General features: G+C 35.9%; 11 protein-coding genes across 11 annotated transcripts in view; 10 read left to right on the forward strand and 1 right to left on the reverse strand.

Annotated features, from left to right (window-relative positions):
- Positions 1 to 4,991, reverse strand: part of LOC150052659 (olfactory receptor 9G19-like) — a 32,387-nt gene extending 27,396 nt beyond the window's left edge. Inside the window, exon 1 of the mRNA XM_090348755.1 lies at positions 4,407 to 4,991. The gene's annotated coding sequence lies outside the window, so the exon portion shown is untranslated. The remainder of the gene's footprint in view (positions 1 to 4,406) is intronic.
- LOC150052662 (olfactory receptor 5AP2) lies at positions 4,446 to 5,399 on the forward strand. The gene has a single exon (XM_090348754.1). It carries the CDS (start codon positions 4,446 to 4,448, stop codon positions 5,397 to 5,399), a length of 954 nt encoding a protein of 317 aa, XP_090204880.1.
- A 4,714-nt stretch (positions 5,400 to 10,113) lies between these two features.
- On the forward strand, positions 10,114 to 11,061 carry LOC150052663 (olfactory receptor 5M10-like). The gene has a single exon (XM_090348756.1). The coding sequence runs from the start codon at positions 10,114 to 10,116 to the stop codon at positions 11,059 to 11,061; it is 948 nt and encodes a 315-aa protein (XP_090204882.1).
- Positions 11,062 to 16,946: 5,885 nt separating this feature from the next.
- On the forward strand, positions 16,947 to 17,906 carry LOC150052664 (olfactory receptor 5M10). Its single transcript, XM_090348758.1, has one exon. It carries the CDS (start codon positions 16,959 to 16,961, stop codon positions 17,904 to 17,906), a length of 948 nt encoding a protein of 315 aa, XP_090204884.1. The 5' UTR covers positions 16,947 to 16,958.
- Positions 17,907 to 24,021: 6,115 nt separating this feature from the next.
- Positions 24,022 to 24,960, forward strand: LOC150052665 (olfactory receptor 5M5-like). Its single transcript, XM_090348759.1, has one exon. The coding sequence runs from the start codon at positions 24,022 to 24,024 to the stop codon at positions 24,958 to 24,960; it is 939 nt and encodes a 312-aa protein (XP_090204885.1).
- A 4,998-nt stretch (positions 24,961 to 29,958) lies between these two features.
- Positions 29,959 to 30,897, forward strand: LOC150052666 (olfactory receptor 5M5-like). Its single transcript, XM_090348760.1, has one exon. The coding sequence runs from the start codon at positions 29,959 to 29,961 to the stop codon at positions 30,895 to 30,897; it is 939 nt and encodes a 312-aa protein (XP_090204886.1).
- Positions 30,898 to 37,673: 6,776 nt separating this feature from the next.
- Positions 37,674 to 38,645, forward strand: LOC150052667 (olfactory receptor 5M5-like). Its single transcript, XM_090349187.1, has one exon. It carries the CDS (start codon positions 37,674 to 37,676, stop codon positions 38,643 to 38,645), a length of 972 nt encoding a protein of 323 aa, XP_090205313.1.
- A 4,414-nt stretch (positions 38,646 to 43,059) lies between these two features.
- Positions 43,060 to 44,028, forward strand: LOC150052668 (olfactory receptor 5M11-like). Its single transcript, XM_090349188.1, has one exon. The coding sequence runs from the start codon at positions 43,060 to 43,062 to the stop codon at positions 44,026 to 44,028; it is 969 nt and encodes a 322-aa protein (XP_090205314.1).
- A 9,233-nt stretch (positions 44,029 to 53,261) lies between these two features.
- LOC150052669 (olfactory receptor 5M5) lies at positions 53,262 to 54,382 on the forward strand. The gene has a single exon (XM_090348761.1). It carries the CDS (start codon positions 53,262 to 53,264, stop codon positions 54,216 to 54,218), a length of 957 nt encoding a protein of 318 aa, XP_090204887.1. The 3' UTR covers positions 54,219 to 54,382.
- Positions 54,383 to 59,926: 5,544 nt separating this feature from the next.
- LOC150052670 (olfactory receptor 5M8-like) lies at positions 59,927 to 60,868 on the forward strand. The gene has a single exon (XM_090349189.1). The coding sequence runs from the start codon at positions 59,927 to 59,929 to the stop codon at positions 60,866 to 60,868; it is 942 nt and encodes a 313-aa protein (XP_090205315.1).
- Positions 60,869 to 66,827: 5,959 nt separating this feature from the next.
- Positions 66,828 to 67,763, forward strand: LOC150052671 (olfactory receptor 5M3-like). The gene has a single exon (XM_090348762.1). It carries the CDS (start codon positions 66,828 to 66,830, stop codon positions 67,761 to 67,763), a length of 936 nt encoding a protein of 311 aa, XP_090204888.1.
- The last annotated feature ends 4,326 nt before the right edge of the window (positions 67,764 to 72,089 follow it).

Below are 72,089 nucleotides of genomic sequence, written 5' to 3' on the forward strand. Positions count from 1 at the left end.
AGCAAAATACTAAACATAGAGCTCCCCTATGACCCAGCAATTCCACTACTAGGCATTTATCCAATTGTCCAGAAACAAGGACTTCTATATCCACTAGCACAACAATGTTCATTGCAGCACTATTTACCATAGCAAAGATATGGAACCAACCCAGATGTCCCTCAGTTGATGAGTGGATTAACAAGATGTGGTATTTGTACACAATTGAATTCTATGCTGCTGTCAGAAAGAATGACATTGCCCCATTTGTTAGGAAATGGAAAGACTTAGAAAAGATCATATTAAGTGAAGTAAGCCAGACTCAAAGAACATAGGCTCAATGTTTTCCCTCATTTGTCATAATCAGTAGAAACCTTGGGCTCTCATAGCAGAGATTTGCAATGGAGCAAAACCTAGATACATAAGGCCATACAGTATGACACTAAATGAAAGGACCTCTAGAATATAGATACAAAAGCCATACAATGAGTGATGTCCTTAATGTACTATGTTATCTCTCATCTCTTTTGCTGTCCCTTTGTTATCTTATATTGTTACAGTTATTGTTACTTCATTATCTGATATATTGGATATATTTGTATTTGGTTATTTGAAATTAGATAGGGAAGGGGGGAAAAGAAGATGAGGGGTGGGCGTGCGGGGGAGGGAAATGGGGACCAAGACTTGAGAAAGGGTACCAATGTATGTGAATTAATGCACCTTCTATCTGGCGAACATAATGTAACCCTTCTATTAATTACAATAAAAAATATGAAAAAAAGAAAGTTTGAGGGCCAGGAATTTGGCCTAGTGGTTAAAGTGCTTGCCTAGCATGCATGAAGACCCGGGTTCGATTCCTCGGTACCACATACATAGATAAGAGTCAGAAGTGGTTCTGAGGCTCAAGAGGTAGAGCTCTAGCCTTGAGAAAGTCCAAGGACAGTGCTCAGGCCCTGAGCTCAAGCCCAGGACTGGCAAAAAAAAAAAAAAGAAAGTTTGGCCAGAGGGAGAGCTAGCTTGATATTCTGTAGAATCTCTTAACATATTTCCCAAATGGATGTAATCCCAGTTCTCAGAGGAGACAGGAGAAAGGTGATTAGGGATGCTTTTTAATTTGGAATTCAAACTTCATTCTGCACTGGCTCAGATATCCCAAGTGTAAAGCAAAAAATCTTAACAACAACAACAACAAAACCACAAATGAGACTTGTGATTTTCTTAGTGTGAGCAGAGAAGGCAAGTGGATTACATTAAGGTGACAAGAGGGATAGTCCCCAGAGAACAAAGGACAAGAAGTATGCCTTACTTAAAGTAGGTCAGGATGCTTATTGTAGTTTGTTCTGAATACTGCAATAGGGAATAACTGAACCACAGAGACTGAGATAGACCCTTTACTCTAAAAGGTATTTTATCTTGATATCATACATGGGGGTATTTAATCCTCATGGAAAGTGAAATGAAGTCACACTCATTTCTATTGAGTGGAGAGTGAAGCTTCAGTTTTCCTGACTCCATAACGATGCCTGCTCCCCCTAAAGAAAATTAGAGAATGTGTGTCTTTTAACAGGAAGAACCTGTATGGTTTTTGTTATTATTTCTTGCTGTTTCTGTAAATTTAGAGATAGAACAGGAGCAGTCAAAAGCATTGCATAGATGTCTTGAAGTTATAGAAGCTAAGGGAAAGGTTTAAAGAATTTCTTGCTAAAATGAAGAAAACCTACAATTCTGTTACTTTCTTTACTTGCCCATTGGCCTAAATTTACATAAGCACCTGAAGTCTTAATAAAACATAATAAATAAATAATACATTTATTTTATTACTGCGATTTGTAAATCATAAGAATTGTAAGCAACTCCAAATAAGATGGTTTATAGGGCCTTTTTGATCACCAGCAACATCTCAGGAAATACTATTTTCAGAAATACTTAGAAATGTATAGTATAGATCAATATTCTATTGAATATTGAAGTATGACTGCCAAATCTCAACAACATGAGAAAAATAGAGGATAAATTTCTCAAAATAGAGAAAATTGGAGAAAAGTCAAGACTACATAGAAAGGCAGAGTATAGAGATGGAGAGAGGCTATATAACAGATGTCATGTGATATAGACCATATAAATAGTTTGCTCATAATGCTTATTAATAAATGAGCATTCTAGGAAAGACAAATTTCAGCAACTCTAATAATTCTTCACCAGAAGTATTATTAATACGCTTAGAAGTGCATTCTTTGTGTTATTTATATTAATGTTCAAATCTATTATTGTTAATAGAAACAATATAAATTATGACAAATATTAAGAAAACAAGAACATCACTGACTGGTGTGGTTCTTGGTAAGTTAATTATTTGTAATGTACTCAAAGGACATGGTAACAGTATCTATCCCTATAGGATTTCTGAAAACAATACAAACAGGAGAAGACAGTGTTTATAGATTAAAGGAAATCATCAAAAAGAAAGTTTTAGAACGTTGGATAACTTGCTTTTCAAATTCATCACTGATTTCTTTCTGTGTTTAGCACACCGAAGGCATTTTATTCTTTTTACTATTTTTTTTGCGAGATTTGTACTCAATGAAATTGCGCTTGAGAAAGAGGAGAAAGATCTATTTTTTTTTCTGCAGTTCTCGTGATAGTTCTGTTTCTTTTTTGGTATTGTTCAGGTAATATGCAGAGGGTTACAGCTTTATATCAAATAATGAGAACATTTACTTTGAACGGTGTCAGTTCTTCCTTAGTTTTCTTCCAGTTTTTCTGTCCTGACCTCCCTCTCCCACAAGTTGCATAGTTCATTTTTGACACAGTGTATAGTATCAGTGCTGCATTTGTTTACTTTTTGTTATTGTTTTTACTTTATTAATATTTTTGGTTTCTGTACATTTTGCTTGTATATAAGTTGATCTCTTTTGGGGAGGGGCAGGGGAAGCACAGAAATGCTGTTCTTAAAGTTCACACATTAAGACCACTCCAGAGAAAAGGAGCTTGTCTTGTGTGTATTGTGTATGTGGTGTGTGTGTGTGTGTGTGTGTGTGTGTGTGTGTGTGTGTGTGTATTTTACCCACTCACACATCAATTTTTGGCCATTGATTTTGATTCCATATTTTGCTTAGTTTAATCAGTGCTGCTATAAAACAGGCTTTTGTAAGTATCTTCAATATATGTTGACTTGGATTCCTCTGTGTCCATGGATATACTGGATCATATGGATCTATCTTTAGTTTTTAAGGAACTCCCATACCAATTTCCATAGTGGCTATATTTAGTTAAATTCTAACCAACAGCATAAAGGGACCTTTTTACTCATATCTTTGATGTTTGTTCCCTTAATGGAACTGACTGGATTGAGATGGAATTTCAATGCCTATAAACTTTTATTTCTTTTATTGAATATTTCCCATTATCTTTACTATGTGTTTGTACTTCTTCCTTTGAAAGCTGTTCAATTAATTTGCCCATGTACTAACTGGATTTCTAGTGTTTTGGCACATATTTATAATTTACAATGTTCAAATCAGATGAAGCATACCTATCTCTGCACACATTTTATCTTTTATGATGTAGACATTCAAGATCCTTTCTTGAAGGTTTTGGAGTGAAACATATTTGGGGGGTAGTTATTATAACCAAACTACTATGTAAGAGTTTCTGTTTTGATCATGTGAATCTGAATATTAATGGGCTTTCCAGTACCATGGATATTACTCCCATTCATTAGCAGTTATAATTATTCATCTTTTAGTCTAGATTCTTTAATTCTTGAAGTTAATTTTCATTGAAGATGATGATTTAGGGAAATTTAGCATGACATTTGGACCCTTTTGGCTCCATGGTTGACAATTTTCTTTTGTCCCTGTACCACAACATTTTTAAAGTGCTTCACACTTGAGTTTTAACTATTTCTCTTGTTCATGTCTGGAATTTTTTTTGGTAGCTCTCAGTACTTTAAAGTATCCCATTAATTGAGAAAAGGTATACTCAGTGGTTAAAAATAGTCATCTTCACCCAAAAATACACAGTGAATAAATTTGTTAATTAAAATATGCATCATAAGCTGGGCACCAGTGGCTCATGCCTATAATCTTAGCTACTCAGGAAGGTGAGATCTAAGGATCATAATTTGAAGGGAGCCCAAGTAGAAAAGTCCCAATGAGACTTTTATCTCCAATTAGCCACTCAAAAACCCTTATTAGAGCTGTGATGCATATTGAGAGTGTTAGTCTTGAGCACAAAAGTCTGGAGATATTGCCCAGCCCTGATTCAATTCTACAGCCAATAAAAATCACATACCAAAGAGCCTTATCATAAATAATGAACCCCGTTCATTAGACAACAAATTCAACCCATTTTTCCACTGTACTATTTACCTGTCATGTATATGTGTTAGTAAGATACTTCAACATACCTCCCTGTATTAAATTCACCAAATGCACTGGTATATGGGTTCTTTTGCTGCAGCTCAAATGACCAGATACATGCAAGAGTTCCAGGGCAGAAATCAAACAGAAGTGGTGGAATTTATCCTATTAGGACTCTCAGACAATCCAGATCTTCAAGGAGTCCTGTTTGCCTTATTTCTGTCCATATATCTGGCCACTATGGTGGGTAATTTGGGAATGATTGCTCTGATTAAGATTGATCGCTGTCTCCACACCCCCATGTACTTCTTTCTCAGCAGCCTTTCCTTTGTGGATGCCTCTTACTCCTCTTCTGTCACTCCTAAGATGCTGGTGAATCTCCTGGCTGACAGGAAGTCCATTTCATTCAATGGGTGTGCTGCCCAGTTCTTCTTCTTTGGCTCCTTCCTAGGAACCGAGTGCTTCCTGTTGGCCATGATGGCATACGATCGCTATGCAGCCATTTGGAATCCCCTCCTGTATCCTGTTCTCATGTCCGGGAGAATCTGTTTGATGTTAGTCGCCACTTCCTTCTTAGCAGGGTTTGGAAATGCCGCCATCCACACAGGGATGACATTCAGGCTGTCATTCTGTGGCTCTAACAGGATCAATCATTTCTACTGTGACACCCCACCCTTGCTCAAACTCTCTTGCTCTGACACACACCTCAATGGCATTGTGATCATGGTTTCCTCCAGCTTGAATGTCATCAGCTGTGTTACGATTGTTCTTGTTTCCTACCTGTGCATCCTCATTGCCATCCTGAAGATGCCTTCGGTAGAAGGAAGACACAAAGCCTTCTCCACCTGTGCCTCCCACCTCTTGGCTGTCACCATCTTCTTTGGGACCATTCTCTTCATGTACTTGCGGCCTACATCTAGCTATTCAATGGAGCAGGACAAGGTTGTCTCTGTGTTTTATACCGTAGTTATCCCCATGCTGAATCCTCTCATTTATAGCTTGAAAAATAAAGATGTGAAAGAAGCCCTGAGGAAGGTCTTCCTGAAACCTGTTCTATAAGGCCACATTACTCAATGTTTTGCTCTGGGGAGAAAAATATATGTCCATTTAGTTGTATCATCTGATGACTTGATTTCTTTCTCCATGTTAAATGATTAAGTTTTACAGTGTTTTTTTTTTTTTTTTTTTTTTTTTTTACCAGTCCTGGGCCTTGAACTCAGAGCCTAAGCACTGTTCTTGTGTTTCCTCAAGGCTAGGGCTCTATCACTTGAACCACAGCACCACTTCCAGTTTTTTTTCTATGTATGTGGTACAGAGGAATCAAACCCTAATCTTCATGCATATTAGGCAAGCACTCTACCATTAGGCCAGACTCGCAGATCTACAGCGTCTTTTTTTTTATTGATTCTTATTTGAATGGAAATAAATATTATAACAATATTTCAGTTGGGGAAAAATTATTTCAAATAGCTGCACATTAATAGAAACAAAATCTTCATGCAACTCTCATTGAAAGGTCTCAGTAGCTGCAGGCAGAGGGCATAATCAGAGTACATGAATCTATCTATAACTGTAACTTCGGGGTATAAACACATGTTAGGTAAAAGTTGGAGTAGAACAAGAAAAATACAAGTTCCTAAAAATGAATAGATTTGAGTTTTGGAACTCTTTACGTTGCCCTTTGGAGTTCTTCACATTGTCTCACCAAGTGTTTGTCATGAGTAAAGAAAGTTATAAGGTGTAGGAAGAATTAGCTATATGCAAATAGAATTTAATTATGTGATGAAATAATAGGGAATATGTCCATTCCATAAAGGCACTCAGCCATTGAGCAAAAAACTCAGTGCATTTCTAGTACATGTTGAAGTGTTTGATTTATACTTTGAATATAAAAATAAGATAATAAAATTGTATATATAACTTTAACTATGTGCCTGTTTGTGGAACCCAATCACAAGTATGGGGTATTAAGTTTTTGACTCATTATGAATCTCCACATCCCCTGATAAGATTGGAGTCTTTCCACAAACTAAATCAGAGAAATTTAACTTTTCATTGTTTTCTCTTTATATGTCTATCTCAAATCCCATTCAAAACAATTATTATGTCCCTATAGACTTCATATATTAATTTGCAAAATCACATATTATGCACTCACACCTCAGCTGATATTGCTTCTGCAATATCAATATGAATCTAAGGTAACAGTCCCAACTTCATTATAATATATTTTCATTATTTCCCGACTGTGTTTATCAAGGAGATTATGAAAAGCAATGAAATTCTGGGATTGTAGTAGGTTGACTGCTCCATCAGAAAAAAAAGATAATGTGAAACAAAGAGGTATATTTGAGTTTTCAATATTATTTGTCCATTACTTGAATAACTTCTGTGTTATGACTTTTGTTTTTAAAATAACTATAAGGTGATTGGAATTTTTATGGTAAACCCACATGCTAGATGACCCATTTTTAATTCAGTTTTATAATTATCTTGGATCAGTGACCCTTAAATTAAATAATCTCATCACAATTTCTTTTTTTTTTTTGGCTTCCAGTTGTGTTGCTCTTTTCTTTTTATCTCAATAGGTATATATTAGCATATAATTGTATACACACATTTCTTTTTTCTTTTTCTTGTCCATCATGGGGCTTGAACTCTGGGACTGGGTGCTGTCTCTGAGCTCTTCAGCTCAAGCTTCAGCCACAGCACCAGTTTTAGTTTTCTGGTGGTTAATTGGAGATACGTGTCTCACACACTTTAGTGCCTGGGCTGGCTTTGAGCTGTGATCCTCAGATCTCAGCCTTCTGATTAGCTAGGATTACAGGTGTGAGCCACCAGGGCCTGGCTGCAAATTGCATGTATTGGTCATTGTTGTTACCTTACTATTATCCCAGTGTCAATCTTTGTTTGCTTGTTTCTTTTTTCACAACCTTAATATATGGAATTAATTATGCTGTTTTTCTCCATGCATATTATGTACTCATATTCAAGCCCCATTACTTCCATTTCCCCTCCTGCTACTATGTCATCTTTTTTTATAGTCATCCTTTCATCAAACACATAAACATAGAATATACATTCTGCACATAAGAAAAAATATCATACAGAAAACAAAGAAACATGTATTTTTACATAATGAACTCCAATTTTCTCCATTTACTTGAAAACTACAGACATTTCATTTTTTGTTATGACCAAGTAATACTGCATTGCATGTATATATAACATCTCCCCCCCATTTTTCAGTTGATATGCATTACTCAGTTAATTACTCAACTGATTACTCAATTGATACGCATTATCAGTTGATTCCATTACTTGACCATGATAAATTGTGCTGCCATTAACATTGGGGTATGAATACCTGTACTGTGTACTGACTGATATATACTTCGGCACAGGCATGGAAGTGATATATCATACTAATCTCCATTTATGTGCAAGAGGGGTGACAAATTCACGAACCCCCTTTTCTTGCCTATTGTGTAGTGTCTATTTGTATATCCTGTTTACAATTTAAACAACCTTATAACCTAATAATTAAAAACATATTTAGATTGCATATTATTGAAAGTGTTAGCTTCCTTTACTGTCTATGTACCTCTCTCTCTCTCTCTCTCTCTCTCTCTCTCTCTCTCTCTCTCTCTCTCTCTCTCTCTCTCACACACACACACACATACACACACACACACACTCACACGACACTCTCAAGCTCTTCAGGCAAATGTGAGGTAGAGATTTTGGCCCCAAAGGAGATTCCAGCTCCTGAAAGTAGCAAATTAAGTTAATTCTTTTGAGGATTAGTAGAAATTTTAATTGTATCTTTGTAATTATTTTGAGAAGTTGGGGAATTTTGCAAAATAAATACATCAAACATTTCCACCTTGATTTAAAGTACACAGTGGGCCATTATTTACAGGTAGGTTACTTTCTGCACTAGCTAACTAACAAACACATCCTACATTTTACATTGTGATAATTATTTCATGACTCTGAAAAATACATTCGTTCATTGACTTTGAACATTCTTTTTATATTGCTTCTTTGGTTATTATAAACATTTATTATGCAAGCTCTACTTACATTTGAGGGCCAAATTAAGGATAGTTTTAGGATTAAAAGCTTGACACTGACTCTCATATTTTAACAAAAATAGAGGACACATCAAGCTAATAACATAACCACATTTATAACTCTATGAAGCATTACACATATTAAAGTGAATTTGTATGTGATATCAAAGTGAGTGAAAACATTCTTCTCTCTCCCTCCCTCCCTCCCTTCCTTCCTTCCTTCCTTCCTTCCTTCCTTCCTTCCTTCCTTCCTCCCTCCCTCCCTCCCGTCCTCCCTCCCTCGATTCCTCCCTCTCTCTCCCCCTTTCTTTCTATTGTATTATCTTTACTTAGTTGCACAAAGGAGTTGCCATTTAACAAAGCAGTTTATGAAAATGATATACCTTGATCAACATCACTTCTTTCTACATTCTCACCTATTGCTCTGCTATCTACCTGTTCCCTCACTCTTCTTAATTTTGTAGGATATATTTAAAATCTTGTCTGAATTTTTCCCTCGTTCTCCTCATCATTTGACTATCACTTTCCCCTTGACTCTACTCCAACTCTTTCAAGTACCTACTTCCTGGTGTTTTATTTTGCTGAACTTTATTTTGTCTTTCTAAGGAATTATACTATTGGAAATATCTCTTGAATCTACTAAATTTTAGTTAATATGTTAGTATACACTTGTATACCATTAAAAATAATTAATTAAGACCATGAGCAAAATCTAGCTTCCGCACATAAGGAAAAACATTCTTATTTACACCCCACATATGTGCATTACTTATTGATTATTCCAAGAACTCATTAAGTTCTCCTCTGACATCTTAGAGTACCCTGCCTTCAGTTTCCCTAAGCAGCTCCTACTTTAATCTGAAATAATACATTTGTTGATTGTTGCAAGCACATATTGTAGAAAAGGGGAAAAAGAGTAAACCTCGGTAATACATTCTCATGTATCTATAGAGTAATTTCCAGAGAAGAGAAAACAATTCCTATTTTCAGTTTGCTGTTCTTTGGTTTAACCTCTTTTTCTTTGTATGTTTTTTGGTCCATATAGTCTAGAATTTACTATGTAGCCAGGCTGGCTGTAACTCACAATTCTCCTAATTCTGCCTGTCAAGTAATAGAATCAAAAGCACATGTCATTATACCTAAGACAAAGCATAACTTTATCTGAATCTATATTGTAACATATTAACATATAAACCTAAGAAATAAATTGTCCTGTTAAAAGAATAATCCAGTTTAAGTGAAAATGCTCATCTTTTATTCTGCCTCTGAAACAGTAGGCTATATCTGAATAGATCATGGAAATGCAGCTTCATTTGTCTATGCCCCTGACTGAGTTGTTCAATTGTTGTGTACTTTTAAAAGTTTGCCTAATGTTGGTTCTGCTTTTCAAAATTTGGGAAATTTTTCAACATAGAAATCGGTGTGAGTACACAAGTACTTTGAGAATAAATGTAAAATGCGAATGCATGTTCAAATAAAAATAAGCAAAGAAGAAAAACCTATGTAAGTGTGTGTACTCAGAAGAAAGAAAAAGATAAGCAGAGATGTAGCAAGAAGATGGGTTGTTTAGGAGGCATCCCATAGATGAGTATGAGAAAGAGATGAAGGTGTGAGCGATACTATAGATGGAATAAAAGCAGAATGTGGATAAATGAGTATGCCCCACATCCTTTTTCAGTTTTCTAGGGATAAGAAAAATGTCTTTGCAAAACAATACAGTTGTGCTGGAATTTACTCTGCTGGGACTCACAGACAACCCAGCGCTGGAGAAGATCCTGTTTGGGGTGTTCCTGATTATCTACCTGACCACACTGGCAGGAAATCTGGGCATGATTGTGCTCATCAGGACCGATTCCCACCTACAAACGCCCATGTACTTCTTTCTGGGCCACTTGTCCTTTGTGGACCTCTGCTGCTCCTCCAATGTTACCCCAAATCTGCTGTACAGCTTCCTGTCAGACCACAAGACCATCTCCTTCGCTGGATGTTTCACCCAGTGCCTCCTGTTCATTGCCCTGGTGATCACTGAGTTTTACCTCCTGGCTTCCATGGCGCTGGATCGCTATGTAGCCATCTGCAGCCCTTTGCATTACAGCACCAGAATGTCCAAGAGTGTGTGTGTGTCTCTGGTCACCTTCCCTTATGTGTTTGGTTTCCTTAATGGTCTCTCTCAGGCACTGCTGACTTTTCGCCTGTCTTTCTGTGGCTCCCTTGAAATCAATCATTTCTACTGTGCAGACCCGCCTCTTATAATGCTGGCTTGCTCTGAGACCCATGTCAAAAGCATGGCAATGTTCATCGTGGCTGGCTTCACCCTCTCAAGTTCTCTCTTCATTATCCTCCTGTCCTACGTTTGCATCTTTGTAGCAATCCTGAGGATGCGCTCTGCTGAAGGCAGGCACAAAGCCTTTTCTACGTGTGGTTCCCACCTGACTACAGTCACCCTATTTTATGGAACCCTCTTCTGCATGTACTTACGACCCCCTTCAGAAACATCAGTTGGAAAATCCAAAGTCATTGCAGTTTTCTATACATTTTTGAGCCCCATGCTGAACCCATTGATCTACAGTCTGAGGAACAAGGATGTTATCCGTGCCATGCAGCACTTGAGCAAGAGGGTTTTCTTTCAAAGAACTGCAGTTTAGTGTTTGTAATGACCTAGTAAGTCCTCTCGGGAGTGATGACATTTTTCTTATTAGGAAAGCTGATTCAGTCATTTCTTCTTGAAGCCATTAGCTTCAAAATACATTGATTTAATAACTAGAAGCAGAAATCCCCCTCTTTTGTAGATTAATCTTGACTACGAAGCCATTAGTTTATACTTCCTATAAGCACTCTGTGTCTTGATCTACATTGATGATTATGCTGCAACAAATTTATTTAAAAGGGAATAATGTCCAAGATTTTTTTAAGCTTTGATACAATGCTCAGTTTTTTTAATGAAAGATTATTTTCCCTTACTGTATAGTCCTGAATATTGGCTCTATTTGTTGATTATGATTGAATATACCTTGCAGAAAATTTAAATTTACAGATATTTTATTTTGATTACGTGGCCCCACAACCAAATGATAGTTTTGTGAAAAATAATTGACCATTTAAGATTTATGAATATAATCTGTGATTTTGACAAGGAATGTAGGTCCATGTTGATCATAAATATACTTACCTATTTTTCAGTGGCAAATTCCAGCTAAGTTAGTATTGTCAATATGTTTTCAACATTGAGGATTACAAACCGAATACTATTCTGCAAAAAATCATACAAAAAATACAAAGGATGAAAGGTGCTCATATCATTGTGAGAGAGAAATCACCAAGGTCAACTTGTTTAAAAATTTTCATTATAATGCATATGGAATATAATGCATATTTACTTTTGGCACACAGCTGTGATAATTGGAGAAAAGGGAAAGTTTTAGATAGACACCAGTTAGGAAGGAAGACCCAAAGAGTCCTTCATGGTAGAAAATTTTCTGTTTCCCTTTCAATTTGAAGACCAGTATTATTTATCCTGTGAGATTTTTATAGCTCAGATAACAGTTTTGTTTTTGGTTTGGGAAGGTTGTTTCTCTTTTTCACAGCCAAATAATATGATATCTGAAACACATCATCCTAATAAGAATGTTTTATAATATGGGCTTCCTATATTTGCGATGTATGCTTCTTTCTATTTTCTAAGCTTGGTGGCTTACAGAAACACTACCAATATTGTCTTTGAAACTTTTCTTTTCTCTAGATATGTCACATTTGGATTTTGTCTTTCTTGTATTTTCATGTTTTAAATTTTTTTCATATATTTTTTATTGTAATTAATAGAAGGGTTACATGATATTTGCCAGACAGAAGATGCATTAATTCCCATACATTGATACCCTTCCACCTGTCTTGGTCCCCATTTCCCTCCCCCCCACCCCCACCCCTCATCTTGTTTTCCCCTCTTCCCTATCCAATTTCAAATAACCAAATATAAATATATCCGATATATCAGGTAACAAAGTGAGATACTGTAACAATATGAGATAACCAAGGGACAGCAAAAGAGATGAGAGATAACATAGTACCTTAAGGACAACAATCATTCATTATATGGCTTGTGTTTCTATATACTAGAGATTCTTTCATTTAGCATCCTACTATATGGCCTTTTGTATCAAGGTTTTGCTCTATTGCAAATCTCTGCTAGGAGAGCCCAAGGTTTTTACTGATTATGACAAATGAGGGAAACCATTGAGCCTAAGTTCCCTTGAGTCTGGCTTACTTCACTTAATAGGATTTTTTCTAAGTCTTTCCATTTCCTAACAAATGGGGCGATGTCATTCTTTCTGACAGCAGCATAGAATTCCATTGTGTACAAATACCACATCTTGTTGATTCACTCATCAACTGAGGGACATCTAGGTTGGTTCCATATCTTTGCTATGGTAAATAGTGCTGCAATGAACATTGTTGTGCTGGTGGATTTAGTATGTCCTTGTTTCTGGGTGATTGGGTAAATGCCAAGTAGTGGAATTGCTGGGTCATAGGGGAGCTCTATGTTTAGTCTTTTGAGGAACTGCCATACTGCTTTCCATAATGGTTGAACGAGTTTGCACTCCCACCAACAGTGTAGTAGTGATCCCTCCTGGCCACATCCTCTCCAGCATCTGTTGTTATTCGTTTTCTTGATCCTGGTCATTCTAACTGGAGTGAGGTGGAATCTTAGAGTTGTTTTGATTTGCATTTCTTTTATGACCAGAGATGTTGAGGATTTCTTCATGTGTCTATAGGCCATTTTTGTTTCTTCTTCAAAGAAGACTCTCTTTAAATCTTTGGCCCATCTTTTAATGGGATGGTTGTTACTTTGGAGATTAGTTTTGGATTGATTCAATTTTTTGAGCTGTTGATATATTTTAGATATGAGGCCTTTGTCTGTTGTATGGTTGGTGAACATTTTCTCCCACTGTGTAGGCTTCCTAATTAATTTACTAGCTATGTCCTTTGCCATACAAAAGCTCTTTTGTATGGCATGTTTTAAAATTTTTAATGAAAATTATTGTACATATAATGTGCAGAGGTTTTACAATTACATGTGTCAGATATTGAGCACATTTATTTTTCACAGTATCACCCCTCCATCATTTTTGCCTAGTTTTCTCTTCACACACTCCACTACAATCCTCCCCTAGAAATATTCTCCTATGGTCTCACTGTGTAGGTAGGTAGAATCCTGTTTAATTTACCATGTTTAAGTGTAATTTTTGCCTTTTTCTATTAATTGAGTATACTTGTAGACTTATAGGTACATTCTAATTATTACAAATGAAGGAAACTATGCGACCTATATTACTTTGGGTTTGGCATAACTTGCTTAATATAATTTTTTCAGAGGCTTTCCAATTCCTTATGAATGGGGCAATGCTATTCTTAGAGATGGAAGAATAGAATTCCATTGTATGTATATACCACATTTTCTAGACCTGGCTTTGAACTGCAGTCTTCAGATCTCAGGCTCCTAAGTTGCTAGGATTACAGGTGTGTGCCATTGACTAGAGAGTTAGAGAATTTTGATTAAAGTTCTGCCAGTGTTTTGCAATGTCATTCAGTTTTGAAATTAATCAAATTTTCAGATTAATCAAATCAGACCAAATAGTAAAAGGTATTTTTATTATGAGTAGTAATGATTATTATTATTTTGCAAAGCATCACCTAGTACAATTTCCATACATACATAATGAGCATTATTATTGTTTGTCCATTATTAGCATTCCTGTTTGTCTGTGCCCTTCCTATTAGGCCTTACTACCACCACCCTCAGTCAAGGCACTATCTTAGCTTCTGCTTTACCTTTTCTTAGATAATAATTATATAGTTGGGTATGGCATAGTTTAGTCATTTGGAAAAAAATATATATCTGAATCTATGTACCTATATCAATATCTTTTGATCTTTATCTCTAACTTTTTGAAGCCAATCTCCTATTTCTGTTTCTTTATTAAGACCTGACCCATATATAAATAGTATAATATATATATATATATAATATTGTGCACATAAATGTTAGGCAAAGGTTTTTGGTCTCCAGGGAGACCTAGATGTTTAAAGCATCAAATTAAGAGTGTGCTTTAGAGAATTAAAAAAATGTTAATTGGGTCTGAAGCATTATTTTTAGAAAGGGAAGGGGCTGGAATAAATAAAAGAATTCTAAATCTCACCTTCATTGCCTACAATATGTGTGGCTTGACATTTACAGGTAGGTTACTTTCTACATTTATAAATGTATCTAAAAGCACTTTTCCTCATTAAAAATTGTATATTTATTTATTTTTTCATATATTTTTATTGTAATTAATAGAAGGGTTACATGATATTTGCCAGATAGATGGTGAATTAATTCCCATACATTGATACCCTTTCACATGTCTTGGTCCCCATTTCCTTCTCCCCCCAGCCCCACCCCTCATCTTGTTTTCCCCCCTTCCCTATCCAATTTCAAATAACCAAATACAAATATATCCAATATATCAGGTAACAAAGTGAGATACTGTAACAATATGAGATAACCAAGGGACAGCAAAAGAGATGAGAGATAACATAGTACCTTAAGGACAGCAATCATTCATTATATGGCTTGTGTTTCTATATCCTAGAGATCCTTTCATTTAGCATCCTACTATATGGCCTTTTGTATCAAGGTTTTGCTCTATTGCAAATCTCTGCTAGGAGAGCCCAAGGTTTTTACTGATTATGACAAATGAGGGAAACCATTGAGCCTAAGTTCCCTTGAGTCTGGCTTACTTCACTTAATATGATCTTTTCTAAGTCTTTCCATTTCCTAACAAATGGGGCAATGTCATTCTTTCTGACAGCAGCATAGAATTCCATTGTGTACAAATACCACATCTTGTTGATTCACTCATCAACTGAGGGACATCTAGGTTGGTTCCATATCTTTGCTATGGTAAATAGTGCTGCAATGAACATTGTTGTGCTGGTGGATTTAGTATGTCCTTGTTTCTGGGTGATTGGGTAAATGCCAAGTAGTGGAATTGCTGGGTCATAGGGGAGCTCTATGTTTAGTCTTTTGAAGAACTGCCATAGAAATTGTATTTATTTTACATGTTAATTGATGTTTATGTGATAAATAACTACTCTTTCCATAGTTACATATATGTTCTTAATGGGTGCATACTTGTTCATTGACTTAACAACATATTATATGATAGACAAAAAATTTCAGCTTTACCTACCATTAAATAAATGAGTAGTAGATGGATGGCAAAGTAAGGGAGAACAACTTTTGATTCAGCAGCTGAACCAAATGCATAATTAATGTACACAATTTCATTGTTCTCTGAATGAAGTGAAACCAGCAAGTATGGGTTTTAAGTGAAATATCATGTTAAATGTAAATATTTTGTTCTGCATTACAAATACATGGTATTGGCACTGGAGGGAATGTGGAAATTCAGCATATTCTGTCATTTTCATGATGGAAATAACCTGCTATATGCATTTAAAATTATGTTCATTGTAGGCTATTTTTGGAACATTTGAAAAGAAAGAGCAGACACACAGGTCACTAAAAAGATATATACAAACATGTACATAGACATAAAATACAGGTGTATATTTATATATAAATGTGGGGGTCCTTCTTCCCTGGTCCCTCTCAATCAGCAGGAGGGATAGGGAAAGCACGCCCCAACCAGGACTAGCCAGAGAGGAGAGGGCCCATTGACTGTCTGCACCCAACCCTCCTTCTCCAGAGGACAAACAGACACATCAGGCAGGTTCCTCAAGGCAGAAATCTCTAACTCTCAACCCCCTCTTGACGAAGTCCCTCTAGCTAAAATACCCCCACTCTAGGTCTCAGCAAAAAGTGATAAAGCCCTAACACGTTTGTAACCAATGGTAATCAAGTCTTGTGCCCTGCTTCTTGTGCCTTGCCTTGTCTCAGTAGAAAGTTATTAGACATGGCGTTACTCGGCTCCCAGCAGATAAACAGTGAAGTATGCAAGAAATGCAATGCGTATATGTAAGTGTGTGTGAGTACACGTGTGTCTGTATGTGTGAAATACCAAAAGAAAGAAATTGATAACAGTAATGTAGGATGAAATTTTTATATGTTGTCCTTAAGGTACTATGTTATCTCTCATCTCTTTTGTTGTCCCTTGGTCATCTCATATTGTTACAGTATCTCACTTTGTTACCTGATATATCGGATATATTTGCATTTGGTTGTTTGAAATTGAATAGGGAAGGGGGGAAAACAAGATGAGGGTGGGGGTGAGGCGGAGGGAAATGGGGACCAAGACATGTGAAAGGGTATCAATGTATGGGAATTAATGCATCTTCTGTCTGGCAAATATCATGTAACCCTTCTATTAATTACAATAAAAATACATGAAAAAATCCAACACATTTGCTGACAATAGGAAATTAATTGTCCACAGATCAGTGAATTTACACGTAGGAGTCAAAGCATCAAATGAATGCAGAGATCAGATCCGAACACTTTCCTTTGCAGTGTGCTAACACTCAGCTGATACAGGATAAGAGGATGTCCTCTCCAAACCACACAACGGTGACAGAGTTCGTTTTGCTGGGACTCACAGACAACCCAGCGCTGGAGAAGATCCTGTTTGGAGTGTTCCTGATTATCTACCTGACCACACTGGCAGGAAACCTGGGCATGATTGTGCTCATCAGGACCGATTCCCACCTACAAACACCCATGTACTTCTTTCTGGGCCACTTGTCCTTTGTGGACCTCTGCTACTCCTCCAATGTTACCCCAAATCTGCTGTACAGCTTCCTGTCAGACCACAAGACCATCTCCTACGCTGGATGTTTCACCCAGTGCCTCCTGTTCATTGCCCTGGTGATCACTGAGTTTTACCTCCTGGCTTCCATGGCGCTGGATCGCTATGTAGCCATCTGCAGCCCTTTGCATTACAGCACCAGAATGTCCAAGAGTGTGTGTGTGTCTCTGGTCACCTTCCCTTATGTGTTTGGTTTCCTTAATGGTCTCTCTCAGGCACTGCTGACTTTTCGCCTGTCTTTCTGTGGCTCCCTTGAAATCAATCATTTCTACTGTGCAGACCCGCCTCTTATAATGCTGGCTTGCTCTGAGACCCATGTCAAAAGCATGGCAATGTTCATCGTGGCTGGCTTCACCCTCTCAAGTTCTCTCTTCATTATCCTCCTGTCCTACGTTTGCATCTTTGTAGCAATCCTGAGGATGCGCTCTGCTGAAGGCAGGCACAAAGCCTTTTCTACGTGTGGTTCCCACCTGACTACAGTCACCCTATTTTATGGAACCCTCTTCTGCATGTACTTACGACCCCCTTCAGAGAAATCTGTGGAGGAATCCAAAGTCATTGCAGTTTTCTATACATTTTTGAGCCCCATGCTGAACCCACTGATCTATAGTCTGAGGAACAAGGATGTTATCAATGCCATTCAACAAATGATCAAGGGCCGAGTCTTGCAGAAAGTTGTGCTTTAATTCTATGTTCTTGGTAATCAGTAGGTGACTGTGATGACTTGGTACATTATTTTCAGGGCTGGGGAATTTCTGTCACTTTTTTTTCCAGCCTACACAGCAGTCATCTTCAAAAGCATTTTGTCTATTCAACAGTAGCAAATATATGCATATATATTTGGAATAAACTGTTCATAACTCAATCGTAAGTATAATCTTCTTTCTCTACGCCTGCCATTCATTGCTTGCTTAGAACTAAGGAATAAGTGATAAGGGAAAGCCTATTCATTGGATTTTGTGTGATCAAGGATATAACAATAAAGTATAATGAAGAAGTGGGTATATACATGTGATTCTTAAAAGTAAACTTGTCTGAAAAACATAGTTTCTATGTACTTTTTATCAAAATTTAAGTGAGACAATCAACAGCCAAGAAGGCTTTATGAAGATATAGGACTAGCATTCATCTTAACTTATGCTTTATTAATCCCTTAAATGGATCTATATTAAACAATAATTTACTCACTTTTAACTTAGATATTTTTATTTCAGTGCAGATTATAAGCAGGAAAACTGGTACATATGTATGACACACCTAAAATTGTATTATTCTGAAAAGTAAGGACAGAAAATAAAATTGCGCATTTGAGTTGCTAGCAATGAAATATTTTATTAATTATATGTACTTTAAAAACTTGTTAAACATTTGTGTTATTTATTGTCATCTTCAAATTCAGCATGTCAATTTAATATACAAGTCATCTTCATCATTCTTCTAGAATTCTTTCATCCCCTTCTATGATTCTTTCCCTCCCAACTATCCTTTTCCCCTCTAATTTTAATCAGGTTTCATCGTTCTATCTGCATCTATGTTCCATCTATGTTGGAAATGTATTCATCACCTTTCTTTTTACCATTCATCCAGCCCCACTTCTAAGCCTCTATAACTCATCAATCAAGAAATGTTTCAGTTTTCTGATCATTTTGTTAAACTATCTTCTTGTTTTTAATTTTCCTTACCTCTTAATAAATGTTTGGTACTTGGATATTTTGTGCCTCAACTGTAACTAACTGTGCTACATGAGAATTTCTGTCTTCATTGCAACAGTTTTTGTTGTAAAATACTTACATATTTACATATTTTAAAACTGTAGAGCAATAACATCCATTATGCATAACTTGAATATACATATATATATTCATATATACAAATGTATACACACATATGAATACACATATTATAAGTATATTTAATACACATACAATAAAGGAAGCTTTAGTAATAATGAAATGCGTAAGCCAGTGAGTAACTTAAATTTATATGGTTAATTAATCTCCTTGTGTATTTGCTTTGATAATTTATAAAACAGTTTATTCTTGTACCAAATATGAATTTGAATATGAACTTCACTTGACAATAAAATCTGATGTTTTTAATCAGATTAACAATTTTAGTGAATATTATTACTAAGTTTAATAGGATTAAATTTGATCTTAATATTACACACATATACATTTCAGAATTGTTAAGTCATCTTGATTTCCTTCTCCTATTTCTGCCTTCTCATATGGCCAGATATCATTCCAAGAACTTTGTAAACATCTGAAGAATAGTTTCCTGCAATTATAGAATGAATAGCAAAGTAGTCATGGTGCTCACAATACTGCAGGATTATTATATTTTTTTGCCAGTCCTGGAGCTTGAACCCATGGCTTGGGCACTGTTTGTGAGCTTCTCTTTTGCTCAAGGCTAGCACTCTACATCTTGAGCCACACTACCACTTTTGGCTTTTTCTTTTTATGTGATACTGAAGAATCAAATCTGGGGGCTTCTTGCATATTAGGCAAGCACTCTACCACTAAGCTACATTCCCAGCCCTGCTGTAGAACTTTGAAGAAGATATATCTATTGTTTTGGAAAATATTTGGCAATAAAATTTCATAAAATTGTACAGAATTTTCTAAATTATTTCCTGAATGGAATTACAGTTGGAAAGTGTTGTCAAGTCAAGGTTTATGATAACAGCCACTAATGGTCCTGGCATCTTCTCTTCTCAGGAAGTACTTATCAGCCTAGTGCTAAATTCACTCTCTTAGCCTGAGAACTAGAATTGCTCTGCATAACCTCCTCCACATATAGGACAAATCCCCCCACCCCTCTTTATTGACTTGAACTCGGGGCCTAAACACTGTTCCTGAGTGGGTCAAAGGGGATGAGATTGTTTAATGTGCTGACACAGATCAAGATGTATTACATTCATATATTGCTTTGTTAATTGACACCTCCCCTGTACAACTACTTAAAAAAAATAGGGAAAAAAACCATAAAGTTCTGGTCAGATGCTTTGTTAATTGACACTTTCCATATACAACTACTTAAAAATAATAAAAACAGAAAAGAAAATTCTGGTCAGATAACCAGGCTTAATGGAATCCAGCTGGGTTAAAAGCAAAAGATAATTCAGACAAGAATAAAGGCATCATCTAAGAAAGTGGAATAAGTGGAGGATAATGGTGGAAATCAAATGCTACCCTGATGCTAGAAAAAATAAGGGAAGCTATTTTGGTTTCCAAACCCCATAAGAACTGGAGCCAGAGAGGAAAAAAAAATTCCTTGCCAAGTTCTTTCCCAATGAATACTGTGGAAGGGTCCTCAGATGAGACTGTGGCTACTGTAATATGTCCATATAGAATACTGAAGAGAACGAGACTTAGTAAAGTTCCTTCTCCCTTGACTTCTAGCTGATTCCTCCTAATGGGCAATTGACAAGGTGTTATTTTGGTCTTTTTGAGTCTGTAACTGTTTTATTTTATTTGTGTGTGTGTGTGTGTGTGTGTGTGTGTGTGTGTGTGAGAGAGAGAGAGAGAGAGAGAGAGAGAGAGAGAGAGAGAGAGAGAGAGAGAGAGAGAGAGAGAGAGAGAGAGTCAGTCACAGGGCTTGAACTCTGCGCCTGGATGCTTTCCCTGAGCTCTTCAGCTCAAGGTTACCACCCTACCCCTCGAGTCATAGCCCCAGTTTCCATATTCTAGTGATTAATTGGAGATAAGAGTCTCATGTTCTTTAGTGCCCGTGCTGGCTTTGAACCTTGATCCTCAGGTCTTAGCCTCCTGACTAGCTAGGATTACAGGTGTAAGCCAGCATGGACCCAGTTTGAGTCATAACTTTAAGTAGAGGAAATAAGGACAAAAGGCAACGACTCCCAAGGCCTGTCGAATGGAAAAGAAACAAAACTCAATACAACTGTATTACCTCTAAAGAAACAATACCCCTGGTGATCAGAATGCTGGTTTATATCAAACAATAATGACAGAAACCTCAAAATCAGTTGCTAGCCTGAGTTTAATAAAAGTGAACTAGTTTATTAGACTACTAAATTTTGCACCTCTCTGTACATGAATCTATTTTAGAGGTTATAAATAAGATACATTACCATTTCCTCAGTTAAAAATAATACTGGTGTTCAACACAAACTAAAACAAGGAATCACTCCCATTGATTGCGTCTTTGTTCTTGGGAGATTTAATTCCCTGGTGGTGGTGGTGGTGGTAGGGAGGACAAATTACTTTTCCTCAAAGACATTTTCGTCTTCAGCATGGGAAGACATTGGATGTTCCTAATGAGCATTGCTTTCTGGAAGAAGTAATTAGACCACAGGGGTTTGTTGCCTAAGAGAAATTCTGCTATAAATGACTCCAGCATTTCCTCTCAGTGCTGTCATGATGAACTTGTTTTCCCATCTAAGGTAGGACGAACCATCATTCTAAGTTGTAAAATACAGAAACAAACATTTCAAAGAAAATGGAGCTGATCATAATAGGATGAATTATTCGGTGTCTATTAAAATGCTATTTTTTCTTATTTATTCTCAGCAATGTTGGAAATGGATGTCGGGTTAGAGTGCTTTTTTTTTGTGGGTCATGGGGCTTGAACTTGGACTGGGTGCTGTCTCTGAGCTCTTCAGCTCAAGGCTACCACCCCACCCTTGAGGCAATCCCAACTTCCCATTTTCTAGAGGCTAATTGGAGATAAGAATTGCAGGTCCTTTTGTGCCTGGGCTGGCTTTGAACTTTGATACTCAGATTTCATCCTCCTGAGTAGCTAGGATTACAGGCATGAACCACCAAGCCCTGTGGGTTAGAATGCTTTTTACATGAACAAGAGACCCCCACTTCCTTTAACAAGGGTCAATTACAATTAGGAAAGATGTACTTAAGGGCTGCTGGATCAAATACGTGGATTGGCTATGATTCATAAAAGTGTATTCATTAATTTGATACTTATTCTCCACTAGACTTGCCACTTGCCCTGTAATTCCCTTGTCTAATAACTTTCATGTGGTTATTATATGCAAATACTTTTTTTTTAAAGATGTCACTGAGTTTATTTCCTCACATGGAAGCAACTGCTATTACTACTCAAATTTTGAGAATCAAAAAATACAAAGCAGAGATTATGGCAACTTTCCCAAGCCACATAAATAGAAATGGAAGGAAGGAATTAGATTTCTACTTAGGAAGTCGGGTATTCGAGAATTGTTAAAACTCTATTAACTTAACATGAATTCCTGTGAGTTCATGAGAAGAGAAATAAAATAAAGTATTGTATTAAGCAAGTTTTAGGATTGTTTCTGAGTTTAAAATTTCCTATTTGGTTCTATGTATTTTACTACATAATTTCTATACTCCTTTGTTAAATATATAGGCACTTTCAAGTTTAAAATGGATATTAAGCTTTCAGAGATAATGAAAACGAATCTCAGGAAAGGTATGTTCTATAAATTTCTTCATTTATTTCAGATTGAACCATGATCACAAGACTAGTAAATACTATCTCCCATAAAGCAAAACCATAGTGCAGATTTTTCTGTAGGAGACTGAGTCATTACAGGAAACATTTGTGTGACCAAAGGTTAAGATACTATTTAGAGTTACCTAAGACCCCTGCAATGTCCTTTGCAACTACAAAATCTGAAATTAAAACTCTGGCTTAAAACATGTAAGATGTTGTGTGCTTTTATTTTTAAAAATATTTTTAATGTCTTTAAGAATTTGTACAAAGAAGTCACCATTCAGCAAAGTGTATAAAAACAGTGAGTTTTTATTAACTTCATCACTTTCTATTGCCATAAATTACAGAGCTAAAGTACCTGAAACTCTTTTTTTGCTTACATCACTCATTTCCCATAGTACAAAAGGTGAACAGAGGTGATAAATATTTTTAATGGTGATTAATAATACTATAAAATATAGCTAAAACATCATTTCAAGGTGCCAGGTATGGTAGCACAGACTTATAATTAAGCTATTTGAGAGGTGGCAATAAGAAGATGGCAATGAGATTAGTCTAGAAAAAGTTGTCAAGAGTTTAGCTCAAAGCCAGAGCCAGATTGCAAGGGACAATTACCAACCAAGGCCATTCCAGGGAAAAGCTCCAGAACCTTCCTAAAATGTAAACTTAAAGCAAAAGAACTTAGGAGTCTCAAGGTCAAGCACAAACTATCACATTTACAATATAAATCAAATTAATACAACATGAACATTGAGCTGGGAGTTTGGCCTAGTGGTAGAGTGCTTGCCTAGCACACACTAAGACCCAAGTTCGATTACTTGGTAGCACATATATAGAGAAAAGCCAAAGTGCTGCTGTTACTCAAGTGGTTGAGCTCCAGCCCCAGATTGCCAAAAAAATAAATAAAAATAAAACATAAACAGAGACTAGTACCAGCATCATTGACTAAGTATATTTCAATATTTTTTATTATTACCTCTACTGAACTTCAACAGTGCTTTCTGGAACACTATGTTGCCTTAGCATGATCATGTCATAAATATTCAATAACAGAATTGTGTGCACACATATAATTGTATAAACAGGTATCTTATCAATCAATGTATTCACCTATCTGTCCATCATCTTTCATTCTATTTATCAATCTGGATAGTTACACCTCCATATGAATTTTGATATTGGAAATATTAAATTAATGCTTCCCAAGTCCCATTTTTATGCTATGTGTCTTTACAAAATAGAAAGAAGAGGAGGAAATCCTAGAATATATGATTGAGATAATGAATGAATGATAAAGCCCATGCATTTATTTCCTCTTGCTCAGGTCTCATTGGAACACAAACCAACATAATGTTAAAGAAAAACCACACAACAGTAACAGAGTTTGTCCTCCTGGGACTGACAGATCGAGCAGAATTGCAGCCAGTCCTGTTTGTGGTCTTCTTACTTGTCTACCTCATCACAGTGATTGGCAATGTAACCATGATTTGCTTAATCAGAAGTGACTCAAAGCTTCACACCCCAATGTACTTCTTCCTCAGTCATCTCTCCTTTGTCGATCTCTGTTATGCTACCACTGTCACTCCTCAGATGCTGGTTAATTTCTTGTCCAAGAGAAAAACCATTTCCTTCATTGGATGCTTCATCCAGTTTAACTTCTTCATTGCCCTGGTCATCACAGACTATTACATGCTCACAGTGATGGCTTATGACCGTTACATGGCTATCTGCAAGCCCTTGTTATATGCTAGCAAAATGTCCATGCGTGTCTGCCTGTGCCTTGTTGCTGCTCCTTATATCTATGGCTTTGCGAATGGCTTAGTACAAACCATCCTGATGCTTCGCCTGACTTTCTGTGGACCCAACGAGATCAACCACTTCTATTGTGCTGACCCTCCCCTCATGGTCCTTGCTTGCTCTGATACCTATGTTAAAGAGACTGCCATGTTTGTGGTAGCGGGTTCCAACCTCAGCTGCTCGCTCACTATCATCCTCATCTCCTACATCTTCATCTTCACAGCCATTCTGCGCATGCGCTCTGCAGAGGGGAGGCGCAAGGCCTTCTCTACCTGTGGGTCCCATCTGACAGCGGTCACTGTGTTCTATGGGACTCTGTTCTGTATGTACCTGAGACCCCCTTCTGAGACATCTGTAGAACAGGGGAAAATTGTGGCTGTGTTTTATATCTTTGTGAGTCCTATGTTAAACCCTTTGATCTATAGTCTAAGGAACAAAGATGTAAAAAATGCAATAAGAAAAATTGTCAGAAAGGAATTATTTATTAAATAAGATTGATGTGATCACATGTATTCAAGGTATCCTTATTCTCTAACCAGATAATGAAAGCAATAAATTAACAAATCACTGTCTCATTTCCTATTGGCCTTTTTAATTCATATTATGTGGTTTACAATATGTGCTATGTCATGCAGGAGAGTGTGTAGTTCTGTCTGCACTGACATAGAACTATTTTAAAGTAAGAAATTATATAGACATATAGGCTAAAATGGGACAGATATATAACTATATAGATACATAGACTATGGGCATTTTCATTGCTCCAAAATTAGTACTGAACAGATAATTCCACCCAAAGTATGAAGTGCCATTTTTGGCAGTTCATTAGGCATTTATTGTTCTTTATCTTTCAAATTATTCTTGCAGAAACATTTCTGTCATGGTAGGTAAATTTTCTTTAAGTTTCATTCTCATCCTATATTAATACAAATTTAAGAGCAAGCTCGTCATTACTCTGAAATATATGTTATAAATGATATACTTATCCAAGTTGGTATGGAGGGAAATGTTAGATTTCTGACTGAATTTATTTTTGCCATGTCCCTTTTACCTTTTCCTTCTCATTGATAGCTCTTCTAAAATAGAATGTAGTTACAATAATGCCCGTGCATTTATGTTGATAAAAATCATTGCAAAAAACCATTCATTTTTCACTTCATAAACAAAATAAATATCAGGTCTTCATACCATGTCACTCTTTTTTTTTTGCCAGTCCTTGGCTTAAGCCCAGGGCCTGAGCACTGTCCTTGGACTTTCTCAAGGCTAGAGCTCTACCACTTGAGCCACAGCACCACTTCCAGCCTTTTCTATATATGTGGTACCAAGGAATCGAACCCGGGTCTTCATGCATTCTAGGCAAGCACTTTAACCACTAGGCCAAAGTCCCGGCCCCCATGTCACTCTTGCTTCAGATATTTCTGATGTTCAGATACATGAAGCTGAATTCTCCTCAATTACACTCTTTTGGAAATTGATTTTTTCCCATTTCCTATGGTAATTTAGCACTTAATATTTATTACTTTTTTTGATTATCATTTGCTTGGTGATTAGCAATATGTATTCAGAGACTTATATAACAATGTTTTAATGAATTTGACTTGATATAAATGAAATTGTCCTAAATGTTTTTTTTATTATTTTTTCACTAGTGTTCTTAAATTGCATTTTCTCTCTTTCAGTAATAGAAGCAAAGAAATCAAATCCCTTGGGGAACTGCAAAGACATACCAGTGATATGACTCTTGGATATAAATTTAGGGCCCTGTGCATGCCAGGTATATTCTGTACTACTGAGCTGACTTGAAATGTATAAACTTACTTATAGTTGTACTTTGTACATGATGTCTAAGGAATTATTTTCTTAAATAAAAATAGTTCTGAATTTTCTATTTGTTTTGAATTTTTATTTTGCATCATAAACTCTTTATTCTTTCTGGTATTGCAACTCAGACACACAGATCGAGGGAGGGGGGAACACAATATTGCTGTAGTTATTAGTATCCAAAACACATTATCATTGTTGTTATTTGTGTTTTCCATAGCTATGAATTATTATTGCCATTAAAAAAAGTCAAGGCTCAGTATGAGCACGTAAGTAGTTCAAGGAATGTTAAATGATTTCCAGCATTTTCCAAACTCTAAAACATTTTCCTTCTATCATGTACAATTCTACTTTATAGGCTATAAACATGTAAAAATAAGTTGAAACCTTCAGCATAAAGTAAATAAGTCCCACTGCTCATAATTCTTGGGAGATTTGATTCCCTGATGGCAGTAGATAATGGGCAAAAGTCTTCCACTCTGTTCACTTAGGATTTACAAAATACAGAGACAGAAGTTTGTTTATATGTAACTGTTTCTGAGAGGGGTAATTGAATCAAAATGATTTACTTGCAAGAGACTATTCTGTTATAAATGATTCAAGGTCTTCATACCATTGTTGTCCTTGTGAAATTACTCTCCTGTCTCAGGTAGGATGAAACATCTATAACATTTTAACATCCAATGATAAATAATGTCATTTGACAAAGTATAAATTATTCCAGATCCTAATCAGATAAATCAGTGAATTAGGAACAGGGAACTAGACCAAGTAGTGTAATATTACCATCAATGTTTGTAACCACTTCCCATCAAAAAACATTCATCTATATCATTGCGCTGTCTGTAACTGTAGATAATGCACAATTCTTGTTGTCTCTAAGCAGCTCATGTTTCTGTATCTTTTTACTTTCCTAGACTTGTTTCCTTCATTGTAACAACTTGCAAGTGTATTCTGCATGCCTGGGATAGCACCCTCCTATGGAAGTGCTATGGCTACTATTAGCCAAATTCCATAAGTGGCAAAAATTAAGATGTCCCCAGAATCACTTTTATCCCTTGCAAATTCTTCTTTGTGAGATTATCTTGCTAAAGAGCATTTTATATGGTAGAATGTTAGATTATTTTTCCTTAAAATGCCACTGTCACAGAACACACATCAATATATCTACATGGTCATTCTTTCATTACCTCATTTCCCAGAGTGAACAATGGGTTGAGACATTAGTCATATTAAACCTTGCTTAATATTCCATTAAATAAGGGCATTAAAAATATCACTGCATAAGCCAGACATTGGTAACTTTAATTCTTGTTACCCAGAAGGCTGAGATCTGAGGATCACAGTTTGTAACCAGCCTGGACAAGAAAATCAATGTGAAAATCTTATCTTTAATTAACCATGAAAAATAAGAAGTGGAGCTGTAGCTCAAGTGGTAGAGTGCTAGTCTTGATCACAACATCTCAGGGACAGTGCCCGGGCCTTGAGTTAAAGCTAAGGAATAGTAAAATACACACACACACACACACACACACACACACATCTCACAACAACAAAATCTACTTCAGAAATAAAGAGTAGCACTTACTGGCAATATTCTGAGAAAATTCAGTCAGATCTTACAAGTATAAAAAAATGAGAGGGAGTTGGGGAGGGAAAGTGTGAGAAAAACAAAGGAAGGGGTAGCAATGTTTGAGAAGAAGTGTATTCACTATCTTAACCCTTCTATACATCACCCTGACAAATAAAATTTTTTGAAAAGGAAGCCCCTGAACAAAAAAAGACATAAAATAACTTCATTCAACTTGATTTATTTTTCATATTAGATCCAATGTTTTCATAAGCGAAATGAATAACAAATTTAGGCTGACAAATTTGTAACATGCCTCTCAAACTGATTTGCTCTGTTACTAGTGTTTTGATATTGTAATATGTGTACAATACATATTTTGCATATATACACATATATCATACATATTATAATAAGACTTGTATATATTCTGTATATAGTTCTAATAACAGGAATAGTTATATATCTCTGCTGTGTACAAATGCGCATCAAAAGAGGATATTAATTTTCCATATAATTTCCATGATTACTTGTTTTTTTGTCAGATGTTGGATAATTCAAGTATTTTCCCCCACTAATCAGGATTGATTGCACTATGTTTTGCATGCTATACAAGTACTCAATTCCTGAAATTTTTTAATCTTTTGTTTCGGGAATAGAATCTCCCTAACTTAGACCAGGTTTGTCTCCCATTTACGAACTTCCTATTTTCCATATACCTGAAATTACAGGCAAGTACTACTTACTGCTGATGTGGTACATCAGTCTAAATAGCTAAGTAGTACCTTAGGTACTTTTTCAATTGTATAATGAATTTTAAGTATTATTTTAGCATGACATAAACATTTTCTGCTTTGCAAAATATGCACTCAATTTATATTGTAGTATTAAAAACATTGCAAGTGTTAGAATAGACACATAGAAAACAATTTGTCAGATATGTTTCTCAGTTTTTAAAATCATCTAATTGTAAGGTAAAACTTGTCAGAATAACACAATCCTATAAAACTTTACATCCAATATAAGTGTATGTATGCAAATATTCATGTACATGTCACATCCTCCTTACAGATATGTGTACATACAGAGATATATAACTATCCCTATTATATAAGATATATGTATAATATTTTATTCAAATATCTATAGCTATGTATATATGTACCTATATATGCATAATATATTGTAAACATGTTAAAATATATTAAACACACATGTAAGTACATCTTATCTTTATTATATGATAGATTAGTTGTCATTGATTTGTTCTAGCTAAACCAGTTATTTGTCCTCAGCAGAAAAAGAATAAACAACATGTGATGCTAAAGTAATTCTGAAACTTTAAGGCATATCTGTGAGCTTGAGTCTCCTGATGGGGACAGGAGAATATAAGGAGTATGAATTCCACAGGAGGGGAGGCTGCAGTATCAGCTCCATTTCCAATGGCTAGATACACATACCTTGTTTAGGGATACAGTGGAGAATGTAGTTTAAGATTCTCCAGGTTCAGATAATAGGGAAAAACAGATGAGTTCAAATGGTGATACAAGATATGGCACATCAAAAGCTACTTGGTTAAAAGGAAACATTACAGCGGTAGAGAATAGTTCTTTGAATCTACATGTTCAGAGAAAATGTAAATGAGCAAAGATGTTAAAGATTTGAAAAAAGTATACAATTCTCAAATATGAAAAACTAAAAGAAATATATGATTCCTCTATGCATAATGTATGTATCCATATACACACATATTAATATATCATATGTTATACTGAGTATGCTATGAATTATCTACACATATATAGTGTATAATACACATGAGAATGTATGTGCATTACAAACATAAAATATACAATTATATATTAGATAATGTATATAAAGGAATATATACAAAATAATATATAATGGAACTTCATATTAATCCACCAATTAAATCTCATTAATATCATATTCTCTGGACAATGATGTATTATGCATGGATTTCTTTACAGGTTTGAGATTGGAGGAAGAATTGTCAGATTACTTAAACTAGATAAGGAATGAATAAACCACATGAATTTTATTCCCTTTCCTTTAGATCTCATTGGAAGAAAAACATAATGTTAAAGAAAAACCACACAACAGTAACAGAGTTCATTTTTCTGGGACTGACAGATCGAGCAGAACTGCAGCCAGTCCTGTTTGTGGTCTTCTTACTTGTCTACCTCATCACAGTGATTGGCAATGTAACCATGATTTGCTTAATCAGAAGTGACTCAAAGCTTCACACCCCAATGTACTTCTTCCTCAGTCATCTCTCCTTTGTCGATCTCTGTTATGCTACCACTGTCACTCCTCAGATGCTGGTTAATTTCTTGTCCAAGAGAAAAACCATTTCCTTCATTGGATGCTTCATCCAGTTTAACTTCTTCATTTCTTTGGGGATTACAGACTATTACATGCTCACAGTGATGGCTTATGACCGTTACATGGCTATCTGCAAGCCCTTGTTATATGCTAGCAAAATGTCCATGCGTGTCTGCCTGTGCCTTGTTGCTGCTCCTTATATCTATGGCTTTGCGAATGGCTTAGTACAAACCATCCTGATGCTTCGCCTGACTTTCTGTGGACCCAACGAGATCAACCACTTCTATTGTGCTGACCCTCCCCTCATGGTCCTTGCTTGCTCTGATACCTATGTTAAAGAGACTGCCATGTTTGTGGTAGCGGGTTCCAACCTCAGCTGCTCGCTCACCATCATCCTCATCTCCTACATCTTCATCTTCACAGCCATTCTGCGCATGCGCTCTGCAGAGGGGAGGCGCAAGGCCTTCTCTACCTGTGGGTCCCATCTGACAGCGGTCACTGTGTTCTATGGGACTCTGTTCTGTATGTACCTGAGACCCCCTTCTGAGACATCTGTAGAACAGGGGAAAATTGTGGCTGTGTTTTATATCTTTGTGAGTCCTATGTTAAACCCTTTCATCTATAGCCTGAGAAACAAAGATGTGAAAAGTGCAATAAAGAAAATTATGCAAAAAGAGTGGCTTATTAAGTAAGATTAGCTATGTTCATAGGCGTAGAAGATAGTCTTGTTCCTTGAAAAATTAGCAAGCATTTTCAAATTACCAAATACAATTGGATATGAGATTGTTTTATGTCTATCCTACTTCAAATACGAAAGTATCAATACATAGTGAGCTATGACTTAGTGGCTATATTTCTTTTTATAAGCACAATCAACTACAGTCATGACCACAGGCTTTATTATTGCTTTGCAAATTGAATACATAATACATGATTTATCTCATGTTCACATGTCATTTTGCTGGGTTTCCCAAATGTCCTTTTTCTTGATGAGCCATTAGGTTTTCTTTGTGATTAATAATTTATAAATCAAATTTGAGAAAATTCAACCAGAAGAGATGAGAATTTTGTGAGTTTTTGAAAATTACATGCTATTTAAATATCTTGCTTTGTTTTTCAGTGTATTTTTGATGACTTGTCTCATTTTAAAATTTTTATTTATTTATTTTTCTGTTTTACTTATTGTTAAGTTAATATACAAAGTGGTTAGTTCCTTAGCTTTCTCCTATTTTTTTCCTCCCATTCCCACTCATTAGTGTCTAGTGAATATCACTGTTTTATTTGCTTACCTTTGTTTCAACTTATCGGTGTCCCTCAGTATCCTCCCAAATACAAAGTAACAAACAATACAAAAGGAAAAGAAAACAAAACCAGCAATAATGGCAAGTAATAATGTCTCTTGTTTTTTGTCTCTTAAGTTGAACCAATGATGACAGATTCGTTAGGAGGGCTCAGATATATATATATATATATATATATATATATGTATATATATATATATATATATATATATATATTTGCCAGTCTTGGAGTTGAACTCATGGCCTGAGCCCTGTTCCTGAGTTTCTTTTGCACAAGGTTAGTGCTCTGACACATGAGCCATAGTACCACTTCTGGCTTTTTCTGTGAATGTGGTGCCAAGAAATCAGGTGCCAGGTCTTTGTGCATGCTATGAAGGCACTCTAAAACTAGTTTACACTCCCGCTCCTGATAAATTATTTTAACAAACAGCATTGTTATAAATAAGCTACCTCTTATTATACTTTTTATTAATGATTTACTGTTATTTTTGAAGCAGAGTATATTGGTATTTTATGCACACTGATGCATGGACATTGATGCATGTGGAATTCACTACAATAATGCTTGTGCACTCAAGGACCTTCCATCCTTCTTAGCTTTTCTGCACTCTGCTAGCTCTACTTTCATTTTTTTCTCCTTGATTAGCTACAGGTTAAAGTTTCTTGAATTTGTCTTTCCAGGCATGTTTCAAACCGAAATCCTCAGATCTCAGCCTTCCAAGGAGTTAGGATTACATGTGTGAGCCGTAGAAACCCAGTTGTTTTGCTGATAATTTTGGTTGCATTAGGCAGGCCACAAAGCCCACAAATCCCAGATTACAGGAATGCATTATGTCTAGATTTTACTTTGTTCCATACAAATAGTGAATATAACTACTATACTAAGCCCGTATTTTATACACAATGCAAGTATCTTCAACATCTGCCTAGTTTCTGTTACTATATGTGCATGGTTTATCTAATGATATGTAAGATTTATTTGAAGATAGCCTATGTAACACATAGTGTTACCAGTTTATGTGATGTTGAGCATTAAATACAGGTGCATGTGTGTTAGAACTTCCAGTGAGTAACATTTTGAGACCCAAAAGTTATTCAGATTTTTGTATCATATTTTGTGTATGTTGTCTTAAAAAGGTAGCATTTTCCTTCATGAGAGTATCCCCTCAATTTTTAACATATATGGAGTTTTCTGCTCTTGCACATTAGGAACATTTTCCTACTGTTCTAAATCTGGTAAGAGAAAATAAAATTCTATTTATCAGAAAAATATCACTATAGGACACATCTGTCATGCCAAAACTTAGAAGGAGAATGAAAGAGTGACATGAGCTCTACATACCAAGACTTAAACTCTGAAAGCCAATATAATGATAGTAATCACCATTATCATTACATTATTTTATTACTGCATACCTTCCTCAATGAAGCTTTAGTGTTAAATCTGTCATTTATCAACTTCTCATGTCTGTGCCAGTCCTTTCATAAAAATCTTCATCCTATGATTAATAAAATAATTTTAACACCCTCTTTCAAAAAGATTAAATGGAATTCTTGATGTATTTATGAGGGGAAAAAATCTCACATTGAACAGAAACACCTTGATTTTCTCTAAAGTTCCACGTGTGATTTCTATTTAAGACTATTAAAAAATGCTTCACTCATCCATCTGTGGTAAATAAGTGAATGTGTAAAATTAATCTTGTTTCTCGTCACCTTGGTTGGGAACACAGCAACATGATTCCTTGCCCATGGTTTAGAAAACTCAAGTAATGAGCCCTCGTCATCTCTGTGTTCTGATCATCCTTCCAATTCTATCCAAGTGGGGCCAGTTCTGAAACCAGAACTACCCATGGATATTCATGAGATTTGAAGAAAAGTAAAGCAGAGATGGGATAGGATGTAGTGGACCAAGAATGAAGCTTTTTGGCAACGGTATTTGAGCAAATCGTGGATTGAGACAATATCCAATGGATGCCTGTCAACATACAACAAACATGAAGGCACTAAGGCAAGAACTTTTTGTTTTGTTTTGTTTTGCTTTCCTAAAAGGTATTACAAGAAGAAAACTCCTCATGGAATAGAGAGAAAACTTCAAGAAAGGGGAGACATTCACTGAGGAAATGATAGAGAATGAAGGGCAGACCATGCAGGCTTTTTTGCCCATTTTATTATGCAGCAGTAATTGGCTGTCTAAATTCAGATTACAGTGCTGTGTGAAGGATATAAGGGTATTAGTTTTGTTTGCTACTCCATCTGTGCCAGTTTCATAAAGTCTCATAAAATGAAGTGAAGAAATAAACATTTAGTGGACACAGGCATAAATAAATGAATAAGTGAGAGCCAATTTCTAGCAGAAATAAGTCGAATCATATTTTAGAAGGAATGCTAGCTACGCTCGGTCAAATTTTGGAATGATGGCATGATTTTTTGTTCCTTTAGTTCCTAAGTTGTAGATTAGGCATATGTGGTTCATTGAAGAGAATACATTTCAAATACTTCAATAGAAAACATTCACTTTAATTGTACCTTCAAATACTTTATATTTTAGCCTTTTGGGGTACTTGCAGGGGTGAGAACTGAAGAGAATGATCACAACCTTAATAAAGCTTCTTTCACACAAGCACAAAGATATACACACATATTCACATATAAATACATACATAGTCTATAGATTATGGTTCTATTTATGAAAAGTATATTTCCATAATATAGGTAATGTTATAGTTTCATGTATGTATGGATATATGTGCATCATAAAGCAAAAAGAACAAGTTATGGCTATAAATCATTAAATGATTGCTTTATACACAAAGAAAAAATTAGCTGATTCTAGAGATAGGAATACCAGTTTAAAATACAATCGAACTGAATGATATTGTTGCGCTGGTGTCGGTAAAAACAAAAACAAAGCAGGCAAGGAGTAGATGATATGCAGATATAGATATATTTTAGTAGTAAAGGAAACAAAATGATCTAATGGACTGATGACAGGGTATGTGAGAAAGAGAGGCAACAGGTCTTTTGGTCCACTATAACAAAGTGACAGCAATCTTGAGGAAAGGACTGGAAAGCATGTCTAAGCAACATGATCAAATGCAGACTTACATGTAGTAATACTGCTAGTGAGTATAACAACTGATTCTTGTACAACAACTGAAGTTTGTGTGTGGCCGTCAGTTGAGTTAGGATCCCAAAAGAACGTTTTTGTTTTTGCTTTTTTACAGTGGCCACCTTTAGTGTTCCAATGGCTGAAATTTAGTTTTATGAGGCTCAAAATCATGAAATGACTAGATCAAATAAATTGACTGCTACAATGTTGGAGATTCTAATACATTTTTCCTCTAAAATAAATAGATTTGAAGTAGCCCCCCAATAAGATATTTAGTACCACCTAAAGTAAATAAGAGCTCTCTTTGCTTTAGCATTTTTGGGAGATTTGATTCCCTGAGGACAAGAGAGAGTGAGCAAAAATCGATAAATATTGAGATTTCATTGTAACAATATAGCTCATTAAGTAAGTTACTTTCTGGGAAGAATAATTGAGCCCTGGAGGTTTTATTTCCTATGGGACAATTCTGTTATAAAGTTTAAAAATTCTCAGGTTCTTCATGTTGATGCTGTCATTATGAAATCACTCTTCTGTCTCAGGTAGAATAAACTATGATCTCCTTGAATCTTGCAATCCAGTAATCAACATCGTAATTGAGAAAAGTCCTGATTGATCTGAATCCTAATTGGGTTAATAATAAACAGTCTATGGAAATGCTGTGACTCTCCTCAGAGTGCAGTTCTCATGAGGGAACATGCAATAGACCAGTGCTTACATAAAAGAAAGGGAGCTAGACTAAAGAGAACATTATTTCAATCAAAGTTATTGACAAGTGCCAATCAAAGAAACACTGGTTTCCTACATTTATTCTTTTGTAACCATAGGCTGGGCACAGTCCTTGACCCTCAGAAGCTCCTCTGTTATTGTGGAATCATGTTCTTTCCTTGACCCATGTGTTTCTCCATAATAGCAGTGATTGCAATTTGTAAGTATATTCTGCATGCCTGAATTCACTCCCTTCCATGGAAGGACTTCTAACATCAGCCCTTTACTTCATTCCCATTACTTCATTCTCTTCCAGATAATTCTCTGTGATGCTATCTGGCCTCAGCTGCACATGTGGTGGATTTTCTTAAAAGGAAGATCACTGTCATAATGCATCCATGGAAAATTCAGATAAATCTTGTGAGTGTAAAATAGAAATACATATATCAATTATCAATGTCACTGTTTGCTTCCCCCCCCTTCCCTCTCCCTCCCTTTCTTTTCTGACCCTAGGGCTCAAACCTTGGGCTTGGGCAGCATCACAGAGCAACTTTGTGCTAAATTCTGGTGTTACCAGTTGAGTCACGGTGCCATTTCCATCTTTTTTTGGTGAATAATTGGAGATAATTATCTCACAGACTTTCCAGCCAGGGCTGGCTTCAAACCATGATCCTCTGAACTCAAACACTGAGTAGCTAATGTTACAAGTCTGAGCCACCAGTGCCCAGCTGAGACTTTGTATATTTTTATCTTAGGAAATATGTTTAAAGTCTTCATGGGCAAAATTGAAAAACCCAATAGACAAGAACCCTTGTCTGATGATCTTTATAACATGAATTTCCAAGTGATCCAAGCTATGGTCTTTAAGAAGGGTGTGTATGACAAAATCTTAACAGTGTATATGTCACCAAAACATAACATCAAAATTTCATTCTTGTGTCCATGATCATTTATCTTTTCAAATGTTTGGAGATGTGCTTCATTGCATTTTCTCTCCCAACTGTCATGGTGTCAGCTACTGAATTGAGACTCACACAGAGTAGGTAAGCCTGAAACAACTGGAGCCTTGCTTTAAGCCTTCTAGAAGTTATGTGTTTTGTTTTTGGTAATGGGTCTCCTGAACTTTACCTGAGTTTGAATTAGATTTGCAGTCCTCCTTATTCTGACTCCTGTGGAGCTCAGATTACAGGAATATACTGAATCTAGCCATCCCAAACACAGTCACAGTTATAGGAGTATAGAACTATTATCAGTATTATTTCACCAAACTCTCAAATACATGTATTTTATCTGTTAAGGAAACTCAGTTAAATTTAGTCCATGATATTATTTTATAATATTATGAGCCTTAGAAAGAAGTCAAAACATTAAATTAAATTGGACAGAGGAATTGGTTTTAAGATGTTCTTCATTTTTACCCTGTCATAGAGTTAAGGAATTTGATATGTTGTTTTCTATAAGCAACTCCATTTCATGAATGCTGAATCACACCAGCATTATGTATGTATATGTCTATGTACACTTGCATATGTGTATCATTTATGTCCTTTGCATATAAATATATCAAGGTTACACACAAGCATATTTGTAAGAACAAACTATATTCAGAAACAGCTAAAATTTACTTTCATTTTCTCCCAAAACAATTATTTGTAAACCTAGAAAAAAATATACAAATAAATGATATCCTGAGCTAGTTTTGAAAAGATAAAATGTATCTTGAGGGCCTGCTGACATGGATAGGGGACATAAGCACAAATTACTGAGTGAAGGAACAGCTTGAAAGTTATCTTGGCTTCACAGTGTCTGGGAAACATCCTAAATACATGGGGAGAGGCACCCTATCAGTTTTGACTTTCTCAAGTTTATTCCACTGGGGGAAAACATAGGTAAATTTCAGTGGTGATACATATCAAATCTGCACTACAAAACAAAAATTAAAATTATGATTAAAATTAATGCTTATAATAAATATTTTCAAAGAAAAGGCAAAAGTTGAATATAGAAAAGAATTGTAACAAAACCTCAAGTAATGTAAAGCATAATTTGCATAACGTTATATATTAAGAATTCCTTTAGCATGAGAAAAAGATGATAGCTAGATGATTGATGAGATATAACAAGATGATAGATACATGATAGAAAGATTAATAAATAGGAAGTAGATAGATTATATGTAATAGATTATATATACACACACACTCACATGTATAGTAAACTTCATATCAATTCACCTGTTTAAAATTTTAACCTAATGTTTCTGTGACAATTTTGTATGCAACATATATTGAAAAATTCTAAAGAGGATAGGAGAACTCAGATCAAAATAATGAATGAAGGATAAAGACATATGAATTTTATTTCTGTTTCTTCAGGACATTGGAAGACAGACAAATGCAATGTTAAAGAAAACCACACAACAGTAACAGAGTTCATTTTTCTGGGACTGACAGATCGAGCAGAATTGCAGCCAGTCCTGTTTGTGGTCTTCTTACTTGTCTACCTCATCACAGTGATTGGCAATGTAACCATGATTTGCTTAATCAGAAGTGACTCAAAGCTTCACACCCCAATGTACTTCTTCCTCAGTCATCTCTCCTTTGTCGATCTCTGTTATGCTACCACTGTCACTCCTCAGATGCTGGTTAATTTCTTGTCCAAGAGAAAAACCATTTCCTTTGTTGGCTGCATTATACAATTCAACTTTTTCATTGCTCTGATAATCACAGACTATTACATGCTCACAGTGATGGCTTATGACCGTTACATGGCTATCTGCAAGCCCTTGTTATATGCTAGCAAAATGTCCAGGCGTGTCTGCCTGTGCCTTGTTGCTGCTCCTTATATCTATGGCTTTGCGAATGGCTTAGTACAAACCATCCTGATGCTTCGCCTGACTTTCTGTGGACCCAATGAGATCAACCACTTCTATTGTGCTGACCCTCCCCTCATGGTCCTTGCTTGCTCTGATACTTATGTCAAAAAGACTGCCATGTTTGTGGTAGCGGGTTCCAACCTTATTTGCTCACTCACTATCATCCTCATCTCCTACATTTTCATCTTCACAACTATTCTGCGTATGCGCTCTGCAGAGGGGAGGCGTAAGGCCGTCTCTACCTGTGGGTCCCATATGACAGCAGTCACCATCTTTTTTGGGACTCTGTTTTGCATGCACCTGAGACCCCCTTCTGAGACATCTGTAGAACAGGGGAAAATTGTGGCTGTGTTTTATATCTTTGTGAGTCCTATGTTAAACCCTTTCATCTATAGCCTGAGAAACAAAGATGTAAAAAATGCATTAAGAAAATTTATCAAAAAGTAACTCTTGTTAAATAAACTTTGTCAAATATATATACAGTGCCCTTCTTGTGTGACTAATTACAGTACCTAACCAATTCATAAGCCACTTTCCTTCAATGTTTTACCTTTAATTCACATATCTTTGTCTTCTGTGTTTCTATTATCTAGAATTTACTGCATTATATTTGAAGTTTTAAAGGGCACAGAAAATCAGTGATGAATGTAGAGCCAAGGTGTTCTGAAATTTTATTATTATGATTTCATTCATAGAATTCAGGTAAGCACAAAGTGATGAAATAAAAAAAAAGCCAAACGTTTTGGCAATGAGGACTCATTTAATTGTTGTGAAACTCAATAATTTTCAAACTATGGCTAAAAATGTTTGACCATATTTGGTGAGGCTTTCTACTTTTAAAAACTTTATACATGTGCCTGGGAGTGTGACCTAGTCGTAAAGTGTTTGCCTAGTGTGCATGAAGCCGTGGATTTGATTCTTAGTTACCACATACATAGAAAAAGCCAGAAGTCTTGCTGTGGCTGAAATGGTAAATCTCTAGTTTTGAGAAAGTCCAAGGACAGTGCTCAGGCCCTGAGCTCAAACCCCAAGACTGGCAAAAAAAACAAACAAACACAAAATCTTTATGCACATTATATAGTAAATAAATATTTAGATGTATCTGAAACCATTTCTCTAAGTTATTTTTTAAATAATATTACTAGCCTGATAAAGTTTTGTATAGCTGATGTGTGATGGAAATTTCTACATTCTCCTGGGAAGATTTGCTTTTGTCAGTTACAAAGCATAGATCCTTAGCCATCTGCCCCCTGTCTTCTACCCTTCTTTTCATGGCCAATTCTTTGTAAGTAGGTTGAATTTGGTATTTTATCCCAGTAATGTATGGATATTTGTAACTGTATGGACATTAGATACTTCCTTCCACAGTATTACGTTTACTTGGCTTTGTTTATTTATATTTGTCTTGTGATAAATCATATCCTTTGATTTTAAATTCTGAGTTTTGTGTACTTTCATATTCGCATTGACTCATTCATTTTAGAAACCATCATTAATTATGAAAATGTTTTGATATGAGTAACAGATCAAATAAGAATTTACTATTTTGTATCACCCTTGTCTGGCTCCTACAGCAAACTGCAAGGAGCATGAAAGAACTGATGGCATTGATTTGTTGAATACTCTACAATCACTACTCGAATAGTGTGTCCATTCCATAAATTACACTGATGAAATAGTTTGGGGTGAACATGTCAATTAATAGAGTGAGAGTCATAATTGGGTTTTAATGAATAGAATCTTATTTCAAGGAGAATTATGAAGGTGAAAGGTGGACTCTAGATTATTTGACAACTCACATTATTACAACATTTCTTGAAATATTTTTGGCTCTCTGTTACATTCTTCAATTACTTTTACAGGTATCAGTAGTTCATCAGTCACCTGGATTGAATCATTTCCCTGTTTGTGTAATAGAATGTGTCTATAAAGCTATAAGTAAACACAATAGATGATAAAAGCTAAAAAATTTAAACTTGGAGAGTGCGCATGGCATAATTTCTGTGTTTCTGAATCTGTCCAGGTTTGTTTTATGGCCTAACATGTGATCTATTTTGGAAAATGTTCCATGTACTGCTGAGAAAAACGTATATTGTGTCGTTGCTGGGTGGAATATTCTGCAGATGTCTGTTGGATCTAGTTGGTCTATATAGTTGTTCAGTTCTAAGGTTTCTCTGTTGAGTTTTTGCCTTGTTGATCTGTCCATAGGTGAAAGTGGTGTGTTAAAGTCACCGACAATCACTGTATTTCGATCTATGTATGGTTTCAGTGTAAGTAAAGTTTGTTTGATGAAGTTTGGAGCTCCGGGATTGGGTGTGTAAATATTTAGGATCGTTATGTCTTCTGGAGGAAAGATCCCTTTAGTAGTATGTAGTAACCTTCTTTGTCTTTTCTTACTAATTTTGGTTTGAAGTCTATTTTATCTGATATGAGGATGGCAACTCCAGCCTGTTTATGGGGGCCGTTAGCTTGATAGAGTTTATTCCAACCTCAGGACTCTAAAAATTCACACCATGAGACTAAAGGAGATTATTCTTAGGAGAGAATCACAAGTGCTAAATAATCTATGTGCATAAAATCATATAAAATGACATTGATTGAAATGAACTCCAAGAAAATTTTGCTCTTTGTAGGTTTTTCTCCTTTGTTGCTGGTTTTTTTTTACTTTTGCATATTTAAACATTTATTGTAAAGTTGCTGTATGGAGGGGTTACATTTTGTCTTGTATGCATGTTTCTTTACTTGCTTGGGGGAGGATAAGGAGGATCACAGAAATGGTGGGACTAAAGGTAAATGATAGTGATACTCACTAGACACTGTGTTAAAAATAAACTATAACACTTTGGGGAGGGTGTTCAGGAGGACCAGTTGGAAGAAAATGAAGGAAGAAATGTACTCAAATGTTCCAAAAGAAATGTACTCATTTTTTGAATTAAGTAACAGTAACCTTTCTATGTATCACATTTACAATGAAAATTTGGAAGATAAAACACTAAATGAATCTGTTCTGTGTGATTGTGATTGAACTCAGAGTATATTTTGAACTAACCAGTCATGGAAGGACAAATATTACAAGATTCTGTTTATAAGAGATATCTTTATCAGTTATACTCAGGAACAGAGTGGAAAGATAACTAATAGGGCCTTGGAAAAGGAAAAATATGGGTGCCTCTCCAATGTGTATAAATTCCAATTGTGCATTATACTTAGCCTTCACAAATCTATTATAAAATATATCTCTCAAGCCAACAGATATATAACTTTTACATTTGACATTTGTTAAGAAGGTAGAGTTCATGTTGATGACTTTTTTTTAAGCCACAGTACAGAAGGACAAATCTCTGTGAGCCTTCTCAGAGCTCCTGGGACAGGCACAGACACATTTGAAATTAAAGAAAATATAACTGAGGCAACCTTTTAACTTCTTGTTCCCAGGATATTCCAATTAAAACCAAGATAGGTAAAAAGGTGATTCCCAGTATGAAATTTACTGCTGCTTCTCCTCAGTCCCCTTGAGAACTGCTTTAAGGTAGTCCCCACCTCCCTCATGCTAGGATAAATGGACTACATTTTACAGTTTTCAAAGGCATGAAGAAACATATACAATTCCGGGCTGAGAAAATACTTGAATGTCAAAACTGGAAGTAAGTTCTTCTGTTTTACATTCCTAATTGAATCAAGTAGTCATCACATAATAATTACATGTATGTGCCATCTTTATCAGTCAGAAGTTTATGGTTCATTACTAAATTTAACTCTTTACTTTTTTGTAAAAATATATGTGATCAATTTAAATTGGTGGAGATCAGGGATCTTGATTTTTATTTCTAAAAAAAAGACAGACCTTTTCTCAGGGTCTTAGGGTCTGGCACTGTTCTTGATATGCTCAAGGCTAAGGCTCTACTACTTGAGCCAGAGCTTCACTTCCAGCCTTTTTGTTGTTAATTTGTTTCATGGAAAGAAAACTCTCATGGACTTTCCTACTGGGGTTGACTTCCAGCTCCAACCCTCAGATCTCAGCATCCTGAATATCTAGGATTACTGGTAGGAGTCATGGGTGCCCAACTTATTTACTTCTATTTTAATGTGAACCAGAAGCTCAGGGCTGATGTCTCCAACCCTGTCCTTGCTGTCAATGCTGACACCCTCCTGTGTCCTCCATGCATAAGCAATTTGTACAGAAGAACAAGACTCCATTCAGAAGATAACCAGACCTCTGTCGATTAAGCTTGAGTTACTAACAGGGCAGATATTACAATCACCACTTCCAAATGAAGTGGCTCATGTAACATAAATTGAAATATTACTGATTATTCATTCTTTTATGCTACTGTATGTTTTCTTTCTTTTTTTAATAGAAAGTGTAGCACATTAGTATATGCTGCTAGTCATGAAATAATTATCAACTGGGCTGCATTCCAGTTTCCTTGAAGAATTAATATAGTGGGTGTGAATGGTAGATGCATTTCTGAAATGTAATATTCTAAGAATAAATGAAACATATTCAGTATACTAAAACAAAGATCATAGAGATTTAATCCATTTCCAAGGTGAGAGGAGTAGGTTGGGGAATGATTTACACAGTCTTGAAGGATATGTAGGTTGGAAGACCCCCCCAAAAAATTCAGAGACATAATAGCCTAATAGAAATGTAGCTAAGTTTTACTTGTGGGCATATATTTGTGACCATAGGTATTGGAATAACAGAATAGTGATTTAATAAAAAGGTAATAACATGGTTTAGTAAAAATATAAAACAAACATCCAGTAAATTCTCAACTAAAGCTTGATTGCAAATGTAACTTACTTGTATCCTTATCCTGGCTTGATTTTCATAGCTTCAAGGGCAGACCCTGAGAAAATGGATCTCACAAATGGCAGTATGGTAACAGAATTCATTTTGCTAGGGCTCACAGATCGCCCAGAACTCCAGCCTCTCCTCTTTGTGCTATTTCTGGCAGTCTACCTTGTCACTCTCTTTGTCAATCTGGGTATGATAACGTTAATCAGACTAGACTCTCGCCTTCACACACCCATGTACTTCTTTCTCACTAACTTGGCTTTTGTGGACTTGTGTTACACATCCAATACAACCCCACAGATGTTGGCTAATTTCTTATCAGCCAAGAAGACCATTTCCTTTGTGGGCTGCTTTATCCAGTGCTACATTTTCATTGCACTTGTCCTCACTGAGTTTTATATGCTGGCAGCAATGGCCTATGACCGCTATGTGGCCATATGCAACCCACTACGCTACAGTGTGAAAATGTCCAGGCAAGTTTGCATTGGCTTGGCCACATTTCCTTATGTCTATGGCTTCTCAGAAGGGCTCTTCCAGGCCATCCTGACCTTTCACCTGACATTCTGTAGATCCAATGTGATCAACCACTTCTACTGTGCTGACCCACCTCTCATTAAGCTCTCCTGTTCTGACACTTATGTGAAAGAACTCACTTTACTTATTTCGGCTGGCTTCCACCTCTCCACTTCCCTCACCATCATCCTCGTGTCCTATGCCTTCATTATTGCTTCCATCCTCCGGATCAAGTCGGCAGAGGGTAGGCGCAAGGCATTCTCCACCTGTGGTTCTCACGTGATGGCTGTGACCTTATTTTATGGGACCCTCTTCTGCACGTATGTCAAGCCACCAACTGATAAGACTGTGGAGGAGTCAAAAATCATAGCTGTCTTCTACACATTTGTCAGTCCCTTACTTAATCCATTGATCTACAGTCTGAGGAACCAAGATGTCAAGCAGGCATTGAGGAATGTGCTCAGAAGAAATACTCTTAGAACAATGTCAGTGTGTCCATTGTTCATCAAACAATAGCTGTAATTTTAGCCCAAATGCACTTATATTTGTGCATTAATGTTCTTTATAAATATGTCTTGAGTATCCCAGTTAAAAGGCTTAGAAAAATTAGTTGTTTTTTTTTAATAGTGCTATTGTGGCACTGTGGCTCAAGGTGTAGGGTGGTAGTCTTAAGCTGAAGAGCTTGGGGACAGCACCTAAGCCCAGAGTTCAAGTCCCACGAAAAACAAAAGCAAAATAAAACAAAACAACAAAGAAGCATTTGTTGTTATTGGTCTTAAACTCAAGGACTCAAAAGTTTTCATGTAGCATTTTTGCTCCTGGCTGATAACCACTTGAGCTACACTTCTACTTTTGACATTTTACTGATTCATTGGATGTCAGAGTCTCATGGTCTGTCTGTCCAGCCTGGCATTGAATCAGAATCCTCAGTCATCTGATTAGTTAGGATTACAGGCATGAGCCACCAGTTCTTGGCTCTCTCTTTCTTTTTTTGTGATTTATTCTAATTCTTTTCCTTATGTGATCCCATGAAACAGCAAGACAGTCATTGTCTTGGAGATTGTTAGAAATCTATCTGCACTTGCTGGGCGTGGTGGCTCACACCTGTAATCCTAGCTACTCAGGAGGCTGAGATCTGAGGATCAAGGTTCAAAACCAGTCCCGGCACATAAAGACCTGAGACTCTTATCTCCAATTACCTTCTAGAAAATGGCAAGTGGGGCTTGGCCCAGGGGTAGGGCGGTAACCTTGAACTGAAAAGCTCTGGGGCAACCCCCAGGTCGAGTTCAAACCCCATTACCCTGAAAAAAAGAAGAAAGTAAAAAGGTAATCGATCTACACATCAAATAGTTCTATTGTGTTTATATCCATACATAATTCAGCTTTCCAAAAGATTCATAGAAATGTCTCACATATTGAGCATTTACCTTTTGTTTTTGCCAATCCTGAAGCTTGAACTCAGAGCCTGAACACTGTCCTTGAACTTTCTCAAGGCTGGAGTTCTACCACTTGAGACACAGCACCACTTGTGGCTTTTTTCTATATATGTGGTACTGAGGAATAAAACCTGGGCCTTCTTGCATAATAGGCTAGCACTCTACCACTAGGCCAAATCCTGGCCCTGTGAGTATTTACTTTGGCAGTATTGGAGTCATGAAGCAGTTGTTTTAGCATTTGAGCCATTCCTATGTAGCATGTCTAGCTTTAAGAAGTAGAGACTTAAGTAAAAACTCTTAAGTGATAAGCATGGAACACTGGCGTATTATTGCTTACAACAGTAAGTTTAATATTAATCCCTTCCATTCCTACTGTCAATGTCTTTTTTGTTGAGAGATCCTTATTATAACAGTTTTGATTCAGTAAGTAAAATGATAAATTATGCACAATTGTAGTAACTGTTTCTTGTGAGTTTTTGTGTGTAGTAAAGGCAATGGTGGGTGAAGAGTGGAATATAGATGGATTATATTTTTTTGTATATGTGAATTTTTGTGTGTGTGTGCGTGCGTGCGTGTGTGCGTGCATGTGTGTGTGTTCATACTGAGGCTTCAACTCAGGTATCACCCCATTGGTCAGGTTGGTTGGTTTGTTTTTTTGGAAGTTCTGGGGCTTGAACTTAGAGCCTGAATTTAGCCTTAAGCTTTCTCAAGGCTAGTGCTCTACCACTTGAACCAGAGAACAACTTTTAGCCTTTTCTTTATATGTGGTACCAAGGAATTAAATTCAGGGCTTCACACATGCTAGGCAAGCACTCTATCACTAGGCCAAACTCCAGGTGTCAGGTTCAGCTTTTCCCACTTATGGCTGGTGCTCTATCACTTGAGCATACCTACACTTCCAACTTTTACTATAAAGTTTTTCAGGACATGAATTTCCATCGTCTAATCTATAGTCAATTTTTTTTCCTCTTTGTGAAAAATTATGCCTCTGGATTCCATTTTTCTCCTTCTTTAGGCTTGACATTTCTTCTACTAGAGTACAGGAGTATAAAGAAGATATTGGGAATTTAAATTTTTTTATAAAAAAGATGTGTAATATTTGGAATATTGATAGTTACATTATATAAGTTACATGACTTTGTTGACTTCATGTCAAGAATAAATCACTCTGCTTTAAAGATGACTCAACGCCTTTGACTGAAGTAATACATATGGTATAATGATTCACTTGTCTTTGTTTGTGTTGTTTAAATCCATGGACTCACACCTCTTCTACTGGCTTGCTGAGGTAGTTGTCACTTTGTAATTGAACCACACGTCCAGTTTTATTCTTTTGTTGGTTATCTTGGGGTGAGAATCTCATGGGCCTTTATGCCTGGGTGACTTGAAACCATAATTCCTATTGATATCAGACTCCTGAGTAGAATGACAAGTGTAAACCACCAGTATTTGGGTAGAAATCACTATTTAGAGTCAGATCTAATTAAAAATAAGTTGAAACAAAATTAATTCAGGCTGTCAGCATTGAACACTAAAACAAATATATTCAAGTATTTCCCTCCAGAGAGTGAAAATGCCTGTTACATTTTCCCGATTAACTATTTAACTATTTATATTAGCAGTTGCAACCAGAGTAATTCTGAACCAAGTGTATAACAGTACTCTTATGAATAATGCTACAATAATACGGTAGTTGTCATATAAAGATATCAGGTTTGTGTTTAAAACTTATGGCCCTTATTTTGATTTTGATAAGGTTATCCTAATATAATTAGCATATAAATTGTTAATTTTGAAACATATTATGAACAAATTTACAGTGTTTGTTGATGAACACAAGGAACATTTACACAATACTTCTTTATGATCACATACAATTTTCTAGACCATAGTGAGTGCTATATTTATGGTATGTGTAAAATGTTAATTCTCTCTTAGATTATAGTTTGGAAGGCAATATATAACCTAAAATAAATCAAGACAGTGTTAAACATTATAAAACAGTAAACCAATGCAACATGAGTTAAAGTATTAATTAGGACAATGTCATTCTTTCTGATGGCAGCATAGAATTCCACTGTGTACCACATCTTCTAGGCTCCATAGTTTCCTTCATTTGTAATAATTAGTACATACCTAGGATTCTCCTAGCCGAGGATCACAATAGCTCAAAAGCTATGTACATGTAGTTATACAAACGAAATGAATTCAATGATATGGAAACAAGAGGTTTATCTTTGTGATTTTTGTTTTTAATGTACGATGTGAAGTAATTTCTTTTCTCTTTTTTCCCCTTATGGTTAATCTCATGTGGTTACTGTATCTGACTTTGTCACCTGGTATATTGTATATACATTTATATGTTTATTTGAAATAGGGAAGGGAAAGGGGAAAACAAGATGATTGGGAGGAGGAAGGGAAAGGGGGACAAAAAAATGGAAGGAAAATCAAGGTTCCAGAAGTAATGCCACCACTAACTACCTGATGAATGTAACTGGAACCCCTCTATACATTACCCCAACAATAAAATACAATAAAAAATAATAATTGGGGTGGTTTTATGTAAGCTCTACTGTAAAACACATCTTAATATATCTTTTAGCTGTCAGTTTGATGCATTGAGTATATACTGATGTCTAAAAGTTAGTCCATAACTGGAAGAAATTAGAAATAGAATTCAAAGCTGTGTCTAAGGCTTTAGGGAACTATTCAGATTGGAAGGAGATTGACAGTGAAGGAGAGGGAGACAAGAATGATGATGTAGATAGAGACCACTATAAGAGCTTTGGTTCTGATATTTCCTTTGGAGAATGTTTTCTCTTTTGCCCTCACAATTAACTATTATTTGAACACATGTTCTTAATTTCATATTTTTAATTTAATTTTTAAAATTATCTTTAAGTAATTGTACAAAGAGGTTGCCATTTAATAAAGCAGTGTACAAATACTTTATATCTTGGTCAGTGAAACATCCTTCAATATTTTCCCCCAACTTCCAAACTTCAAATCTTCCTTCAATTTTATTAAGATTTAAGAGGTGCATTGGATTTTATGATTGAATTTCCTCCTCTTCTTTTCTTCATTTTTCTGCACCTTTCTCATTGACCCCATCTCACTCCTGAGTACTTGCTTCCTGGTGTTTTATTTCACTGACAGTTGATTTTTCCTATGAAATTACAATATTAAAGTTCTCCCTTGAGTCTACCATATTTCAGTTACTACATTAGTATACACCTGCACTCAGTGCATTTACTTTATGAGTTTGTAAGCTAAATCTAGCTTCTACCTTCAAGGGTAAGCATGCATCCTTTGTCTGACTTACTCACTAACAAATTTTCCAGGTCTTTCTATTTCTTTGCAAATGGTACAATCTCATTCTTCCAAATGGAAGACCACAATTACATTGTACATGCATATATACAAATGTAACATTTCCTTGATACATTTATCCATTGAGGGGCATTTGGTTCATATATTTTACGTGCACATAATAAGGAGTGGCATTATGACACTTCTAAATATGCATATAATATATCTTGATCATATTCATCCCATTATTGCTATTTTCTTTTCTTTATATCCACTTCTTAGCTTTGTTTCAAATTCCTGGTAGGCTATTTTTGCTCTCATGACTTTTTTTGTGGGGGGGTGGTGTCATGGGGCTTGAACTTGGCCTGGGCACTGCCTCTGAGCTCTTCCACTCAAGGCCACCAACCTAACCCTGTGCCTGCCAGCTTTCTAGAGCTTAATTGGAGATAAGAATCTCAAGTCCTTTTGTGCCCTGGCTGATCTTTAACCTTGATCCTCAGATCTCAGCCTCCAGAGTCTCATGTCTTGTAATTCTTGTAATTCTAAGTGTCATGTCTTGTAATTCTGAGTCTCATGTCTTGTAATTCATGAGCCTGGCTCATGTCTTGTAATTCTATCCTAGAGATTACATCTGAGAAACCTGTTTATTTTTTTATTTTATTTTATTTTTTTTTTGCCAGTCCTGGGCTTGAGCTCAGGGCCTGAGCACTGTCCTTGGACTTTCTCAAGGCTAGAGCTCTACCACTTGAGCCTCAGCACCACTTCCGGCTTTTTTCTATATATGTGGTACCGAGGAATCGAACCTGGGTCTCCATGCATGCTAAGCAAGCACTTTAACCACTAGGCCAAACTCCCGGCCCTGTTTATTTTGTTTTGCTTGGTGAATTCAGTTCCATCTATTTTCTTTCAGCAAGAAAATAGCTGAGTAAAACTTGATTTTGTGTGTGGACCATATTTTCCTTGTACATTATCTTAATTTTTTTCTTGTTTTGGCAAACAAATACTACATTTCTAAATTGCATATTTTGTAGGGCTTTCATATCATATTTTTTCAATTGAGAAATAAAGCATAATTATATAAAATTATGATATAATTTATAAAGCTTGATATTTCTGTCACTCCTTCCCCAGTCAGAATTGTATGTTTCACATCACTCTCAAAAAATTCCTGTTAAGAAATGGCTGGGAAGTGGATGAAACTAGAGCAAATCATGTTGAGTGAGGTGAGTCAAGACCAAAGGAACAAAAATCTCATGCTATCCTTAATATGTGGATGTTAGACCCAAACAGTGCAAGAGCAATGACTCAATATTTGGGTATCCAATGTTATGGACATGGTCTTGGAGATACAAACATAACTACATAGACATAAAAATCTATGATGAGCTATATACTCCATAGACATGATTTTTTTATTACATACATTAGTATGTACCTATGACATACCAACACTCAGCTTAATTTTACTTATGTTCTAAAATCTAAGTGCCAGTGATCATATATAGAGATTCCCTTCTTGAATACTTGTTTGTTAAATGTAACATTTGAAATATGATGTAAAAATCAATGTTAATAAATTCTTGAATTAAAAAATGGCTATTTACAAGTTCCCTTGATTAAAGTAATGCCGAAAACATAAAAGAATGGATTGTGGAATATTCACTTCAAAGTGTTCCTCCAAATGGAAAAGAAAAGCAGTTTCTAATGAAAGAAGTAATCCCTTGAGAATCAACTCCTGATCATCCCAACTGATAAACATAAAACGATTACAAATTATTCCGTTATGTGGCATAAATCCCAAGATTCTAGTGAGTATAAGTCTATTTCAATTATTTCTTTCCCCTGGAGTTATTCTTTGTAGAAATATTGTAATTATTACTGTAGGGCCTGTTGAATAATACACTAGGGAAATCAAACTTGAAATTACATATTGGATATAAATTGTTCCTGGCAGATCTTCTTTTGGGCCACTAGTGTCACTGTGACAACCTTCTTTGTGTCAGGTAGGAGTGAAAAATCTGACTTCTACTCTCAGGATTTCTGATCATTTTCATGGTAGAATCCAGGCAGCAATAAAAACAAGCCTAGTTCTTAGACAATTAAGATAAATCTGTAGGTGTCTGTTATTTAGGTTTTAAAAAAATATTGGAATTCTACACTGAGAATATTCATTTTATTATAGAACTAGAATTCACCCTTATCAAAAGTGAATACTAGCCAGCTACAGTGGCTCACGCCTGTAATCCTAGCTACTCAGAAGGCTGAGATCTGAGGATTATGGTTCAAAGCCAGTCCAGGCACAAAAGTACCTAAGACTCTTATTTCTAATTAATCTCTAGAAAATGAGTAATGGGCTTGACTCAAGGGTAGGGTGGAAGCCTTGAACTGAAGAGCTCAGGCACCGCGCCCAGGCCAAGTTCAAGCCCCAAGATCCCCCAGCCTCCCCTCAAAGTGAATACTAAATAGCACATAGGAATCAATGCCAATCATCTAATATTTCTAGAATCATTTTTATTGAATAGACAATGTCCCAATCAACAACAATTTTTCCATGAAAAATTCGGAAGTAAGAATTAAGTTGGAATTGTACCCATTCTAGCAAAACTGACATGTTCATAGATTATCAAGTCATCTTTTAAAATGATTGGAGAAGGAAACTTAGAAAGACAGTTTAATATTAACTTTGAGGTTCATTACTAGTAATCAGTATAGGATTGATAAACACATAGGTGAATGACCAGAACATTAGAAATGTTACAAAAAAAGTTATAATCTAATATTTAACAGATGAGAACAATAAATCCCAAACACAGTAAGCCACCAAATAATGGTAAAATGAGTCTTTTCTACATGAGGAACTCAAAGATATTGTTACTGAGAACATAGGCGAGTACAAAATCATTGTGCATACCGTGATCTAGAATCAATGACCATTCATTGCAATCAAGTAATGTGACTTGCTTTCTTTTATATTTGGGAGGCATAGGCATGAACACAGAGAAGAAGTTTGCTGGAATTCATTACAAATAAAGCACACACAGAAAAATGCTCCTTATGTGGAGAGTCATATTTGCATGAGATCTGTGGTATCACCATGTATTTAACTTAGATCCCTTAGTCTTCATTTCTTACCTTAAAATGTCACTATTTTTCCTAGCTGTTCTTTATAGACTTTACTATATATGACATCCTAGTTGAAATAGCTTGGGTTTCAGTTGCTGAATTAAACTTCTGGCTTTTCTCTTAACATCAACCCCATTTAGTCTTCCAATTGATGGAACCACATAACTCCCTAAGTACCTACAACCCAACCATATGCACATACCATATAGAAGTTGGGTTCCCTGCTACCCTACTAGGCCAGGCATTTAAATATGAATTAAAGCCTGAAAGGGCAAAATGTACATTTCAAGAAGTTGTATGTTGGTCACTGCACTACCTAGTCTTTAGGTCTTTAGGCACTAGTAGAAGTAAATTTTGCAGATTGTGTTTTGTGCTAATTTCTTATTTGTTCATTATTAACTCATTGTTGTTTTTTTATGTCACTGGGGGACACTTTGGATACTGAACACAGGCTTTACCACATCAGCTAAGCCTACTATTTTTCCATCAATGACCCACTACTTCTGCCTTCATCTAGTGATCCTCCTAAATATGTTTCTAGATAATTTGGAGTCCAAGAACAAGCCACTGCAAATGGCTTGTAATTGTGTATTGATATTTTACCTTTTGCAGTTCAGAGAATAAAAGCATTCCTTTATCAACCCTTAACTTCTAACTTCTCTCTCTCTCTTTTCTTATTCAGTTAGATTTTCTTCCTACATTTTGAAATGAACATGAATTAATTGTACAAGGGACTTTCATTTTGTTATACCCATGTATGCAGAGAATATACTTAAACCAGACATCAAAGGATAGGAAATTCTTGAAACTGAGTTTTTCCTAAATATCAATCATGTTTACCAGCTTACCATCATTCTAACCTGTTCACTGACAGAAATTAACCAACTCAGTGAGAGGTATAGTAAGCTCACCTTATATACCAATTTATTACATGCCTGGTAGCAAGATAATTTACTGAAAGAACAAACATAATTTTCTCCATTTATATGATAAGGTCAAAATTTTTACCTTTGTTGAAAGGCAAGGTTTTGGGGCTGATGTTAAAGAAAGTAATGAACTAACCATTTAAAGCACACATGCTAAAGAGCATAATAAAAATATATGTTCCGGGTATGGTGGTGCATATCTGTAAACTTAGAACTCAGGAGAGCTAAGTAGAGGTAACAGAAAAAGAGCCAGTGGATGATGATCCGATACAACTACATATAGGATTTGAGGATTTCTCTTGCCTTTATTCATGTCTAGATTGCTTATTCATATGAAGTTTTTGAAATAAACATTCTTCCCAAGTACTTCATATAGATCCTTTTATTATTTCAACAATTGGGATATTTGTCTTTGATGTATTTTTATAGAAATCTTATGGCTATAAGATTGAAAAACACCAGAAACTCTTCAAGCCCTTCTGAGTCAGAACTTCCTAAAGCAATGTTAGTGTTATTTGCTATTAGTAAGTACTCTCTTCTACAGTGTTAGTAATGCTTGCTGTTATAAGTTCGTGTCAGTAATGTATTATCATTTTGTCTAATACTAGGCCAGTGCACAGAGTTTAGAGAAAGTTCATTATTCTAGAGTTTAAGAAACCAGTGTAGGTTCTGTCTTCTTTTAGATGAGATGTAGGTCACAATTCTTCCATTGTAAATCAAATTGATGGCTCAGGGACCCCTCCCATTTGTAATTATCTGCACAATGTATTCTCAACTAATTTAGACCCTGATTTTCTTTGGCTTAAGTGTGCTTCCATTCTCAGAACCTCTTCAGTAGCACCTGTGTGAGAGTCAATGACAGAGAAGAGGAGGGGGAGAATAAGAGGAGACGAGAATAGCTGTCTAATGGGTATCTCATTCCCTTTTCATTCATTTTCAATTCCTCTAAGCAAACATGCTGGTACCTAAGAAAATGGTCCTAGGAAATTTCACCTTGGTGACTGAATTTATTCTCTTGGGATTAACGGATCGTCCGGAACTTCAGCCTGTCCTCTTTGTGGTGTTCCTGGTGATCTACCTGATCACTGTTGGGGGAAATTTAGGGATGGTACTGTTGATCCGGGTAGATTCACGCCTACATACGCCCATGTACTTCTTTCTTGCCAGTTTGTCCTGCTTGGATTTGTGCTACTCCACTAATGTGACTCCCAAGATGCTGGTGAACTTTTTATCTGAGAAGAAAACCATTTCCTATACTGCTTGTTTGGTCCAGTGTTACTTTTTCATTGCCATGGTGATCACGGAATATTACATGTTAGCTGTGATGGCCTATGATAGGTATATGGCTATCTGTAACCCTTTACTTTACAGCAGCAAGATGTCCAAGGGAGTGTGTATTCGCCTAATTGCTGGCCCATACATCTATGGGTTTTTAAGTGGGCTGATGGAAACCATGTGGACATATCGCTTGACCTTCTGCGCCTCCAATGTCATCAACCACTTCTACTGTGCTGATCCACCTCTCATCAGGCTCTCCTGTTCGGACACTACTATTAAGGAGACATCCATGTTTGTGGTGGCGGGATTTAACTTGTCCAACTCTCTCCTCATCATTCTCATTTCCTACCTTTTCATTCTTATTGCCATCCTGAGGATGCGTTCCGCTGAAGGTAGACGCAAAGCTTTCTCCACCTGTGGGTCCCATCTGGTGGCAGTGACTGTGTTTTATGGGACCCTGTTCTGTATGTATGTCAGACCTCCCACCGACAAGTCAGTGGAGCAGTCCAAAATTATTGCTGTCTTCTATACATTTGTAAGTCCCATGTTGAACCCCATCATTTATAGCCTGAGGAACAAGGATGTGAAAAAAGCTTTTCAGAAGCTGACCAAAAGAAATGTGCTTTTGAAGTAAAATCATGTAGGATTTCTCTTTAAACATGAAATTTCAGATGGATTTATGAAAACTCAATTGGACTTCAGTAGAATTCTCTGCAAATTCATTTTATATCTATGATGCATTGTGACAATATCAAAGGAAACATTGAAGGAAATGGGGACAAAAGATGAAGAAGTCAGCAGGCCAGTGTGCAACATGCATGTGCAGGGTGAAAGTGGGAATAAATGCTTTTATATGATTTTATAAGACCTTCTATGTTATTTTACATTTATAGTTTTATGCATTATTTAAATTAATTGTATACATGTTTATGTTTGTACTTTGACCAAGTTAACTCCATGTTAAGCCTTTCCAGTCTTTCTTCTCTCACATTTTTGAGCAGTTATTCATGGGTTTCAATGAGGTATTTTCATATATGTATGTAATGTGGTTTGATAACAGTCACCCTATCACTTCTTCCACATTATCATTTTCTCCACTCCCCCTCACCAGTTTCCAGAAAAGAGTACCTCATTCCCAATCATATCTTATTATTATTATTGAATATTTAGACCTATACATTATGTTTTCATTACAACATTCACATTTTTAAAATAAAATTAACTAATTAATGAATTTATTTTTGTCAGTTCTGGGTTTGAGCTCAGGGCCTGAGCACTGTCCTTGGACTTTCTCAAAGCTGGAGCCCTACCACTTCCGGCTCAACACCACTTCCAGCTTTTTCTATGTATGTGGTACTGAGGACTTGAACCTGGGTCTTTGTGCATGCTAGCCAAGCACTCTACCACTAGGCCAAACTCCCAGCCCCAGCAGTCACATTTTATAGTAAATCAATCAGTCTCTAAAGTAAAGGTAAAATACTTTTATTCCATTGAAAGGCTTTTCATTGTCACTTTCTGAGATGTTTTATAAATAATCTCTCAAGTTTCTTGAAAAAAAGTTACATCCCTATAATAAATATGATTCCTTATGGTACGTATATCACAGAATTGTTAAATAATGTCCAATTAGAAAGCTTAAATGTAATAATAGCCACTGGGTTATGGTATGTCAGGAGCTAAGTGGCAATAGTTACTATCCAGGGTCACAGTGGATGTAAATCACTCTGACAGCAGTCTTAACATTCTGGTCTAGTGCACCTGTGTTGTTGGCTAATTAAATACAATTTTCCAAGAAGTGAGATGAGTAGTAAAGCTACCAGTTTCTTGATTTGTGAAGGCAGAACATTTCTATGTCTAGCAAACAAAGGGTTTACTTGAATTATAAAATGTCAGAGTCTCTGCTTTTCAGTCATTACTGGGAACTGAGCCAGTTGCCCACAGAAAACGTTTGAATGTAGTGGCAGTGTTTCTTCATGGGAACATGCTTCTATCATTGGACTTCACAAGAACCTAAGATCTTGTAAGAAGTCTATTTCCCTAGGGGAAAAGAAATAATTAGGTTTTGGATGGTTACTGGATACCGTCTCTCACCTGACATCAAGTATACAAAACTTAAAAGACCCTTGTGGCCTTCCATTCATTAGGAATGATAAGTCTTTTCTCAGGCCCATCTCACAGTGACTACATCCTTTTCTAATGGCTGTTAGGGGAGTGAGGCTAAGATGGGGGCAGAAATATGGAGAATGGAATAATAGGTGACTATAGTCATTATAGTGTACATATATGTGAATGGATCAGGGGTATTGATGGGGTTGGAAGAGATGGAGAAGGATGATAAAAGGAATGACATTCAATCAATGCATTTCACTCACAAAATGGTCATTTTTTTGTTAGACTTTCATGATGTTGAAGCAAAAAGTGAGATGAAGTATTATTAAGAGAAGTTGTACATCAGTGACTAATGATAAATCGCTCATAGTTCTATATGCTATACGATAGCTTTTGAACTTAAAATATCTTCATTATCATCTCTTAGTTTCTTTAATGAAAAGGGATTTAAAATATTTATCTCACATTGTACTTAAAAATGTTCAATGTAGGGGACAAGAGTTTGGCCTAGTGGTAGAGTGCTTGCCTAGCATGCACAAGGACCCAGGTTTGATTCCTCGGGACCACATACATAGAAAAAAGCTGGAAGTGGTGCTGAAGCTCAAGTGGTAGAACTGTAGCCTTGAGAAAGTCCAAGTGCTCAAGCCTTTAGCTCACACCCAGGACCGAAGCATTATTTTATTAATCAGATATATTTCTAGAATCCACTAAGAAATGCAGTAACTATGTAATTTACATCTTGGCCTACAAAGATAAATTATTTCAATTAATGAAATTCTATAGATTTCTCTAATTGCACCCATTTGCTGTTGGAGTGCCAATCCTGGAGCTTGAGGTTAGGGCCTGAGCACTGTCAGTGAGCTTTTGTGCTCAAGGATAGGAGTCTAGCACCTGGGCTACAGCTTTGCCTTTAACTTTTTGGTAATTAATTGGAGATAAGAATCCCACAGACTCTTGCATTGGCTGGCTTTGAACCATGATCCTCAGATCTTTGCCTCCTGAATAGCTAAGATTACAGGTGTGAGCTTCCAGTGCTTGACAAATGTGAGTTTTAAATGGAAGAATGCTTTATATAGTAATACAGTAAGGTAGAATACATGGTGGCTGACTGCCTTGTCATGTGAGATAAGTGAGTAATGTGTTGTTTGATAGAATGCAGTTCTTCTTGTTGTAAGATGAAGATAGTCAGGCAGTAAAATTTGCAGTCTATCAGAACAAGCATCAAGGTTTTTGTCAAGAATGATGAAGGCCCAGAAGAGACGCTTTCATTCTTTCTAACTCCCCTGTTAAAAGTCCCAGAGCTGTCTTCAGGGAAGTCTTAATTAAGGATGACTTCATTTTGACTCTAAAAATTGAACAGGGGAATCAATCCAACTGCATAAGAAGAAGCAAAGCGCTCTTCAGTTATTCCTGAGGACCTCATCATTTTCTGTATTTCCCTACTTCCTCACAGGTAAGGCTATTTGGTGTGAATTAGGAAGTAACTCAAGCAATGCTTTTTGGCTTTGTACATTTTTAATATTTGGAATTCAAAGCATATTTTATAGGAATGCATCATTTTTAGAAATAGTCAAATGATTGCTTAGAAACAAAATTGCTTATAACTGTGGTAGCAATGTACAGCACCTGTGAATATTTAGATGAAACAAAAATTAACTATGATGGCGTTATATATCATATATTCTCAGAATTTTCCATATGCTATGACCTCAGAGAATACTTCCCAAACAGTATTTTTACATAAGAAACTAAGGATCTTGAAAATTAAGCAGATTGTTTACAAGCATGGAAAAATAGACAGCAGTGTTGTATTTTTTAAGTCAAAACGAGTTGATTTGTAAGATAAATATCAATTCACAAGTTGCTGGAAATTATTTAAAAGGAATTATCTTTATTTTTAATTTTTCTGCAGCGTGGCCTAGTGATAAAGTGTTCACTTACCATGCACGAAGTCCTGGGTTTGATTCCTCAGTACCACATACATAGAAAAGAGCTGGAAGTGGTGCTGTGGCTCAAGGGGTAGAGCTCTAGCCTTGAGAAAGCCCAAGGACAGTGCTCAGGCCCTGAGTTCAAGACCCTGGACTGGCAAAAAACAAACCCAAAACAACAAAAACAACTTTCTAGCCTGAAGTAGCTTTGAACCATGATTCTCTGACTTAAGCTGCTTTAGCAGCTAGGATTATAGGTGTGATCCAGCAGCACTCATCTTAGTAGAACTTTAAAATAAAAGGATGTAGGAAAAGGATGTAAATATATGGAAGGCTGTGACAGGGTGATTCAGTGTTCAAGACAAAATAGTTCTGTTTCACATTTCCCAACTCTCATGAAAACATATGTGGACATGCTAAAATAATTTAAAGCATATGCAAATATACTTACACACATACACACATGTACTTGTATGTTTATACATCTCCACTTCCACTTATATAGATAATTTATGTGGTTTATATATGTACTGGGGTCCAGAGATGGACAAACTATGAGACTACTCAGAACACAATTGGGATATTAGAAGTGTATCGAGCAAAGAAGCAATTGATGCACCAGGACTACACCCCAAGGCCCGGAGCTCAGAGAGTAGCTCCTATGTGTAAAAGCGGGTTTTTAAAGCTTTAATCCATGAACCCTTTTGTTTTGGAAGATATTGTTTAAGGCCAACAAACATGCTGGGGGGGTCACAACTATAAATTCCATACTTCTTTATGTATAATCAGGATATATCTGGTTGTGGTCATCAGGATGTCTCAAGATATGGCCTTTGTCTGAGTAAACAATGGCAGGGGGAAGGGTTAAGTCCGGAAAAACAGTGGCAGGGAAAGGGCTCTAGGCTACAGTCCCTTATTTCCACAATTCCATTACAATAATACATTTCCCATTTTTCCACATTACAGAGGACAGAAAAGAGACCAGTAATAATACTTCTACAAAAGACAGCTATTTCTATTACGTTTAAAAAACACTTTCTAATTTGTGAAATGTCTCAATGTATGCACAAAGCCAAGATATATCTAGAAGCAGATTTGAGAGCAAGAGCCAATAAAAAAATCAACATATCTGCATAATAGGGAGACCAATTAGGAGATTCTTGAGGTGATGTCAGTGGACAAAAGCTGGAGATGTGAAACAGGTAGAAAAGAGATGGTGAGATAAAGGACACAGAGTGAACTAATGCAACAGTGACTCTCACAAGGCACTGTGGTGGAAATGAAATTTACAAATTGGGGAGCAAGAGTCGGGGGTGGGGAGAAAAAAATCAGAGAGGAGGTAACAAGGTTCTATAAGAAATGTACTCGTTACCTTGCGTATGTCATTGTAACTTCTGTGTATATCATGTTAACAATAAAATTATATTAAAAAGGGAAATATCAATCTCCCTATCCACACACAAATCAGAAAGATAATAAAGCTTGGGGTTAGGTGTTATAGAATACCCAGTGAGAAAAATTCTTGGTGGGTAGCATGGGAGTTTAAGGATATTTTTGTCTAAAGTTTCTATTTCAATTTTTCCAATTTGTGTTTCCAACCAACATCCTCTTGAAATGGAGCATAAAATACTCTGGATTTTCTTCAGATTGTATAAAATCTTTCCCCTTTTACTGAAATGGAACATACAAACATTTATACCTTATATATAAAAGACAATGTCATATTTCAAATGTATCATTTTGAAACTTTATCCAAAGAACCTAAGAGATTTTTTATCTGCTATGGCCCAAAAAAAACAAATGTCAACAGCAAAGTGCTTTAGGCACAGCTCTCAATTTTTAGTGAAGACATTTGAAACATTAATTTACATGTATGAGTATTTGTTCATACCGAGTGGCAAATATTTAAGAATTAAAAATGGAACTGAGGAGGTTAAGAATTAAACCCCAAAAAGTAGACAAAATAGAAATTGAGGTTGAAACGAAACATAGCTGCTGAGAGAGAGAGAGAGAGAGAGAGAGAGAGAGAGAGAGAGAGAGAGAGAGAGAGAGAACGAAAACAGGAGACAGAAAGAAAAAAATGTTGATGCCCCAGTGATATGCAATAGTTTGAATGTACTGACTAATGTTTAATTCGATTTTCTTTTAATTAAACTACTTGTTCTGAGTCAAAAAAAAAGTAGTAGAGCCTAATGAAAACAAAACATGTAGACAACCATCAAAACAAATCCTAAGGGGGAAAAATAAAGGCAAAAAATTGCTTAAGAAAACAACTTAAAGTTTACATTTCTCATGAAAGGTTACCATGAGGAGAAATGTCACCTCAGTGACTGAGTTCATTCTCCTGGGACTGACCAGTCGCCTGGAGTTACAGATTCCTTTCTTTGTGCTGTTCCTGGCCGTTTACGGGGTCACCGTGGCAGGGAACCTGGGCCTGATTGCGCTCATTCAGGTCAATGCCAGGCTGCACACGCCCATGTACTTTTTCCTGAGTCACTTATCCTTCGTGGATCTGTGCTTTTCATCCAATGTGACCCCGAAGATGCTGGAAACTTTCCTTTTGGAGAAGAGAACCATTTCCTACTGTGCTTGCCTGGTGCAGTGTTACTTCTTTATTGCCTTGGTGCATGTGGAATTCTACATCCTGGCTCTGATGGCGTTTGATCGGTACATGGCCATCTGCAACCCTCTGCTTTATGGCAGCCACATGTCCAAGAGAAGGTGCATGTCCCTCATCGTGATGCCTTACCTGTATGGAGCTTTCACTGGCCTCATGGAGACCATGTGGACTTATAACCTGGCCTTTTGTGGTCCTAATGAAATTAACCACTTCTACTGTGCTGACCCACCACTCATTAGACTGGCTTGCTCCGACACCTACAACAAAGAAACATCCATGTTTGTCGTGGCTGGATGCAACCTTTCCTTTTCTCTTCTGATTATTCTGATTTCTTACCTCTACATTTTTCCTGCTATTTTGAGGATCCGGTCCACCGAAGGAAGGCGCAAAGCCTTTTCTACCTGTGGCTCTCATCTGACAGCCGTCAGCATCTTCTACGTTACTCTCTTTGTCATGTATCTCAGACCTACAACCAAAGAATCGGTGGAGCAAGGGAAAATGGTAGCTGTATTTTACACCTCGGTAATCCCCATGTTGAATCCTATGGTTTACAGCTTCAGAAATAAAGACGTCAAAGAAGCATTAGCCAAAGAGCTGTCAAGGAGAAACATGCTTTCCCGACAATAATTGTTATTGTGTTAGACTCCCAGACATTTTTCTTGTGCTGTAGGAGGTGATCTTCATGGTAAATTAAGAGATGGGTACATCCTTGGAATCACTGAAATTTTAAAAAATGAACCTGTAGATATTTCTGGACAAAGGAGTTATCCTGGGTTGACACATATCACTTTTCAGTTGAACATGTGATATTTTTAACAGTAGTTGGGGATTTATCTTGTTTTCCATAGTGACCAGGAATATTTATGATGGCAACTTGGTTAGAAGATTCTAGAAAATAGTTATTAGCCACCTCCCAGTGCAAAGGGTGAATACACATGACTCTCTTTGATCTTTACTCTGTAGTGCTGTTAATTTTTGAAAATGGTGATTTCTATTTATTAATTTAAAGTACTGAATTAATTCAATCTATCTGGATTACCAGGCAGTATGATGCAAATTGGATAAATAAAATGCAAAAGTCTGATTTTATTTTTGAGTGCAGCAGTTGGGCAGCTGGAAAGCTAAACAAACCAGTACTTGTCATTGTTGTTGTATAAACAGCACGCATGGATAGACTATGTATAAAGAAAAGTTGTTCTCTTTTTTCATATATTTTATTGTAATTAATAGAAGGGTTGCATTATATTCACCAGATAGAAGGTGCATTACTTTCTCTTTTATAAAGAAAATACACAATAGGGAGAAGAAGAATCTGGGATCTCAATATTTTCCAGGGCATTACCAATGTTAAATCTTTCTTGACTCTACATCCCAAAGCCTTTACCCTTCCTGTTGACATTTTATGCAGGGACCAGGCCTTTTAGAATTTGGACCCTCAAGAGATACTTATTTCAACTACAGCCATAGAGCTTTCTTGAAATATTATTTAAGTAAAGCACCTAAGCCATACTTTTTGGAAACATTACCATAGACAAGAGATACTTTCCTTTGACTTATAAAAATTAATTTTCTCTTGTTAATACAACTTTAGTCTGTAACTCTCTTCTAATTATATTATATCCAAGAGAAATTACACATTTTCTCCATTCACTGCCAAAACTCACTAAAGATACAGTATGTTTAAAAGAACTAAATTAAATTTTTTTGTGGGTCATGGGACTTGAACTCTGCCTGGGTGCTGTCTCTGAGCTCTTCAGCTCAAGGCTACCCTTGAGTTACCCTACTCTTGAGTCAAGCCCCACTTCCCGTTTTCTAGAGGTTAATTGGAGATAAGAGTCTCAGGTCCTTTTGTTCCCGGGCTGGCTTTGAACCTTCTAAATTAAATTTTTATTAGAATAGGTGCCCCTTTAATGTACAAGAATGATGTGTATAACGAAATGCACATAATTTGATATAGAAAGAATAAGTGACATGTTTTTATTTCATTTTCTGTTATAGATGATGGGAAAGGGCATTAATATTTTTGTATCTTACAAATGCAGCGTATTTTCTAAGATTTAGGCAAATCATTTACACTCAAGTCAAATTTTCTAGTATCTGCTTCTGAAACTCTAATTCTATTGAGAGTTACTTCACCTTTGGGTTTTATTTTCTGTTCCAGTGGACGCAATATGGAACATTTTAATTAATTCCTCTGTTTCTTTCCTATGTTCTCCAGGGAAAAAGTCCCATAATGGGAAGTTCAACTTTATAAATCCTTCTAGATTATTCATTTAAGTATTTCCAAGAACATGTTTACTTCTTGTACAGGTAGGTTAGAGCATATACATCTCATGCTTTTCATTCTTATTTTATTTTACTTTTTGCCAGTTGCAGTCTTGAGCTCAGGGACTGAGCACTGTCCTTGGGCTTTCTTAAGCCTAGAGCTCTACCACTTGAGCCTCAGCACCACTTCCAGCTTTTTTTCTATGTATGTGGTACCGAGGAATGGTACCTGGGTCTGTGCATGCACTCAACCACTAGCCAAACTCCCAGCCCAGTGCTGTTCATTTTTAAAGAGAATACATCTAAATGCTAACTCTGGGATGTCCTTACTCTACCAAGAATATTTTGTGCAAAGTGCTTAAAACAGTAGGTGAAACTTCATTGTAAGAATGAACAATTGATGTGAATGGTTTTCTGGGTTTCATTTATCTGTATAAAATTTATAGTTCATCTAGGGACAAAAACATATAACATCTTCCCTAATCAAACTATGGAGAACATTTCTGTAATGTGTCAGTCAGTGGTAATGAGAACCTTGGTTTTCTTTCCTTTAGAACAATGTTTTCAATAATATGTGAGGTTATCCATTTCTCTGTCTGTCTGCCTCTTATGCATATGAAGTGATTGAAGAAGATGTTTATAATATATGAACAGCGTACACAGTACCAATAATATATTTTCAAAGAATTAATTTTGGTATCATAAATTAATTTATCCTATTCTCCCTAGAAAGTATCAGGTTCCTGTTATCTTTTATTTTCTACTGTATGTTAAGTGCCCTGTGTTCAGCCTGTAGATGGCTGAGAACATTATATTCAACAGGTATCTTTTTGTGCCCTGTGACATAACAGGACTGTGAAAATAATCACTACTGGGGCCGGGAGTTTGGCCTAGTGGTAGAGTGCTTGCCTAGCATGCATGAAGACCCAGGTTCAATTCCTCGGTACCACATATATAGAAAAAAGCCAGAAATGGTGCTGAGGCTCAAGTGGTAGAGCTCTAACCTTGAGAAAGTCCAAGGACAGTGTTGAGGCCCTGAGTTCAAGCCCACAACTGGCAAAAAAAGAAAATAATCACTAAGAAGTGTCAGTTAAATAATGAGCTCTTGACAATTTGCCACCTAATCTGCATTGCTAAAAAACATGGGTTTTTTGATTCTTAGACTGTGTATCTGTTATTCACCCTGCATACATTCAACTGTATGTAGAACAGGCTTTATATTCTCAGTTTCCCATGAATTCAGTCAAATGATGTTTTGTTAGAGATTAAAACAAAGCATTGTCTTGTTCTATTCTACTCACTGGTATTTTCCTAAGTAAGGAAAAAAATAGCTGCTGCTGCTTCAAATCTTTACTTCCAAGCATGTAATTTCCACTCATGAGTATTGGAAGATTTCCCAAGGAAACTGAGGTGGGGAAAATCCTAGGAAATGACAGGTGATGAGTAGAAAGGTCATGTCATTACTGAAGGATGAAAAGATTTAAAACAATAGGCATTAGTGTGTATAGATGAAGAAATGGAGAGGTTATTTTCTGAGAGGGGAAGATTTAAATGAAAAACAAAATAATAGATACATTTACCCCAACAAAGGATAAATTATTTTTACCTTAAGTTATTAGGGAGTTAGCTAGTAACTATGTTTTCGTAAGTGATTTGGTTTGGCAGTAGCAATTTCCTATTAACAGACAGAGCTGTGAGAGCCTTATAGTAAGGGAGATTGAGAAATGGGGAAAAATCAATACCAGCAAATAATACTTACTACTCCCTAGGTGTTTTTTGCACTTGTAGTTTTCTATGACATCTTATTTAACCTTCAAATGATCACCTTTTTTCCCCCAGAACAGGTAACAATCTTGAGAGCTGAATAATGAATAGTAAATTAGATAATGATATTGTCAGCTATTAAACTTACAAGAAAGTGAATTTATAAATCTTTATAGATAAATATTTAATACTTTTTAAAAAATAGATCCAATGTAAATTTATTTTGCCAGGTTTTCAGGTGAGAGAATATTTAGGATATTATCTACATTCCAAACAAGTGTGCTTCTGAATATCTTAAGTTATTCTTTAAATATTTTTTATCATTCTATGATGGCTACTAAGGCTCCTATTTATTGATAATGTTTTGAATTATTTCTGTATAAACATTGTGTGAATAAATATATAAATGTGTTTCAGTTGTTAGTAGATAGGAGATGTAATATATGTGTGTTTGCATACCAATTTATTATGTGAATGCAGCATATTTTCAGCATATCAACTTATTTTTCTTTTTTATTGTAATTAATGGAAGGGTTACAGTTATATTCACCAGATAAAAGGTGCATTACTTGACATACATTGATGCCCCTTCTCATGTTTTTGCCCCCATTTCCCTCACCCATTCCCTCCCCTCATCTTGTTTTCCCCTTCACTTTCCTATTTCAAATAAACAAATAAACATATACGCAATATACCAGATAACAAAGTAAGATACTTTAACAATATGAGAATAACCAGGGGACAACAAATTATAATGCCTCTCTTCTGAATGACACCTTGAAATAAAGTACTACAAAGTTCTTCAGAATGTTAAGCACTAATTGTTAGAGATCGTTTTCTAAATGAGTTTACTAAACAAATTTCCATTTTTTCAAAAATCATATGCAATTTAAAGAACAATCTAGAATTTACATTAAACCTTTTCTCTTTATCATTCTGGGAATTTTATGCTTGTAGTTATCCTTTAAAGGAAAATCATAACATTTCTCTATACCTGGTACTCTTAGTCATTATAATTTGCATGATTTCTTTTGTAGCTAGTTTTGGACACCTTAGGAACTAGTATAATGTAGGAATTGAAGCTTTATTAATGAAAATTTGAGAATATAAAATATGTCTTATAGCTTCTTTTTGTTCTCTCTGTGATAAAATAAAAACTCTTTATAATTAAAATTACAAAATGGAAAGTATTTCTCTTTGTCTCAATAAGGAATATGACAAATACAATTTGAGTTCTATTAATAGATCTCTTTAATAAAGTATTAGCAGTAGAAGCCACTTGATTCAAATTGTTTCCCAGATTAAAAGATATATTAACAATAGAGTCAGGACTAAAAGCATTAAGGATTTTAGTCTGAGTCCTCTCTTTGCAACAATAACATGAAACTCAGTCAATGACTAACTATATTCAGCACATTATTCTATTAACTTTGTTTACCCATGAAGAAACAATTGCACAAAAATATAACAGTAATAGTCAGTGGTAACAAACTTAGAGTAGTTCAAGACTTGTAACTAATAGCCATGCTTTTTAATTACCTGACATAGAGAAGACATGATCAAAATGATAATTTCCTACCTTGCACATAGATAATTTCACAGAGTATTCAGAGATCCATGAATAAATGGGACATAAAAATAACATTATTTGTGAATTGGCTCAAAATAATTATAGTATTAAGATGTGCTAGAAGGCACTGAGTCTAGACTAAAAGATACCTGAAATAGCCAAAAGTCAAAAGAAAGCCAAACCCTTTAAGTTTCTTTTTTTAACATTAATACATTTTAGAAATCCCTTTTATTTGAGCTTAAACATTTATAAGTGGATAATACTGGCCTTTATTAAGTACTTTGTTAATATATTCTCAACCAAAGTTTGAGTAAAGACAGAGAAAGTAAAAGATTGTCATTGACGTGTTACTTCTTCCTGGTCAAAGTAAGTGCAGATTTTAAGAGGAGGTGATGCCTAGATTTATTCTGATTGGATTTGTTTTTAAATAAAATTATGTGTTAGAAAATGTTCACTTTTTTACTGGTATGATTAATGAATTTGTATTAAGCTACAGGCACAATTTAATTGTCATTTATACACTAAACAGCTCAAGAAAACTAAATGGATGTGTCCCTTAGACTGGTTTAAAAAACAGATGTTCTTCAAGTGTGTGGAAAGATTGCCAACCTCTACAAGTTTGGTAAATTAATGGATATACACAGCTCAGAAATAGGGACCGCTGATAAATCATCTTTCTCTTCCCGTAAGACAATAACAATATATGTTTGCTTTCTGAAATCTTCCTTTCCAGACAGATAAAATAATAAATTAACCATTTCTGCAGTCCATTGTAATGTATGAATATTTGCATGTATAAGGGAAATCAATACTTCTAAGTAATAAATGCATAAGAAGAAAAAGAAAAAAAGAAGTGGATGCACAGAAACCCAATGGAATAGGGAAATATATTAACAACTAATGGCTGTAATTTTGTCTGTGTCCTTAACCAACTTGTATTTATTTCACTAGATAAAATGCTTCTGTCTGTGGATCAGATGTAAGAAAATGCTCAATTTTACTGACGTAACGGAATTTATTCTTCTAGGATTAACCACTCGTCCTGAACTGCAACTCCTTTTCTTTGTGGTTTTCCTCCTGGTCTATGTTGTCACTTTGGTCGGCAACCTTGGCATGATCCTGTTGATTCGCATTAGCCCTCAGCTGAACAGAAGCCCCATGTACTTTTTCCTTAGCCACCTGTCTTTCGCAGACGTGTGGTTCTCGTCCAATGTCACCCCAAAGATGCTGGAGAACTTGGTGTCCAAGACCAAAACCATTTCTTACAACGGCTGCATGGTGCAGTGCTTTCTCTTCATTGCGTTCGTCCACGTGGAAGTCTTCGTCCTGGCTGTGATGGCCGTGGACCGCTATGTGGCGATTGGCCACCCACTGCTTTATGGCAGCAGAATGTCCAGGGCCGTCTGCCTCCGGCTGATCTCTTTCCCTTATGTGTATGGGTTCTTCATCAGTCTCATTTCAACTCTGTGGACTCACGGGCTGTACTTCTGTGGGGACCTGGAGATCAACCACTTCTACTGTGCGGACCCAGCACTCATCAAAATGGCCTGTGCCGGGACCTTCGTTAAAGAATACACCATGCGCACCTTAGCTGGACTGAACTTTTCCTATTCTCTCTTGGTCATTCTCATCTCCTACCTATTCATTCTTATGGCCATCCTCAGGATGCGTTCTGCAGAAGGCAGAAAGAAGGCCTTTTCCACCTGTGGGGCCCACCTGACAGCGGTCACCCTATTTTATGGAACCCTTTTCTTCATGTACCTGCGGACACCCACGGAGGAGTCGGTGGAGCAGGGGAAGGTGGTGGCTGTGTTCTACACCACGGTCATTCCCATGCTGAACCCCGTGATCTATAGTCTCAGGAACAAGGATGTGAAAGAAGCCGTGACCAAAGCCATCCACAGAGCAGTTTTTACAAAGTAGACACTTCATATAGTGCTTGACTCCACCCCATGGTGTAGTGAGGGTATTCGCAAAGCAGATGCTGTCTTTCCGGTCATTCTGAGGGAGTTCATTGTAGAATAGATAAATTTATTTACCGATGACATGGAAATAATAGTGGAGAGATCAGGAGAGCGTGTTATAAACAGGAAACTTTGGGCCATGAAATATATATTTAAAAAAACTGTTTAAACTCATGGACAGTGATATGAATAGATTTTTGTCTTTTTTCATATATTTCTATTGTAATTAATAGAAGGGTTACATGATATTTGCCAGATAGATGATGCATTAATTCTCATACATTGATACCCTTTCACATGTCTTGGTCCTCATTTCCCTCCCCCTCATTTCCACCCTTCATCTTGTTTTCCCCTGTTCCCTATCCAATTTCAAATAACCAAATACAAATATATCCGATATATCAGGTAACAAAGTGAGATACTGTAACAATATGAGATAACCAAGGGACAGCAAAAGAGATGAGAAATAACATAGTACCTTAAGAACAACAATCATTCATTATATGGCTTTTGTTTCTATATCCTAGAGGTCCTTTAATTTAGCGTCCTACTATATGGCCTTTTGTATCAAGGTTTTGCTCTATTGCAAATCTCTGCTAGGAGAGCCCATGGTTTCTACTGATTATGACAAATTCTTTTATACAGGGTCCAATTTGTTAAGTTAATTGGTAATTATGGAATTAGACTGATCATTCTTGAACATTTCACAACTGAGAGGTAGCGCTGCGATGCAGCACTGGTCTAGTAGGCACAATGAGAGCCTTACCTTCAATTCCCAGCACACAAACACAATTCAAAATTCCATCTCTGTTTTCAGAAGAAATCAAATGGCTAGGTTTCAGTTAGGTGGTTTTGTTTGTCCTGTCTTCTGGATTGTACATTATTTCAAACCACGTACAAATGATTAAGTTTTACCACAGATGAGATAAATTTTCTGTGTTTGATTTTCAATTAGCTGAGTAATAAGTGAGGTTTTATCTTAAAGTGCAAACTAGTTCAATATATAAAACTCATTTATAAAGGATTTCTGAAATACCCTAGGACATCCACTTGTGATGATATTTAGGCCTTTCCTATTTAAATGTCTACCCTAAAGAAATAGCTCACCTTTGCTGCTGATTTCTCTAACCTGGGATAAACTTCGTGAAATACGTAACAGCAAGTTACCACAGAATATTTTAAAGAGTCATAGAGATATAGTTGCTCATTCTTTGGTGCCATCTCTTCCATTATTTAATCTTTTATTTTACCCTTTATCATTTTATCCTTTGCCTTTTAACACTTTTATCTATTTTTTGCCATTCCATGGGGTCTTTTCTTTATTTGAATTTTTTGGTATCTTTAAGAAGTTTTACAAAGGAGCTGCCGTTCAATTAAGGAGTTTGTGAATACAGTGCTTCTTAAACAATGTAATCCCTTCTACATTCTCACCCATCCCTTTCAAAACCACTTCACTTTTCTTGAATTTTACTTTTTATCTTTCACTTTATAATGATGTGGTTACTCATTTCTTTCATTGTGTGTGTGTGTGTGTGTGTGTGTGTGTGTGTGTGTGTGTGTGATTATAGATTTGGTGGTAATAGAAACTAACTGGCCTTTCAGAAATTATTGTATATTCTGTAACAGATCTGTCTTTAAGAAAGGAGCAAGTTGTATAAGAGTAGCTACTATAAGAATATAATATTTTACAATATCATTGGTTCAAATTCCAAAAGCTTTGTTTTGGAAAATAGAAAAAGTGTTTGAGGCACAAACACTTAGTTTGATTGTAAATGAAAATATTTTCTTAGTTTTCAAATTAAGATGAAGTTTTGCTTAGCTATAATCTTATAAGTACAAGTGTTATTCCCAATGTATTTTCTCTTATCCTTTGCTGCCCTTTGGTTAAACTCATATTGTTACTGTATCTGACTTTCTTACCTGGTATATATGTTGATTTGTTTATTTGAAATAGGAAAGGAAAGGAAAGGGGGGAAACAAGATAATTGGGAGGGGATGGGAAGAGGAAAATGGGAACAAAAACATGAGAAGGGGTATAATGTGTGAGAAGTAATGCACTCACTATCTGGCAAATGTAACTATAACCCCTCTATACATTACCTCAATAATAAAAAAGAAAATAAGAACAACAGTATAACAAGGATTTAACAAAGAAATAAGAATTAAGCACTTACAAATTTTCATGAATGAATGCATGCATGAACATATATATGTATGTATACACATATACATAGATATGTGCATATATATTATGTGCATATATGCATAGTTGTTTAGTTTTGCTCTCTTATTCCACTAGATTAGAAAATTTTGAAATACTTCCTTAGAATTTTATTTAATAATGAACTAGTTTTCACATAAGATTTCATTCTCCTATAATACTTTAGTTCATAATTCAAATTGCCTTCTTTCTCTGTGAGCTATATCTTGGCCATGGATTTTAACAGTTAATTTGAAAGTTTAAAATATCCTCATTTTAATAATGTAAATAAGCTCAACTATTAAGAAACATAAATTCCACACTATGTTCTATAGATATTTGAATTAGTTTGATCATTTTTTTTCATGTCATTCATTTTCTTGCTGGAAAACTCACATTGTATGCAATTAACTAATGATCCTCATTACTCTCATTTAAAAATTGTTAGCACTTCAAACTCGAACTGTGAGGGAAGAGATCATTTCTCACTACCATCTGTGACATAAATACAATCTCTTCATATATCAGAGGCCTAAAATGTATAATGATATCAATGAACTGATATCAAATACTTCTGTATTTAAAGCTTGTCTAAAATTTATTTTCAGGGCCAGGAGACTGGCCTAGTGGTAGAGTGCTTACCTAGCATGCATAAAGACCTGGGTTTGATTCCTCAGTACCACATACATAGAAAAGCAGGAAATGATGCTGTGGCTCAAGTGGCAGAGTGCTAGCCTTGAGGAAAAGGCCCAAGTACAGTGTTCAGGCCCTGAGTTCAAGCCCCAGGACTGGCAAAAAAAATTATTCTCAGTTTTCTTATGCTCGTAGAATAATTTTATATCACATATAGAAATTATGTAGTGTAAACTACTAAATATTGTCTTGCTTAGTTTGTATTTTCATGAGTAGGTTGGTTAAAAAGATCCTGGTTTAACCTGTCATTTAAAATATGATGTAAAAATCATCGTTAATAAATTCTTTAAAAAAAAGATCCTGGTTTAAGAAGAAGTAAAGAGGAGGGATGTCATGTGTTTATTTAAATAAATACTTTTGTGTTGCCAGTAATATTGTTTTTTTGTTTATAAGATAAGGTAATTGAAACAAGCTTTCTGCATAATTTGATTATCTTTAAGTAGGTATATGAAAGAGTTACCATTCAACTAATCACTTTGTGACTGCAGTACATCTTGATAAATATTGTTCCTTTTAGCATTCTCACTTACCTCTCTCCACCCAACACTCCCCTCACTTATCTTATAGATTATGAACTGAATTTTTCTGCCACTTCACAAGGTAGTTCATGTATGCAATGCATCTATGTCATCACTTCAACATCTTCAACCCTCTTTAACATACCCTTATGTTTCTCAGTTTTGTGGTATACACAATGAATTTTTGCCTGCATTCGCCTCCCATTCCTCCTTTTAATCTATTCCTCTCCCAATGATGCCCACTTTCCCCTCTTGCAAACCCATTCTTGGTACTTCATAGGGAGGTTTTGACTTAGTCTTTTTAAATAGTTATACTCTATTAACACTCTCCATAGAATCGGTTATGCTTCAGCTCATTCATTTGTAACTCAATTGATTTTATTCTATTATACTGTAATTTCAGTTAGAGAGATTAATATTTGACTTCTCTTTCACTGCAAAAGCCAAGTCAGATAGACCACACAGAAATTATATAGGCCAGGATAAGTGTATACAGGTTGAGTAATGCCGCCTCAAGACACTATTCTGATATTCATTTCAAAATCACTGCTGTCCTTTGAATTTCTTCACAAAAGTTCATGTTGAAGCTCATCTGTGCGCTTCCACCAAGAATGGATTCATCCATCCAGAGGTGAATTGGAGCATGGGTTTTCTGAACAGTAGATGTGTCATAAAATCCCATTTAGCTCTGAGTCTTGTATGCATCACCTTTTCCGTGATGCCCTGAGTGGCCTTGGATTTCCCCATCAAATACTGGAATGAGAGTCAAGAGCTGCAGCCCCTGAATCTTGAACCTTACCTTCTATATCCTTCTTTATAAACTGCTGTATACACATTTGGTTATAGTAGAGAAATCCAATTAAGAGAACTCGAG

Source organism: Megascapheus bottae, chromosome 16 (assembly GCF_031878675.1).
Source record: "Megascapheus bottae isolate mThoBot1 chromosome 16, mThoBot2.hap1, whole genome shotgun sequence".
In the NCBI taxonomy this organism is placed as follows: Eukaryota; Metazoa; Chordata; class Mammalia; order Rodentia; family Geomyidae; genus Megascapheus; species Megascapheus bottae.

What these genes read in the sequence shown, in the direction of transcription:
- LOC150052666 (XM_090348760.1), top strand. Translation starts at nt 29,959, where the DNA reads ATGTTAAAGAAAAACCACACAACAGTAACAGAGTTCATTTTTCTGGGA.
- LOC150052671 (XM_090348762.1), top strand. Translation starts at nt 66,828, where the DNA reads ATGCTCAATTTTACTGACGTAACGGAATTTATTCTTCTAGGATTAACC.
- LOC150052664 (XM_090348758.1), top strand. Translation starts at nt 16,959, where the DNA reads ATGTCCTCTCCAAACCACACAACGGTGACAGAGTTCGTTTTGCTGGGA.
- LOC150052668 (XM_090349188.1), top strand. Translation starts at nt 43,060, where the DNA reads ATGGATCTCACAAATGGCAGTATGGTAACAGAATTCATTTTGCTAGGG.
- LOC150052667 (XM_090349187.1), top strand. Translation starts at nt 37,674, where the DNA reads ATGAATTTTATTTCTGTTTCTTCAGGACATTGGAAGACAGACAAATGC.
- LOC150052662 (XM_090348754.1), top strand. Translation starts at nt 4,446, where the DNA reads ATGACCAGATACATGCAAGAGTTCCAGGGCAGAAATCAAACAGAAGTG.
- LOC150052669 (XM_090348761.1), top strand. Translation starts at nt 53,262, where the DNA reads ATGCTGGTACCTAAGAAAATGGTCCTAGGAAATTTCACCTTGGTGACT.
- LOC150052663 (XM_090348756.1), top strand. Translation starts at nt 10,114, where the DNA reads ATGTCTTTGCAAAACAATACAGTTGTGCTGGAATTTACTCTGCTGGGA.
- LOC150052665 (XM_090348759.1), top strand. Translation starts at nt 24,022, where the DNA reads ATGTTAAAGAAAAACCACACAACAGTAACAGAGTTTGTCCTCCTGGGA.
- LOC150052670 (XM_090349189.1), top strand. Translation starts at nt 59,927, where the DNA reads ATGAGGAGAAATGTCACCTCAGTGACTGAGTTCATTCTCCTGGGACTG.